Source organism: Gopherus flavomarginatus, chromosome 10, assembly GCF_025201925.1.
Source record: "Gopherus flavomarginatus isolate rGopFla2 chromosome 10, rGopFla2.mat.asm, whole genome shotgun sequence".
Lineage (NCBI taxonomy): Eukaryota > Metazoa > Chordata > Testudines > Testudinidae > Gopherus > Gopherus flavomarginatus.
In genome coordinates, this window is record NC_066626.1 from 11920890 (window position 1) to 11990884 (window position 69995).

Here is a 69995-nt window from a genome sequence, read left to right on the forward strand (position 1 = left end):
ACAGCCTGGGGCCCTGCCCCCTATGCGAGGCACACTAGGTGTGTGGGGGGGAGGGGGGCAGGCTCAACCCAGCAGGATCCAAGTGTCAGGTGAGAGGTTTCTGTGTAGGACAATCTGGGTGCGGGAGGGTCAGTGGGAAGCTCATTGGGGGGTTCTGGGTGCAGGGGCCATGGGATTCTGTGGGGATCCGGGTGATGGTGGTTGGGCTCAGCGGGGGTGGGGCGGAGATGGGGTCTCAGTGTGAGAGATGAGACTTTGCCAGGGGGGTCTGGGTGCTGGGGAAGTGGGGCTTGATGTGGTGGAGGTCCAGGTGCAGGTTGTTGGAGTTCAAAGGGGTGGCTATCTGGGGGAGGGGGGGGCTCGTCGGAGGGATCCAGGTGTAGTGGGAGGGGTTCATCAGGGTGAGGGTTTGATGGGCCTGCTTAACGGGGGAGCCCCAGCTGCTGCTGAGGGGACAGAGCATGCTGGGCTCCTACTTCCCCCCGTGATTCCCCTATTCCCTTTTCTTTTTCATCCCCTTTTGTTCACTCTCACCTTCTCCGCCCCCTGCCCTATTCCACCCACTTCCTTCCCCACTGCCTCAACCCCCCACGACCCTTCCCTCATTTCTCCCACCCCTCTACCCAGCCCCACAGAAAACAGGATGGCTCCCAGCAACCAGAAGAGGAGCTTCTAGGACCCAGGGGTCTGCGTTCAGCTTCAGTCAGTGGATCCCCAGACAGGTGGACAGATCTGCCTTTGCAGAGATTGGGGGAGAGGGGGCACGACACATGACCCTTTGTGACCTCACACACACATACACACACACACACACACACATCACAGCTGCAGCACCTGTGTGGGAAGGCAACACCTTCTTTTGCCTCAGATACATGCCTAACCATGGAGAGAACCCAGGAGTCCTGGCTTCCAGCCCCCACCACTCTAACCCACTAGACTCCAATCCCCTCCCAGAGTCTAGGAAAGAACCCAGGAGTCCTGGCTCCCAGCCCCGCCCCCCTGCTCTAAGCACTAGACCCCACTCCCCTCCCAGAGCCAGGGAGAGAACTCAGGAGTCCTGACTGTTACTGCTGCCTCCACGCCCACAGGCACAAGCCGCCGCTGTCTCAGCACAGGGGATTAGCTGTCTCCTGCACCCAGGGCTGCCTTGTCCCTAGTGCGATTAGAGGTGACCTGTGACTGGGACGAAAGTCCACCCTTCTTGTCGCGTTGCACTTTGAGTTGTTTTCCAGGCAGCTGACAGCCCCCTCGGAGGGAAGAGGACTGAACGCAGCAAGGTGGGAGGTTGCCTGGCCCCCAGCCCCGAACCTTATTCCAACTGCCCAGCGCTGCTGAGGGCAAGGCCAGGCACCCAGCCCCATTTCAGCAGGCACTTCAGGGGCTGGGAACACGTGGGGATTGGAGAAGCAGCCCTCAAAGGATCTGTACAGACCAGGAGGGGACAGGCGGCAGCTGGGCCTGAGCAGGTAGGAAGGACTGAGGAGAGTCCCTCATAATCAGCAATTTGTCTGGGTGGGTCAGCAGATAGGGCACTAGGCTGGGAAGCGGGACTCCTGGGGTCCATCCCTGCTTTGGAGAGGGGAATACTGTAGTCTAGTGGGGGCCTGGGATCCAGGTCTTCTGGGTTCTATCTCTGGAAGGGAAGTAGGTCACAGCAGGGGAGCTGGAAGCCACGACTCCTGGGGTCCATCCCTCGTTTAGGGAAGGGAATAGGGTCGAGCAGGGGAGTTGGGGTCAGGTCTCCTGTGTGATCACAGTTAGTATGTCTATGCCTCAGTCTTTCCTCCATAAAATGGGTGTAGTGGCCCAGGCCCTAACAGAGGGGTTGTGTGGATAATTTAATCTTGGCTAAGGGGGGTTGGATAGTCTGGCCGTGGGGCTGGGGTGGCTCAAAGACATACCTACAAGTACGATAGAAAGGACAATCCCACTTGGGATGGTGGCACAGAGACTGGAAGTTCTGTCTGGCAGGTTCGTTCCCCAGCAGCGAAGATTCTCCTCCAAGAATCCACTCCAGAGAGCAGCTTTAGCGCCAGAGCCAGAGGCTGGTTGGTCACTGCAGATCCCATATCCCCCTTCAGCCACCCACGTCCATCCTCATGGGCTCTGACTCCCAGCTGGGTTACACCAAGATGAAGGTCTCCGCAGAAAAAGGTAACTCCTGAACGGTACCCAGGGTACCAAAGAAACAGACCCTGCGGGCCCCAGGGCAACTTCATGGGCCCTACGCACCAGCTAGCTGCACCGTGGAGATAACCCATTCTCCCACCAACCGCAGGGAGACGGACAGTTAACACTGCCCTCTGCTGCCCTGTGCCCACGTTACTGCATGGCCAGAACTAGCCCTCCCCTTCCCCTTCCCCACCCCACTCCACCCCATGGCATCCTCTGCTGCCCATAGTGCCCATTACACAGTATAGCCACCCTCCCCTACCCCACCCTCTGCTGCCCTGTGCCCAGGTTACTGCATGGCCAGAACTAGCCCTCCCCTTCCCCTTCCCCACCCCACCCCACCCCACGGCATCCTTTGCTGCCCATAGTGCCCATTACACAGTATAGCCGCCCCTTCCCCGCCCCCACCCTCTGCTGCCCCTAGTGCCCATTACACAGTATAGCCGCCCTTCCCCACCCCCTGCTGCCCCCTAGTGCCCATTATACAGTATAGCCGCCCTTCCCCACCCCCACCCTCTGCTGCCCATAGTGCCCATTACACAGTATAGCCGCCCCTTCCCTGCCCCCACCCTCTGCTGCCCCTAGTGCCCATTACACAGTATAGCCGCCCCTTCCCCGCCCCCACCCTCTGCTGCCCCTAGTGCCCATTACACAGTATAGCCGCCCTTCCCCACCCCCTGCTGCCCCCTAGTGCCCATTATACAGTATAGCCACCCTTCCCCACCCTCTGCTGCCCATAGTGCCCATTACACAGTACAGCCGCCCCTTCCCTGCCCCACATTCTGCTGCCCCTAGTGCCCATTATACAGTATAGCCGCCTCTTCCCACCCCTGCTGCTCCCTAGTGCCCATTATACAGTACAGCTGCCCCTCCCCACCCCCACCCTCTGCTGCCCTTAGTGCCCACTATGCAGTACAGCTGCCCTTCCCCACCCCCATCCTCTGCTGCCCCCTAGTGCCCATTGTACAGTATAGCCACCCTTCCCTACACCACCTTGTGCTGCCCCCTAGTGTCCATTACACAGTATCGCCGCCTTTCCCCTCCCGCACCCTCTGCTGCCCTTAGTGCCCAGTATACAATATAGCCACCCTTCCCCCACTCATCTGCTGCCCCCTAGTGCCCATTATACAGTACAGCCGCCCCTTCTGACCTCTCACAATCTGGGTCTTGAGGATACCTACTCTCTCACAAGTCTCTGATAATAAATAGTGCTGTCAAGGAATATAAAAAGTTGTCATTAATTGTGCAATTAAGCATGCTCTTAAACAATAATATAATACCATTTATTTTAATATTTTTATGTTTTCTACATATTGGAATATGTTAATATCAATTACAACACAGAATACAAATGTACATTGCTCACTCTATATATATTTGGATTACATAGATTTATACTGTAAAAAACAAAAGAAATAATATTTTGCAATTCATCTAATAGAGGTACTATAAAGCAATCTCTTTATCATGAAAGTTGAACTTAGAAATGTAGAATGATGTACAAAAAAACTGCACTCAAACCAAAATAATGGAGACTAGAGCCTAAAGTCTGCTCAGTCCCTTTTGTTCAGCCAATCACTGAGATAAACAAGTTTGTTTACATATTCTGGAGATGATAATGCTGCCAGCTTCTTGTTTATAATGTCACCTGAAAGTGAGAACAGTCATTCACATGAGACTGTTGTAGCCGACGATGCAAGGTATTTACATGCCAGACGTGCTACAGATTCATACGTCCCTTCACACTTCAACCACCATTCCATGGGACATGCGTCCACACTGATGACAGGTTGTGCCTGATAACAATCCAAAGCAGGGCAGACCAACACATGTTCATTTTCATCAGCTGAGTCAGATGCCACAAGCAAAAAGTTGATTTTCTTTTTGGGTGGATTGGGTTCTGTAGTTTCCACATCAGAGTGTTGCTCTTTTAAAACTTCTGAAAGAATGTTTCACACCTTGGCCCTCTCAGATTTTGGAAGGCACTTCAGATTCTTAAACCCTGGATTGAGCGGTGTAGCTATCTTTAGAAACCTCACATTGGTACCTTCTTCATGTTTTGTCAAATCTGCAGTGGAAGTGTTCTTAAAATGAACATGTCCAGCACATCCGGGGTGAAAGTAACTTACAGGACTTACCGGTACTGCCAGAGTCCTGAGGCGGGATGTGGCCTCCTCCAGAAGAGGTGTGGTCTCTCAAGATTTAAAGGCCCTGGGGAACCAGCTGTGGCTGGGAGACCCAGGACCTTTAAATCAACCAGGGGCTCCCAGCTGAAGAGGTGGCTGGGATCCCCCCGGGACCCAGGGTTCCGGCTGCCGGGGGGAACCCCGAGCTTTGCGGAGCTGGGACAGAGATTTAAAGGGCCCAGAGCTCCTGCTGCTGAGGGGAGCCCTGAGCCCTTTAAATCCTGGCCTTAGCCCGGCTGCCGGAGCCGTGGCCAGGATTCAAAGAGCTCTGGGCTGCCTGCAGCTGCGGGGAGCTCTGAGCCTTTTCAATCCCAGCTGTGGCCAGGATTTAAAGGGTTCTGGGATGCCCGCAGCGCGAGGAGCTCTGAGCCCTTTAAATCCCAGCCCCAGCCCTGCCCCAGAGCCGCAGCCGGGATTTAAAGGGCTCTGGGCTGCCCACAGCCATGGGGAGCTCTGAGCCCTTTCAATCCCAGCCGCGGTGACCATTATACAGTACTGTACCGGCTTACTTTCACCTCTGAGCACATCCGAGTCATCATCTGATACTGCTGTAAAATGAAATCTATGGCAGCATGCAAGTAAAACACAGAGCAGAAGACATACAATTCTTCCCTAAGGAGTTCAGTCACAAATTTAATCAATGCATATTTTTAATGAGTGTCATCAGTATGGATGCATGTCCTGGAATGGTGGTCGAAACATGAAGGGGCACATTTAGCACATCTAGCATGTAAATACCTTGTGATGCCAGCTACAGCAGTCCCATGCCACCTCCTGGTCTCACTTGCAAGTGACATTGTAAATAAGAAGTGGGCAGCATTATCTCCCTAAAATGTAAATAAACTTGTTTGTCTTGGCAATTAGCTGAACAAGCAGTACAACTGCGTGGACTTGTAAACTCTAAAGTTGTACATTGTTTTGTTTTGGAGTGCAATTGTGTAACAAAAAACCCCAACATTCGCAAGTTGCATTTTCATGATAAAGGGATTGCACTACAGTACTTTTATGGGGTAAATTGGAATATACTATTTCTTTTGTTTATGATTGTAATCAATATATTACGTAGAATGGCTGTACCGGGTCAGACCAAAGGTCCATCTAGTCCAGTGTCTGTCTACTGACAGTGGCCAATGCCAGGTGTCCCAGAGGGAGTGACAGGCAATGATCAAGTGATCTCTCTCCTGCCATCCATCTCCATCCTCTGACCAACAGAGGCTAGGGACACCATTCCTTACCCATCCTGGCTAATAGCCATTTATGGATTTAACCTCCATGAATTTATCCAGTTCTCTTTTAAACGTTGTTATAGTCCCAGCCTTCACAACCTCCTCAGATAAGGAGTTCCACAAGATGACTGTGCGCTGCGTGAAGAACTTCCTTTTATTTGTTTTAAACCTGCTGCCTATTAATGTCATTTGGTGACCACTAGTTCTTGTATTATGGGAATAAGTAAATAACTTTTCTTTATCCACTTTCTCCACATCACTCAGGATTTTATATACCTCTATCATATCCCCCCTTAGTCTCCTCTTTTCCAAGCTGAAGAGTCCTAGCCTCTTTAATCTTTCCTCATATGGGAACCTCTCCAAACCCCTAATCATTTTAGTTGCCCTTTTCTGAACCTTTTCTGGTGCCAGAATATCTTTTTTGAGGTGAGGAGACCACATCTGTACACAGTATTCGAGATGTGGGAGCACCAAGGATTTATATAAGGGCAATAATATATTCTCAGTCTTATTCTCTATCCCCTTTTAATAATTCCTAATATTTTAAAATGTAGAAGAACATCTAAAATAGTTAATAAATTTCAATTGGTATTCTATTGTTTAACAATGTGATTAAAACTGTGATTAATCACAATTAATTTATAAAGAACATTTTTTGAGTTAATTGCGTGAGTTAACTGCGCGTAATCAACAGCCCTAGTTGTAAACGTTTTTCTGTTCTATGGGAATCTCTGCCCAGGGTCCCCCCACAAAGCCTGAGAAAGGGGGATGGAGCAGCTCTTGTTTGAGCAACAGCAATAGGCTTTGCTGCATCTACCTGTAAGCCTAGGATCTCACCTGCTGGGTTCTCTCTCTCCGCAGAGGATGTCACTCTGGACCCAGACACAGCTCACCCCAGTCTGACCCTTTCCAAGGACAGGAGAAGTGTGACAGCCACAAACACAAGGCTGGCTCTGGCCGATTACCCAGGGAGATTCGACATTTACTCCTGCGTGCTGGGCTCTGCTGGCTACATATCAGGGACGCATTACTGGGACGTGGAGGTGGCCGGCACAGGGGGCTGGGCTCTGGGTGTCACCAGGGAGTCCGCCAGCAGGAAGGGATGGTTCAATTTCAGTCCCGAGCAAGGCACCTTGGCCATCCAGCTCTCCATGGGCCAGTACCGGGAAGTCACTGCAGAATGGAGCCCGCTGGACCTGCCCCAGAGCCCCAGCAAGATCAGAGTGTATTTGGACTATGATGGAGGTGTCGTGTGCTTCTATGATGCAGACACCATGGCCCTCATCCACGCCTTCACCTCCTCCTTCCAGGGGAAGATCTACCCGTTCTTCTGGGTCTGGTCTGTAGGGGCTTCCCTTAGACTGTAACCGTAACACATCTGAATTTTAGCCTATGAGGAAGCATCTCCCATAAACCCCTCTGTTCTGCCTGCCACGCTGCCTTTGTGCATGGATGGGAAATGCTCCCTAATAAAACCAAGCAGCCGCTACCTCCTCCTTCCCCTTATTGCCGTCTCTGCCACGATGCCTCCAGAACTCAGGCTGGTGATCAGGGCAGGCAGGTGATTTGCTGTGACAATGACCCTTCTTCATCCTTCCTATCCTACTGTACCTCCAATTGAAAAGAAATACACCTGGTCCCCCTGGAGCTAGCTAAGCTGGTCCAATCCTTCCCTGTACCGTGGAGACATGAGAAGTCTGGCTGAACATGAACATTCCTTGTTTTGTTCCAGAGGGAATTGATATAGATCAGACGGCAATGGGGTATAGGGTATAAACTGGCAATAAATACACTGAGGCTGGAAATAAGGAGTGAGGTTCTAGAACAGCCTCCCAACTAGAATCCGAGGGGAAGGGGGGAGAGGGGAAACAAGCTATTCAAGGAGGGATTGTGAAAAGTTTGTGAACAAGATTATATATGGGGTTCTCTGTGATAGCACATATAGAACCCTGTCACCAGGAGGTCCTTTCCAGTCCTATGTCCACAGGTGAAAAGCAATGAGCCATGACGTTGGCGGCCTCCCTAATTTTGTTACTAGAGGCAAGGATGCGACCACCTGTCATGGGATAATTACATTTCCGGTGTGTGAGACGGTATGTGTATGGGTGAGAGCAGATGCTGGGTAGGCCGCCAGCTGTGTTTAAGAAACTACATAGGTCTATAATGGATGCAGATGGAGGCTAGTAGTCCCTGTCTTCTCCTGTTTTGAGCTTTTGCGAGAACATAGCATGTGGTTGCAATGGCAGATCTTTCCAGGGATCAGTCACCCCTGAGCAGGACTTTCTAGAGTGACCTCAGGTGCCCACCTGGATGAAGATTGGACCATGGTGACTGTGTGTAAGGGTGTATGGACCTGATTGGCCCCAAGGCTATGAACGCGATGTCATAAAGTGGAGTGAGTCACTGCCTAGATCTGTGTGGCAAGGCAGGAGGTCTGTGTGCTTTTCTGGTCCACCAGCTACATCAGCTACATACCCCTCTGATTTCCCTCGGCAGGCCTCCTAGGTGGTCTTTGGCTCTGCCAATCCGACTAGCCTGGTATTATCCAAGGTCCCGCTATGGGAGTCAAGCGTAACCAGGTCCTCCATTGGCTGCTTCCAGCTCCTGCAGTCACTGCCCTGCAAAGCATGAGGCGAAGATCCCAAGGCCACGAAGCAGAAGACATTCAAATCTTTTACTTTGTTAAGTAGCTGGTTTTACTTTTATTTATGGAAAGGTGTTTCCGTTCTCTTAGATTCCAGTTTGGGGGAGGAGGGATGGGGGCTGTGCGCACGTGCACCTTTTAGGGTTGCTAACTTTCATTTAGCACAAAACCAAACACTCATGGCCCGCCTCTTCTCCAAGGCCCCAATCCCCACTCACTCCATCCCCCTTCCCTCTGTCACTCACTCTCCCCACCCTCACTCACTCGCTCATTTTCACTGTTCTGGGCAGGGCGGGGGGTTGTTGTCGGAGGACGGGAGGGCTAAGTCTGGGAGTGAGGACTGTGGTGTGGGGCTGGGGATGAGGGATTTGGGGTACAGGAGGGGGCTCCGAGCTGGGGATGAGGGGTTGGGGTGTGGAGGATGAGGGCTCCAGCTGGGAGTGCAAGTTCTGGGGTGAGGCTAGGGATGAAAGGTTTGGGGTGCAGCAGGGTGCTCTGGGCTGGGACTGAGGGGTTCAGAGGGTGGGAGGGTGAACAGGGCTGGGGCAGGGGGATGGAGAGTTAGAGGGGGTGGGTGGTCAGGGGTGCAGGCTCCCAGCAATGCTTACCTCAAGCAGCCTTCAGAAGCAGCCGCATGTCACCTCTCCAGGGCCAAGGCGGATGGGCAGACAGGTGGCTCTGCATGGTGCTCAGTGAACAGGCATCACCCCTGTAGCTCCCATTGGCCACTGTTCTCAGCCAATGGGAGCTACAGAGCTGGCACTTGGGATGGGGGCAGCATGCTGAGCCCCCTGGCTGTCCCTGCACGTAGGAGCTGGAGCTGGAGGAGTTACATGTCACAGCTCCCCGGAGCCACACGGAGCCAAAGGCAGGCAGGGATCCTGCCTACGGTGACCAGATGTCCTGATAAAAGTGGGAGTGTCTCGATTTTTAGGCATTTGTCCTGCATCTCGATCAATGTTTGGTCGGGACCCAATTTGTCCCGATATTTCACATTCCTGTTTTTATGTTTTGTTTTATTCTGCCGGTGGGACTCCATTTTTTTCTCCTCTCTCTGCCGGTGGGACTCCAGGATGCCGCGCGTTTTGTTTTTTGCTGTGATGGCGGGACTCCGCTTCCCCCCACCCTCTGCTGGCAGGACTCCAGGACTCCGGTTTTGTTTTTTTCCCTTCCCTCTGCCAGCGGGACTCCCCCGCCCCATGTGTCCTGATATTTCCTTCATCCCCTCTGGTCATCCCAACCTGCCTTCGCCCCGCTGTGCCACCGACCAGACTACAGGCCGGAGCTCTCAGGGTCCCTTTCTGACCAGGTGTCCCCGCTGAAAACTGGACCCGACCCGTGACCCCAGCCCCTTTAAAAGTGCACACTGGGACAGGCGCCGCCGGCAATGAGTCCCTACACCTCTGCCCGCCGCCCCTCCGCCAGCTCTGCCCCTGCTCGGGCTGGATGAATCCCTGGGGCTTCATCGCACGGCCCCGCCCTTGATTCCGGGAGGGCGGCCTGGCGCCCCAGGAGTGCGAGCAGAGCTGACGGGGGGGGTATGCGCCTTTGCTATAAAAATTCCCCTTGTTTTGCACAGCGACATGGTGCGCGGGGGGGTACAGGGATCCCGGCTAAAGTTGCTCCCTCATCTCGACGGGCGCCCCAGCCTTGCCCACTAGCTGCACCCCTCGTTTCCTTATCCCCCCCCCCGGGGCCCGATCCTGCCCCCCCAGGCCCTCTGGCTGCATTTCCTCCGCTTGCACCACGAACCCCCCCCCCCGAGGCAGGAGCGAGCTGAGCGCGGGGACACCCGGGGCTCCGTGTCCGCACCTGCAGCGGCCGCCTTCGCCACGAGGGGGCGCGGCACTGGCTGAGCCAGAGCGCTCAGGGCTGCAAGCAGCAGCCAGAGACGTCGGCCGGTGGGCCGAGCAGCTCGGCGCTCCGCTTGTCAGGCCTGGGCCAGGCCGGAGGGCGGGGCGCGGCCTGGCGGGGCGCGGCGCGGAGTCGTTCCGGAGCGGTGAGTGCGGCCCTTCCCCCTCCCCTACCTGGAGAGCCTGGCTCAGAGACCCTGCCCCGCCCCTCGTCCGAGGAGACTCCTCACAGACCCCGCCCCCTGCCCCTCCCGCGGGGAGAGACTCCCTCACTCAGACCCCGCCCCGCCCCTCTCCCCACAGACCCCGCCCCTGCCCCTCCCGCGGGGCGAGACTCCCTCACTCAGACCCCGCCCCGCCCCTCTCCCCACAGACCCCGCCCCTGCCCCTCCCGCGGGGCGAGACTCCCTCACTCAGACCCCGCCCCGCCCCTCTCCCCACAGACCCCGCCCCTGCCCCTGCCGCGGGGCGAGACTCCCTCACTCAGACCGCGCCCCGCCCCTCTCCCCACAGACCCCGCCCCTGCCCCTCCCGTGGGGCGAGACTCCCTCACTCAGACCGCGCCCCGCCCCCTAATCCCACAGACCCCGCCCCTGCCCCTGCCGCGGGGCGAGACTCCCTCACTCAGACCCCGCCCCGCCCCTCTCCCCACAGACCCCGCCCCTGCCCCTGCCGCGGGGCGAGACTCCCTCACTCAGACCGCGCCCCGCCCCTCTCCCCACAGACCCCGCCCCTGCCCCTGCCGCGGGGCGAGACTCCCTCACTCAGACCGCGCCCCGCCCCCTCTCCCCTACACACCCCGCCCCCCGACAGCGCCCTACTCCTCCAAGCCACAGACCTCACCCTGCCCCCCAGTTCCCCAGATCCTACCCCTCCTGGACCCCTCTCCCTGCCCCCCCAGGCAAAGACTCCCTCACACAGACCCTGCCCAGCCCCCAACTCTGCCCCACCCCCTCTCTCACCCCCAGACCCCACCCCACTGCCTGCCCCTGCACGGGGCAGAGATTTCCCATAGAAAACAGACACAATCAGAAAATCAGAGGCAAAATAGACACACGTGGCCTCCCGAAATGTGGTAACCCCCTGGGAGGTTTTCGTGTGCACAGAGCTGCATTTGTGCCGCAGACGCCATCTGCCCGTTCTCCTGGGGATAGACAGGAGAGGATGCCTGGAAAATGATGGTCGGAGCAAGTTCCCAGGATGATCCCGATCAACAGTGCAATTGAAATGAGTGAGGATTTTCCCAACCTGGAGAGTCCAAAGTGTCTGGCTCCGTCTGCACTGACAGCGGCAGTGTTTTAACATGACAGTGTGGTCGCGGTGCTGTAGGAAAACCACTTCCACGAGAGGCGCAGCTCCCAGCGCTGGGATCCTGTCTACACTGGCAAGTTACTGCGCTGAGACTTGCTGCGCTCACGGGGGTGGTTTTTCAGCGCAGTAACTTGCCAGTGTAGACAAGCCCCAGGTGTGCAGGGCCTGGGCGAGAGAATCAGGGATTGAACTGAAGCCCCGTCTGAAACCTCATCAATGCCCTTCTCACCTTGACAGGCTGCAGAGTAACAACCAGGTTTCACTCCAGATTCACTCCAGATTGTCACCTGGTCCCAGGGGAAGGGAAATGGATTCCCTGAAGCCAGCTCAGGTAGGGGACTGTCAAGGGGTTGTAGAGGCGGAGCCTTTGTGCCTCTCACTCCTCGGCCCTACATCCCCAGCACCTTCCTCAGTCTGCTGCCTGTTGTCCACCCCCGCACATCACCAGCACCTCCTCCGTCTGCCATCTGTCCCCTCCTCACTGTGCTTGTCATCCACCCCCCCCACATCGCCAGCAGCCTCTTCAGTCTGCCATCTGTCCCCTCCTCACTGTGCCTGTCATCCACCCCCCAACATCCCGAGCACCCTCCTCAGTCTGCCATCTGTCCCCTCCTCACTGTGCCTGTCATCCACCCCCCCACATCGCCAGCAGCCTCCTCAGTCTGCCGCCTGTCCCCTTCCCACTCAGCCTGTCATCACCCCTGCACACACATCCCCAGCACCCTCCTCAGTCTGCTGCCTGTCCCCTCCCCACTGTACCTGTCATCCACCCCCCAACATCCCGAGCACCCTCCTCAGTCTGCCGCCTGTCCCCTTCCCACTCCGCCTGTCATCACCCCTGCACACACATCGCCAGCACTCTCCTCAGTCTGCCGCCTGTCCCCTCCCCACTGTGCCTGTCATCCATCCCTGCACACACATCCTCAGCACCCTCCTCAGTCTGCCACCTGTCCCCTCCCCACTGTGCTTGTCATCCACCCCCCAACATCCCGAGCACCCTCCTCAGTCTGCCGCCTGTCCCCTTCCCACTCCGCCTGTCATCACCCCTGCACACACATCCCCAGCACCCTCCTCAGTCTGCCGCCTGTCCCCTCCCCACTGTGCCTGTCATCCACCCCCCCACATCGCCAGCACCCTCCTCAGTCTGCCGCCTGTCCCCTTCCCACTGTGCCTGTCATCACCCCTCACATTGCCAGCACCCTCCTCAGTCTGCCACCTGTCCCGTCCCCACTGTGCTTGTCATCACCCCCTCACATCGCCAGCACTCCTCAGTCTGCCGCCTGTCCCCTCCCCAACGTGCCTGTCATCACCCCCTCACATCGCCAGCACCCTCCTCAGTCTGCCGACTGTCCCCTCCCCACTGTGCTTGTCATCCACTCCCCCACATCGCCAGCACCCTCCTCAGTCTGCCGACTGTCCCCTCCCCACTGTGCCTGTCATCACTCCTGCACACACATCCCCAGCACCCTCCTCAGTCTGCCGCCTGTACCCTCCCCACTGTGCCTGTCATCAGCCCTGCCACATCGCCAGCACCCTCCTCAGTCTGCCGCCTGTCGCCTCCCCACTGTGCTTGTCATCCACCCCCGCACACACATCCCCAGCACCCTCCTTAGTCTGCCGCCTGTCCCCTCCCCACTGTGCTTGTCATCCACTCCCCCACATCGCCAGCACCCTCCTCAGTCTGCCGACTGTCCCCTCCCCACTGTGCCTGTCATCACTCCTGCACACACATCCCCAGCACCCTCCTCAGTCTGCCGCCTGTACCCTTCCCACTGTGCCTGTCATCAGCCCTGCCACATCGCCAGCACCCTCCTCAGTCTGCCGCCTGTTGCCTCCCCACTGTGCTTGTCATCCACCCCCGCACACACATCCCCAGCACCCTCCTTAGTCTGCCGCCTGTCCCCTCCCCACTGTGCTTGTCATCCACCCCCGCACACACATCCCCAGCACCTTCCTCAGTCTGCCGCCTGTCCCTTCCCCACTGTGCTTGTCATCACCCCCTCACATCGCCAGCACCCTCCTCAGTCTGCCGCCTGTCCCCTCCCCACTGTGCTTGTCATCCACCCCCCCACATCGCCAGCACCCTCCTCAGTCTGCCGACTGTCCCCTCCCCACTGTGCTTGTCATCGACCCCCACCACATCCCCAGCACCCTCCTCAGTCTGCCGCCTGTCCCCTCCCCACTGTGCCTGTCATCCACCCCCCCACATCGCCAGCACCCTCCTCAGTCTTCCGCCTGTCCCCTCCCCACTGTGCCTGTCATCCACCCCCCCCACATCGCCAGCACCCTCCTCAGCCTGCCGCCTGTCCCCTCCCCAATGTGCTTGTCATCCACCCCCCCACATCGCCAGCACCCTCCTCAGTCTGCCGCTTGTCCCCTCCCCACTGTGCCTGTCATCACCCCTGCACACACATCCCCAGCACCCTCCTCAGTCTGCCGCCTGTACCCTCCCCACTGTGCCTGTCATCAGCCCTGCCACATCGCCAGCACCCTCCTCAGTCTGCCGCCTGTCGCCTCCCCACTGTGCCTGTCATCACTCCTGCACACACATCCCCAGCACCCTCCTCAGTCTGCCGCCTGTACCCTTCCCACTGTGCCTGTCATCAGCCCTGCCACATCGCCAGCACCCTCCTCAGTCTGCCGCCTGTTGCCTCCCCACTGTGCTTGTCATCCACCCCCGCACACACATCCCCAGCACCCTCCTTAGTCTGCCGCCTGTCCCCTCCCCACTGTGCTTGTCATCCACCCCCGCACACACATCCCCAGCACCTTCCTCAGTCTGCCGCCTGTCCCTTCCCCACTGTGCTTGTCATCACCCCCTCACATCGCCAGCACCCTCCTCAGTCTGCCGCCTGTCCCCTCCCCACTGTGCTTGTCATCCACCCCCCCACATCGCCAGCACCCTCCTCAGTCTGCCGACTGTCCCCTCCCCACTGTGCTTGTCATCGACCCCCACCACATCCCCAGCACCCTCCTCAGTCTGCCGCCTGTCCCCTCCCCACTGTGCCTGTCATCCACCCCCCCACATCGCCAGCACCCTCCTCAGTCTTCCGCCTGTCCCCTCCCCACTGTGCCTGTCATCCACCCCCCCCACATCGCCAGCACCCTCCTCAGCCTGCCGCCTGTCCCCTCCCCAATGTGCTTGTCATCCACCCCCCCACATCGCCAGCACCCTCCTCAGTCTGCCGCTTGTCCCCTCCCCACTGTGCCTGTCATCACCCCTGCACACACATCCCCAGCACCCTCCTCAGTCTGCCGCCTGTACCCTCCCCACTGTGCCTGTCATCAGCCCTGCCACATCGCCAGCACCCTCCTCAGTCTGCCGCCTGTCGCCTCCCCACTGTGCTTGTCATCCACCCCCGCACACACATCCCCAGCACCCTCCTTAGTCTGCCGCCTGTCCCCTCCCCACTGTGCTTGTCATCCACCCCCGCACACACATCCCCAGCACCTTCCTCAGTCTGCCGCCTGTCCCTTCCCCACTGTGCTTGTCATCACCCCCTCACATCGCCAGCACCCTCCTCAGTCTGCCACCTGTCCCCTCCCCACTGTGCTTGTCATCCACCCCCACCACATCCCCAGCACGCTCCTCAGTCTTCCGCCTGTCCCCTCCCCACTGTGCCTGTCATCCACCCCCCCACATCGCCAGCACCCTCCTCAGTCTTCCGCCTGTCCCCTCCCCACTGTGCCTGTCATCCACCCCCCGCACACGCATCCCCAGCACCCTCCTCAGTCTGCCGCCTGTCCCTTCCCCACTGTGCTTGTCATCACTCCCTCACATCTCCAGCACCCTCCTCAGTCTGCTGCCTGTCCTTTCCCCAGCGTGCCTCTGTGGCATTCTGTACCTCAAGGTAACACCCTGGAACCTCCATATTCATCCCTGTGATAAGAGTAGGATCACTCTTTTGTACAAAGTCTGCCTTGTGAGGTTTCATTTTAAAAGCCTTAATCTGTTGAACATTAATATCCTGTTGGATTGGATGTGCTATTCTTACATATGAAGTTATGAAGTATTGCTGTATGCGTCACTGACATATGTTGTGAAGTTGGGACCACCCACAGCCAGCTTTTCGGTTACAACAAAGGAGTAGCCATCAATACCCCAAGGACGTTAATGACTCATCAACGCCTGGGTCAGTAGCCCAGATGAGGCACATACACTATAGGAGCAGACTAATCCACATTACAGCAAATAGCTTTCCAGCAAGCTGGAAGAAAGTATAAAAGACATTATCACTTGACCCCTTCCCCCCATCTCAACATCTGGAAGCACATCTGAAAGACAAAGGCCCCAGGCTGGAAGATGGTCCCAGGCTGTGTATTGGGGAGCTGTAACTTACTTTGACCAGCTGTCAGGGTGAGAAAATCTGTTTGATTCAACTCTTGCTTAGACTAAGGCTATGTCTACACTGGCAACTGAATGACAAAACTTTTGTCTTTCAGCAGTGTTAACCCCCCACCCCTCACCCCGGAAGACAAGTTTTGCCGTGACAAGTGTCTGTGTGAATGGCACGTTGTTGGCAGGAGCACTCTCCTGCCAACAATGCAAACACAGCTCGTTAAGAGTGGAAGTTTTTTGTCGACAGGAGAGCCGACAAACAGCGGCTGCACTGCACGACTTTTAGTGGCACGGCTGTAGCGACTCAGCCATGTTGGTAAAAGCTGTGTAGTGTAGACGTAGTCGTAAAGTTTAGGATTTAGAGTGTATGTTTACTTTTGATTTCCTTAAGGTAACTCTCTCTGACATTTACGCCTGCCACTTATAATCACTTACAATCTCTCTCTCAGTAGTTAACAAACTTACTTTAATGTTGTATCCTTAACAGTGAGTTTGTCTAAAGTGCTTGGGAAATCTCAGATTCCAAAGGCTGCTGCATTTCTACTTTCCTGTGGAGAAGGGGCAAACTAGGTGATGAGTTTGCAGGCTGCTGGTTCAGTTCGGGGGCGCAGGACTGTGGAGTTGGGGGGAATTGGCTGGAGTCTGTTGATGGTTCGTGAGTGGCTGGGAGATCATTCATGCAACACAGCTGGGTGTGTCCCTGCCTGTGGGTGGCTGTGTAAATGCAGTGCCTGGCAGAGGCTTGTAGCCAGACATCAGCATCACAGCGTGAGAGGCAGCCCAGGTTGGTGGAACAGAGGACTTAGCGGTCCCACAGCCCTGCTTGTACCCCGGGACCCTGTCACAGCCTCTCAACCTATGCCTCCTGTGTCCCAACATCCTCCTCAGTCTGGTACTAGAGAAATTCTCCAGCCTCCATTTTGTCTGCCTCACCCCTATTCAGAGCAGACGAGCGGCTCCACTCTATGCTGCCGATTTTAAGCATGCTCAGTACTGAGGAAGGGTGAAATGTTCAGCTAATTGGCAGAAAGTCCAGGATATCTAAGATGGGGTCCCGGCAAAGAGACAGATATGAGTGTGCGTGTGTACGAACAGAAAGAATCACACCTCTGACTGATAAAGAGTTGAAGCGCGCATGTGCAAATTGATAGCTACTGAGCATGTCTGGTATGGGGTGAGGAAGAGAGCTGTTAGCTGGTCAGCTGACTGGCTACAGCCAACTTATATCAGTTTTACAGCTTGTCCTAAAATCAGAGCCTCAGTCACAGCTCTGAAGTAGTGGTCAATACTGAGCATCTGCAAATGAAGTAATTGCTTCCAAGACTAGAAAGGTATACTAGAAGAGAGCCAGCATGCAGGAGGGTTTGGATTAGAAAGAAAGAGAGAGTCTATCAGGAAAGTGGGACAAATTAGAAGCCAGCCAGGGAAGCCAGAGAAGAGCTACTGGAAACATATTAGAAAAGGTGCTGCAGAGAGAGAGAAAAAACCGGAGCGGAGCAGAACTGACTGACCAGGAACTGAAAAGCAATAGCGATTAAAGAAAAATACCGCAGTATTTATAACAATGATTTAAAGGGATACCAACGGATTTATAAAGTAAGCCTGCTATTCTTTTAATTATAGCAGAGAATAGGCACATTGTAGGATAGTATATAGGATTAGTGTGTGTGTGAGTTTATAAGAATGCATACGATTGTGTTACCCATTGCAAGCTAACTATGTAAATTTGAAAGCAAGAAATGCTGTCAGCAGTTTGTTCCAAACTGGTCATCTGTAGCAAAGTGCTTCCCTTAGAATCGTGTAAACTGTACGCTGTGGCAGTTTCAATGCTTTGTAATTTGCAGTAGGGGATTTGTTTGATTCCTGTCTCTAGATTAGTTGTAAGAGGGATTGTTACTTTAATAAGAGGACGTTTGTTGTTTAGGAAAGAATACTGCCCGTCAGTTCCTTTATGTGCAGGTTATATTGTGTCCTTTAGTGTTTTCCTTAACAACCCTGGGAATTTATACCGTGGGGAGGACAGATTAAGGGAGCAATAGGCAGGTCATTTACCTAGGGGCACCCAAAATGTATTTTGGGGTAACAAGTCTGCTGCCTGTTCCCTCCCCAGTGTGCCCCCTCTGAACCTCCACACCCACAGCACCTTCCTCAGCTTGTTATCCACCTCCCTGCCACAAATAATCCCGCACATCCTCTTCATTCTGCCTCCCATCTCCCATCTCCTGCTGCTTATCCTCCTGGGGCCTCTTCCAGCTACCTCCTGCCAGTCCCCCACAACAGAAAAATCCCTATGTGCCCTTAAGGGTCAGTCTGCCTCCCCCCCTCCCACTCACCTCCCCCCATGCATCCTCCTGTCCAGTCCTGGGTCTGCTCCCATCCTTCCCGGACACATCCCCCCATGACCTCCTTCATTTGCCTCCTGCCCCCGCTCACATCTTTCTCTCCGATCTTCGACCTACCTCCTGCCTTCACCGCCCTGCAAACTCTTTGGTCTGCCTCCTAGCGGCTGTTGCAGATCCACAAGATCCATGCTACCCCCCAGCTTTTCAAAAGCCCCTTGGAGGATCCCCTTCAGTTGGCCAGACCCTCAAGGGGTCCCACTCTTCTGTAAGGCCTCACCACTGCCAAGAACGAGGGTCTGGACTCCAGCCTTGCTGCCTCGTGCCATGTGCTCTGCCCAGCGAGTCCCGCTGAGCCAGGCTCCTGGGTAGAGACCTGCCCGCTCTGCCAGGATCAGTATATCTCAGCCAGGATTTGCAGTGACATCCAGCAGCCCTTTCCAAACAGAGCAGGGTTTATTAGTGGGCTGGGACCCAGCATGGGGAAGCCCTGAGATTAGCAGAGAGAAGCTTTGGTTAAGGTTAGGCCATAGCCCGTCCTGGCCAAGCCAGTGCAATCAGCCAGCCAAGCTGTGATGGATTCCATTACTGGCTCTAGCTCTTTGGGTGTGTCTACATAGCAACTAGACACCCGCCGCTGGCCTGTGCCAGCTGACTCGGGCTGTGGGGCTGTTCCATTACTGTGTAGCCATCTGGGCTGGAGCCCAGGCTGTAGGACCCTGTGAGGTGGGAGGTTCCCAGAGCTGGAAGTCTACACAGCAATGAAACAGCCCCTCAGCCAGAGCCCCATGAGCCCAAGTCAGCTGGGACAGGGCAGCAGCGAGTTTCCCTTTGCTGTATAGAGAGGCTCTGCCAGTACAAAGTGAGAGCTCCGTGTCTCTCCAGAAGACAACGCCTATCCCTGCCACCTGGCACCTTTCCCCTTTGTTCTCCAGCTGGGGCCTCTGCTCAGCATCCCAGCTCAGCCATAGGGGAGGGGAGGGGAATCTCCTTCCTCCCAGTCGCTGATTGCCAGGGGTGAGTGTCCCAGCCACTGGGGCTCCCACTGTCTTTTCAGATTCTTCATCTATCTGGGGGTCGGTTTCCAGCCAGCTCTTTAATGGCCCAGTCATTCCACCCCAGATAGCAAGGTGACCCCTCCCCCAACACTCCCAGCCCCCCGCATGTCTTCTGTGCTGCTGTGGGAGCAGTGTTAATCCTCCTGCACCCACTGGGTAGCTATGCAAAGTAGAGAGGGAAACTGAGACATACACATAGGAATCATACAAAATATTAAAGAAAATTTCCACTTGGTCACACCTACCCCAGTGCGCATCAGTCTGCACCCCCTCAGCCTGCCCCAACCCCAGTGACCCTGCACTGTTCTTGGTTAAATTCCTCCCCCCACACGCACACTTCCCTTTTCATTCTTTTTCACACATCTTCTTTCCCCCTCGGACTGACTCCTTGTTGTCCCCCTCATCCCTCCTCAGTTTGCCACCCCCAACATGTGCCCTCCTCTGCATCCCATCCCTCCACACACATGTCCCCTGTGACCTTCCCAGTCTGCCCAGCTCACCCCTGCTCCACACATGCCGTCCACCTGCTTCTTCCTCTCCCTGCCTCTAGCTCCGTACACAGTCTGCCAACCCCAGAGCCCCAGCCACATCCCCCCAGAACAGCCTGGCTTCAGCCTCCCTGAAAACAGTGGGAGCTGGCGACCCCCTTTGCTAGGGGCAGCCTCTCTTCCACGCACCAAATGGTGGGGAAATGACAACCATCTTGAGTCAGGACTTCTTGGCATCAGGCTCACCTCTCCCACAAAAGCCATGGCAGAGGCCAGCCATGTCGAATATGTGCGATTTCACTGCCACGAATGCTGAGACCACACGTGTCAATTCCCAGATAAACATTGTGAGACCCGCAATAAAATTACTGGAGTTGTGGTTTCATCACAGTAACCGCATGTTTTTAAACTAATCTTTCAGAAATTACCCCCCTCCCCATCTTCCCTAAGGACTGTTCCTGCTGTCTGTGGACGTTCCCAGCTCTTTCTGTGACTGAGTTGGGGGCGGGAGGCTGTGGCTGGGACAGCAGGTTGTAAGTGGGGGGCTCTTGTTGATACAGATGCCGGTGACCTTCGAGGAAGTGGCTGTGTATTTCACCCAGGGGGAATGGGCCTTGCTGGACCCGGGTCAGAGAGTCCTGTACAGGGATGTCATGCAGGAGAATTACAGGAATGTGACTTCACTGGGTAAGGACCCCTGTCCCTTTGGTGTTAGAAACTGGGCATCTTTGATGTGCCCAAGTCAGCTTCTGCTCAGGGTTCTTCCCTGATCCCTTAGATTTCAGGGGAATCAGCCACATAGTCCCAGGCTCAGCAGGGTTAGGAAGGTGTAATGCGTTTGCAGTGATGCTGTACCAGAGTCATAAAATCCCCCATTCAGTGGGGATCCCAGAACCATAGATTATTAGAGTTGGAAGGGACCTCAAGAGATCATCTAGTCCAACCCCCTGCTCAAAGCAGAACCAATCCCCAAATCCCTAAATGGCTCCCTCAAGGATTGAACTCACAACCCTGGATTTAGCAGGACAATCCGCTTCTGCCCTCCCAAAGGCTCTCCAGGAACACTTCCCATCCCTTTGGTTTATACAAGGACACTGTAGTGGGGAGACTACTCACCCCTGTGGTGCCTCCTTCTGGTCATCCTCGGGAAATAGCTCTTCCAGCCTGGAGCGCCCTCTGCAGGCCGGTGTCTCACCTGCCTCTGGCCCCCGTGTCCCTCCCAGACCCTGGTGCCCTTTACATCAGGGTTCTGCCCCCAGCAGTAACCCACAATCTGGGTCTCCTCACCCAGGGGAACACCCAACCCTCTATCCCCACCTTGCCTCAGTGACCACTGTCAGTCACCATCCAGCCCCCGTTCACTGGGGCAGATTGCAGTCTGCAAACCACTCCTCATGGGCAAGGGAGGTTAGGACCTGCTGCCTTTGCCTATCTCTGGCTGCCCCTCTGCAGCCCTGGTACCTATTTGGCCTTTTTAGCAAGGCCATAGCCTGGGCTTTTGCCAGACTGGAGCTTCCCAGCTCCCTCTGCCCTTCCCCAGCACTGCACCACCGCAGGTACCTGCCTCAGCTCCCAGGCAGCCAGGTCCTTCTCTCTGAGAAGCTAGAGAGAGACTGTCTTTTTGAGCTCCTGGCTCACAGCCCTTTTATAGGGCCTGCTGTGGCCCGACGGGGGCGTGGCCCCAGCTATGGGTCCTTCCCCAGTTAGCCCAGCCTTTACCCAGCCGCAGCCCTCTCCAGAGCTGCTTGTGACCCCTCTTTACTGGAGTGGGGCAGCCGCCCTGCTACAGACATCCACCCAGCCAGTGCATCTGGAAACAGCTATCTGAGAACAATGGTAAAACTCAGCTCTCACTTAATTTCTTTTCCTGGAGCAGGTTTTCCAATTCCCAAGCCCAGCGTGATCTCCCAGTTGGACAGAGGGGAAGAGCCGTGGGTCTCCGATCTCCAGGGGTCCCATGCTAGAGAGATCCAGAGAAACATCCCCAGAGGTGAGAAATTGGTTAAACGGATGTGGAAACCGTCTGTCATTGACTTACAGTGCTGGGATTCCCATGCAGACCCCTTGTGCTCCTACAGTTCTAACTCATTGCTCCCAGGTCAGGATTGTCCTAGCATGTGTCATGTCCTGCTGGAAGAGATAATTCATGGCTTTCCATGCACCCTCACGGACACCTGACAGTAGCTCCCTGCCCCCTGAGTTTTCAGATGGGATGTGGAGGCAGAATTGGCTGTTCTCCTTCCAGGTGTGTAAGAGCTGAGTAACCTATAGCCAGAGAGTTTTCCCTAGTGGTACCTGTCAGTTTGCCATGCATGTCTTCATGTATCCAAGCAAAGGAATGAAAGGTGGCACCACCCAGCACCCAGACAGCTACTTCTCACACGCAGTGGCTGGTGGTCAGAGCTCTCCATCGACTGTTGTTCATGGGTTCCCTTCTTTCTTCTGAGGAAACTTTTTTCTGTAAATAATTTTATTTCTCACTGGAGTTTTGGTTCTTTCTTATTTTATAAAGTTGTTTTTTTCTTGTTTTTCTCTGGGGATCTGTTACCTGGTACTGAGAGGCTTGGTTATGTCAAAGTCTCCTAGAGTTCTGCACTGTCTCACTTGCAGGGTGTCTCATCTACTGAACAGCCCTCACACTCGGTGAGGGGCACATTAGAGACAAATGCTCTATTTGTAGATCTTTCAAGAAAAGAACACAAAAATATAGGGAGCATGCTGTACATCTCTTCTCAGACCTCAGTCATCTGAAGTCCAGTATTTTGTACTAGGCCATAAGTTTTCCTATGGATCTTTGTTCCCCTTCTCCCACCATATCCTGTAAGAGCAGTAAGTCAGTCTCACGGCAAGACTTGACTTATCAGTCAAAGAGATTTTCTTCTTCAGAACCAGACTCTGGGAGCTGAAAAGCCTCAGCAGAGTCCTCATGGGAACTGTCAGGTACCAAGGTTAGAGCGGAAGTAGAGACTAGCTGCTCCCCAGTGCTGACAGTGACTCAGAGCAGGAAATCCAGCCATTGACTCCAGGACCAGAGTATATTTCCTTGAGAATGGCTCTGACAATGTATTAAAGGCATCAACTTCAGTACTGCCAGAAACATTATTGAGAACCACGACACATGATGCTCATGCAACGTCATGAGAGTTATCATGCAATGTCTGTCTGTGGGTGCAGGATTCCCCTTTGGTGCAACAAGATCCAACTCTGACTGCTCATAGAGTACAGCCTTTATTACAGTCAGTGATGCCCTCATCACTGGCTAGAACATCTGTAGGATCAGTACCATCAGCCATGACATTCTCAGCATCTTCAAAGCCTCAAGTACCGGTTTCTTCTACACAGATTGTTCCTATAGGACTCAAACCATCAGTACCAACATTTAAACCTACTGCAAAGAGGCACAGATCCAGAGGCTGTACTCTGGTGAGTCCTAGTATCGCACCATCGATTGCCACCGACTGCCCATATTCATTATCAGATTCAGAAGAAGAACCCCATACTTCTTGTTCTAGAGAGGAGATCTAGATTCTCTCCATTACATTCTTTGGTGACAAAATAGAGCATTCAGTGGAGATACCACAACGGGAGATCTAGACATAGATCTCCATGATGTTGCTGATGAACTCTGCGTTATATGGGTCCATGCAGTAGCTGTACTGCAGCCCATGCGGCATCCCTCCAGCCTCGAGACTGGCTTCTCCAGACTGTGTTTCAGGGAGTTGTGTGAGTGGGAGCTGAGTAAGGGGTAAGATTCACGTTATAACTGAGACTAATTGTGCTGTGAAGACACACTCTGCCAGTAAGAAATAACTAGTCTTTTTTCTCAAGTTACGGTGCCAGCCACCCTGAGATTAGACATGAGTGTTGTCTCCTCCACAGGTTCTCCCTTTGAGCCTATGGCTTTTGTCCTCTTCAATACTTATCCTAGGGTGGCCACTCATGCACTCCCGGAAAACGAGACATTCTGGTACTTCCCAGAACCTCATGAGCCTGTTCTTGCTGACATGACCCCACCCCACCAGTGTGATTTCTCATGCTTGGTGTGTATGAGCTCACTGCACGTAGGGGGCAGAATTTTTAAGAACAGGCCACCACACATTCACCAGCATGCAAGGACACACTGGCAGGGATGGAGTGGTGTGCTCTTCAGTATGTCTGATACTGAACAAAACCAGTTTTGTCTGAGTACCGGATGGGGAAATGCTTTAGACAAGCAGGACTCTCTGGTTTAGTACCAGACCAATGGCCTGCCTAATTTATCAGCCAAGGTCACCTTTCCAGTGGCAGTTACTTCTACTAGAAGGGTTTGGAAGCCACAAGCATGAATTTCATATCACTGCCCCCACCCCTTGGTGTACTCTCTTTATAAGTCTAAAGTTGCTTTAAGGTTTCATCCACAGTTCTTCATCAAAGGCGGTTACTGATTTCCATCTCAATCAAACCATCTTTTCCCTTCCTTTTTCCCCCAAACCACGTTCACGTAAAGTTCAAGAGAAACATCATTTGCTGGATGTCTGCTGGCCCTTGCCTTTTATCAGGACAGGGCAAAACAGTTTCAGTCTTTGCCGCAATTCTTTGTTTCCTGTGTGGAGAGAATGAGAGGACAGGAGGTTCCCATAGGGTGAATTTCTGGGAGGATCACCGCTCATTTCACTACAAGTTACGATCTTGCAAAATTAAAACCTCCTTCCAAGCTGACGAAACTCTGTGTGAGAGTCTCAGCAGCTTTCCTACAGGACATTCCAATTCCAGATAACTGCAAGGCAGCAACTTGGTCTTCAAATCACACTGTTCCCAAGCATGGTGCCACTTCAGCCACTTCTAGAGACTACACTAGCTTTGGAAATTCTGAAAAGCAATTGCAGAGCAGCTAGACTCCAAACCCTCCTCCATAGAACACTGTTTGGGAGTCACCTGAAGTGGAATAGACACAGAAAAAGAAATACATACCTGTACTGGTTGTTTTCCAGGACGTGTTGCAGATGCCTATTCCAGCACACGCCCTGCTCCCTTCTCCTTCAGAGTCCATTATGATAGGATGCTGGTGTAAATGAACTGAGATGGTGCAGGGGAAGCTCTGCCCTTCATGTCCTCACCTGGATGCACGACGACATGCATGGCACATGTGCCACCTCGGTGGGTACCACTGCAGAAACTCTCCAATTACAGTGCATTCAGCATTCACACCCCTAAATTGGAATAGACATGAAGTGGAATAGACGTGCAACATCTTGAAAGCATCAAATACAGTACACGTAGGTAGCTGATTTTTCCCTTCTCTCTTTCTTCATGGAAAGGGCTGAGGTGCAGGGGGAAGAATTCAACTCCTGATTTGTCAGTGTTCCCAGCAATTCTTTTGTTTTGTTTCTGCACTTTCCTGTTCTCCTTTTCTGACTTTCCCGTTACCCCGGCACAGGGACTGACTCCTGTCCGGATTCTCTCTCTGTCTCAGCAGGTGATGAAACAGTGAGTGAGAGCAATGAAGAGAATTCTTGTCCCGCAGGCCCTGAGCGAATGGAACCAAAGGGGACGTTGCTAGGAACGTGTGAAGAGGATGATTCACAGAGTCCTGCGCATGCCAGAGAAACTCAATGTAGGCCAGAGAAGCAGCAGGGAAACCCCCCAGGGAAAACACTGGGTGAATCCAGTCACCGAGGGGGAGGTTCGGAGGATCCCAGTGTGGCCATGATCCAGGCTAGAATCTGCACTAAGGAGAAGCGATTTGAATGTGCCGAGTGCAGGAAATGCTTCAGTTCTGGATCACACCTTGTTAGACATCAGAGATCTCACACGGGAGAGACCCCCTATCACTGCCCTGAGTGTGGGAAACAATTCAATGACCAATCAAACCTTATTAGACATCAGCGAACCCACACAGGAGAGAGACCCCATAAGTGCCCTGACTGCGGGAAATGCTTCAGTCAGAGGTCAGGCCTTATTGTACATCAGAGAATCCACACGGGAGAGAAATGCCATAAATGCCCTGACTGTGGACAAACCTTCACTCAGAGTGCACATGTAACTAGACATCAGAGGATTCACGTGGGCGAGAGACCCTATGGTTGCCCAGAGTGTGGAGAAAGCTTTGCTTGTACCTCAGACCTTATTATACACCTGAGAGTCCACACGGGGGAGAAACCCTATAGCTGCCCCGACTGTGGACAAAGCTTCACTCAGAGTCATCACCTTACTGACCATCGGAGAATTCACACAGGTGAGAGACCCTATGTCTGCCCCGACTGTGGGAAGAGCTTCAGACAAAAATCTGGTTTCAATGTCCATCGGAGAAGGCACACAGGAGAATGCCCCTATCAATGTTCCATCTGTGAGGATAGGTACAAGACCAAGACTTCCTTAATGTTCCACATGAAACTCCACATCGACTAGTGCTGGCCACTTCCCCTCCTCTTCTCTCTGCGTCTGTAGAGATCAGAGGAACAGTGGAGATAATAAAGAGTTGGCCAACTCCCTAGGGAGCCAAGTGGCTCCACTATTGATGTGTGTGCTGTGTGTCTCAAGAGGATGGAGGCACCGGGAGCGTGACATTATTATTACTGCATTGCATTGTTCTCTGACCCTCTCCTGTCCCTTCCCAGCGCTCTCTGTCAGGGGCAGGCCGAAAGGTTCAGCTGGGTTTCCTGGTCTCTGTTTTCAGCCAGGGGCTCGGTTCACATTGTTGCACATTGGGATTATTCCAGAAATTGCCGCCTTGGGAAGCATTTTACTCCTCTTTCGATGTGGGATGGTGGGGAGAGAAGGGGTCTGAAATTTCTGGGTAGTCGGGTGTCTGTGGAGTCTTTATTGCTCATTGAATGATTTTGTCTGTATTCAGTTATTTGTTCCCTCCCCCCAAATAAGATGCAAATAAAACTTCTGGCAAATCCCATTTTCCTGAGCAGCCTGGGAATGTCAAAGGTTCTTGAACTCTGGGAGGGGGAGAGGCGAAGTGTCCCAGACTGGGCGAGTTGTCTCTGTCTGCAGGAATCACTCATTCCCCCCTGTTCAGCCCTTTCACTGATGTCTCAGCTCATCCAGCTTTAGAAACAGGAATGCATGTACATCCGTGTCTTGGCTCTTGCAGAAGTGACTGAGGGAGACTGACAAGAGGCTGGGAGTCAGAGCCAAGGACCTAGGAGTTTGCCATGTGATAAAACAGCAACAAAGACCACTGTGAGTCTCGGGCAAAGATGGCCCACAGTGCGGAGCAGGGATTGGAGAGTCACTCTGCTCAGCTCTGGGGACACCTACCTGGGAGCCTGGACCCAGCTGGCTGCCCAGGGCCCTGAGCTTCTGGGATCCTGCTAGTCCTGTTTCATGGCTCCCATTCTGGGAGATTTCTTAATGAAAAAGGATTGTACCCAAGAACTCCTGGGAGGGGAAAGTTGCATGTCTTGGCTTGAACCTGAGGCACTCTTGCATGGGACTGTAGAGAGCCGAGAATCTCCCAGGTGTTTGCCAGATCAAATTCATTAGTGCGGTATCTTCGTAATTTACCATGCTGCTCATGAAATACGAGAACTTTGCAACAGCAGTACAAAAGGTAACATGGATAGAGACCCAACCCTGCTCCCAAGTGCAAATTACATATAGAAACAGCCCTCGGGACAGTAAAAATACACCTATAGAAATGAATAAGTGGATCCATTTAGTGTGTGAAAGTAGAATGAATTAGATTGTAAAAGTAGAATGGAGTAAAGAAATGCTGTATGTTCCTTTAAGCGGGGATGAGGAATGTTGAGATAAAGTTGCCAGGAAGAAAAACATTAAGGTATGGAACAATGGATCCACTTAAGCTAATGGTGGAACATTAGCAGGAGATCGGTAAGAGTTAATTAGGAAATAAGATGTGCCTGTCTAGCCCCAGGTAAACTTATCAGTTCTGTTCCCTTTGTTATCTTGTGAAGTTCGCGCCTGTTTTATCTGTATAAATAAAGTCGCTTAAGCCCTGCATGGGACTCACACATTATCTGGGTGCATTGGCAGAGCGCTTTGCTAATAGAATAGAGTGGTCTGACAAATTGTGAGTCCTGAGTCTGAGGGTATGGCTACATTTGGAATTTCAAAGCGCTGCCCCGGCAGTGCTGTGGGAGCACTGCCCGGCAGCACTTTGAAGTGTGAGTATAGTCAGAGCGATAGCGCTGGGAGAGAGCTCTCTCAGCGCTGCATGTAAACCACATCCCTTACGGGTGTAGCGTGCAGCGCTGGGAGCCACGCTCCCAGTGCTGCTGCCCTGATTACACTGACGCTTTACAGCGCTGTATCTTGCAGCACTCATGGGGGTGTTTTTTCACACCCCAGTTGCAGCGCTGTAAAATGTGAGTGTAGCCAAGGCCTGACTTTGACAATTTGGAGGTCCCACTGAGATGGCAACCGTCTTCACTGGGGCCGTGTGATTCCTGACTGTTTTTGCAGGATGACCGTGGCAGCTGGCACCTGGGCATTTGGCCCGAGCGGTCCTCCGCCGGAACGGAAGTTTGCACGACCACAGTGACATCTATGCCATCAAACCTGTTGGTTCCCACTTTGTTCTGGTAGGGATCCCAGGATCTGACATCAGGAATCTGGTCAGGTAATTATTTCTATGTTTTGTCCAGACTGAGGACTGTCCTATCTCTGTGTCTGTCTGTCCTCCTGTGGAGTATTTGAGTCTGAGTGCCATCTCAGTCCGGGGATCATCCGACCAAGGGATTCCTGTCCCCCCGGTCTGAGTGAGTGAAATCTACACAATCATAGCCGCACTGCACTTTGGGTAAAACCCTTGGTGTGAAAGTAAGGGCGATTGAGGCAGTAACCTGTGGGCTCCTTTAGTGTGTTGCACTGGGCATTGCTCTGATTAACCCAAATTTCCTTCTTGTGTGATTGGTGTGTGTGAAGTCCTCCTGTATGGGTAACCAGACATCTAAGTCGGGACAGTTCCCTAAAGGAATGCTGGCTCATTTTATGCATTTTAGGAAGGGTCTGGACTCCTGTAAATTTCTGGAAAAATGGTCTAGTTAACTCAAAGGGATCCCAGGACTCATAGACTTTAAGGTCAGAAGGGACCATTATGATCATCTAGTCTGACCTCCTGCACAATGCAGTGTTAGGATCTTGGGACAAAGACCAAGTGGATGTCTTAAAAGACAAACTCGGCCAACCTAAAACTAAATTGGCTAGAGGAGAGGTTGATTGTTTCATGCAGTGGTGGGAAGATGCAAATAGCAGGTGGACAGAATCAAAACTCGCCTCTCTCAAAGATTCAAATGATAAGTTAAAAGCTTTATTGGAAGCTTCCTCTCCCACCACCAAACCAAGCGCTCCCCTTTACCCCGTTCTCCGAGAAGACTTGGATTGATCCCAACTCCCTTCATACTCCCATCTCACTGTGGAAGAGGATGAAGAAAGCCCTTTGTTAAATTCTGGGGACGACGATGAGAAAGACACATTAATTGGCTTGGCAGCCTTGCGTCGGATCAATAGACAGTCACCAACCTCCCCAGTTCAGGAACAACTCTCAGAGGTCACCAGTTCAGACCAGTCCGGATCATCCGATACCGCCCAGACCCATTCCTCTGGTACCCTTCAGACCCCGTTCCCCCGAAAATCTCCAGTCTGCCTGACTCCTCTGATTTCCCTCATACATACGAAGATAGCCTAAATAACGATTGGGTCCACCACTTGCGCTCTGGCTCTAAAACTCTCCAGGCTCCCCTCCAAATCCTGCATACTGGGTGCCAACAAGAAGGTCCCACTTGGAGCTATAAACCTTGGACTCACACAGAGCTCCATTCAATTGTAAAAGGCTTTCCAAAGCCCCTGGAAAATCCTACCAAATTCGCAGAGGAATTTTTGTTAGTGTGCGACACCTATGAACCCTCTGAGGCAGACCTCCTGCAGATGTGCAAGCTACTTGTAACCCCTAGCGAGCATGGAAAATGGCTCACAGCAGCAAATTGGCCGATCAGTGAGCTCCACTCTAATTTGTCAGACAGCGGTCCTGATGCTGAATACCGGAAAAAGTGTAAAGACTAAGATAAACACCTACGTGAGGCCATCCTTCGAGTATGGACTCCTAAAACCAACTGGACGGCCATACACTGCTGTAAACAGTGACAGGGAGAAAACCCCGAGCGACTTGCACCTGGCTAACTGATGTTTTTCTGCAATATTCTGGTATACAGCAACCGAGTGAAAATGGACAGGGCACCCTGGCTCATGCATTTGTTAATGGCCTCCTACCTGCTATTGGCAGTATGCTAAAGCGAATAAGTGTTGGGTGGGAGACTGAAACCATGGACAAATTGCAAGCAGTGGCAGAGCACTGCCACTGCACTCTGAAAGGAAAGAAGGAACAGTCCTCCCAAAAATTAGTTGCACTGCCAATACATTATTCAGGGCAGGGTGAACAGTACCGGGGACGGGGAAGGTTCCAGGGATGGGGACGTGGTCACAGGAGGGGCTGTGGAATTGTATTTTTGGGTTTGAGGGATGTTTGTAATTACTGTAAGCAGCCTGGACATTGGAAGAACGAGTGTCCACGCCAGCCTAATAGCTCTGTAGGCAACCAGTTAGACCTCCGGTTGGCACAGCCAGTGAGTCCCCAGGCTTCCTTTGTCCCACAGCAATGATGGGACGCTGGAGAACCTCAGGAAATTTTAGCTCTTTTACTACCTCTCACTGCCATGGGTGAGTGTGTTTTGACTATCAATGATCTTTCTCTCCCTTTCCTTGTTGATATGGGAGCTTCGCTCTCTGCAGGTCGTACTACCGACCTGCCTGCGGTTCCACGCTCTGGAAAAACCGTGTCCACTGTGGGCATTATGGGAGTCCCAGCCCCTTATCCTTTTTCAAAACCTCTACCAATCCAGGTTGGTCCCCTTTCCGTGGATCATGCCTTCCATCTCTCTGATTCCACTCTGGTAGACCTTTTGGATCGGGATCTGTTATGTAAGCTTGGCTGCACCATATACTGTTTCCTGGATGGTGTCTACTTACAAATCCCCCAGTCCTCTCTGAGAGATTCTGTGGCCTCCCTGCTGTCTGACACTCCCCTTTCCACTCCGATCCCCTGTTACCCATTGATCCCATCCCTTGAACATGTAATTTCGCAGGTCCCATCCTCTCTGTGGCCAACCCACACATCTGAAGTGGGATGCTTAAATATTGACCCCATCTGCATTACTGTTGAATCCTCCAACCACCTGCCTCACTTGTCTCAATACCCTTTAAACCCCCAGGCAGAGGCTGGCATTGCTCCAGTCATAACTGCCCTGCAGGAGCAAGGCATTATTGTTCCCTGCTCCAGTCCCTGTAACACCCCTATCCTCCCAGTTCGAAAAGCTGATGGCAAATCATGGCGATTTGTTCAGGACCTTCGAGCCATTAACTGCATTGTTATACCCGCTTTTCCTGTTGTCACTAATCCAGCAACAATTCTGGCTTCTATAAGGTCTGTCCCACCAGGTGCAACTTATTTTACTGTTGTTGGTTTGTGCTCTGCTTTCTTTTCTGTCCTGGTTTACTCTGACTTCCAGTATCTTTTTGCCTTTTCTTACAGGGGGCAGCAATATATATGGACCACGCTTCCCCAGGGGTATACGAAAAGCCCATCTTACTTTTCCCAAGCATTAGCCCAAGACCTCGCTGACCTTGTTTTCCCGTCCGGGTCCACACTAGTCCAATATGTAGATGATCTACTCTGTTCCTTTCATTGTCTGCCTCAAAAACTGATTCTTTAGTGCTCCTTACTGCCCTAGCAAACAAGGGTCACAAGGCTTCTCGCTCTAAGCTACAGCTCTGTCAAGCCTCTGTCACATACCTTGGCTTTCTCCTCTCCCAGGGTTCCCGTACACTTTCTCCCACCCGCGTCCAGGCTATCCTCAACTTTCCCCGACCCTGCTCCCCATGCCAGGTCCTAAAGTTTTTGGGCATGGCTGGATTTTGCAGGCAATGGATTCCCCAATATGCCTCCCTTGCAAAACCTCTCCAGGAACTCACTCGGTTCTCTGTGCCTGACCTCATGCCATGGCCCCTTGAGGCTGACTCTGTCTTTGTTTCCCTCAAACAGGGTTTGGCTTCTGCCCCCACTTTAGGGCTGCCAAACTATTCTAACCCTTTTACCCTTGTCTGCCATAAACAATCTGGGTGTGCACTTGAAGTTCTCACTCAGGTGCACAGAGGCAAGAACCGCCCAGTGGCTTATTTCTCTGCCACTTTGGACCCTGTGGCCCAAGGCCTGCCCCCCTGCCTGCGTGCTGTGGCTGCCGCAGTGCGCCTAGTCGAAATGTCTGAATCCCTTGTCCTTCACTCTCCCCTTACTCTCGTGGTCCCTCACTCTGTGGAAACTCTGCTGTTACAAGGTAAAACAAGCCACCTCTCCTCCGCTTGCCTTACCAGGTATGAACTTCTACTGCTGTCGGCTTCATATATCACCATAAAACGTTGTTCTCAGTTAAACCCTGCCACTCTTCTTCCTTTGTCTGATGATGGTGATCCCCACGACTGCCTTGCAACTGTCTCTGCTGTCACCGTCCCCCACTCTGACCTTTCTGATGTTCCTCTCCCCAGGGCCGGCTTTAGGCCAATTCGACTGATTCCGGGGAATCGGGCCCCATGCTTAAGAGGGCCCTGCGCCTTAGGCACCTTTTTATTTTTTTTTTTAACTTACCCCGGTCCCCAGCTGCGGTCTGCTCCGAGGTCTTCCATGGTCCCGCTCCTTTTAGCGAAGTGCTGGCGGGAGCGTGGCTCGGCCCCGCTCTCCCAGCTAGAGCTCCAGCCGGGGCGGCAGGGCTTTGCCACTCTCCGGCCGGGGCTCCAGCCGGGGAGAGTGGGGCGGCGGGGCTTGCCGCGCTCCGGCTGGGGCTCCAGCCGGGGAGAGCGGGGCAGCGGGGCTTGCCGCGCTCTGGCCGGGGCTGCAGCCGGGGAGAGCGAGGCGGCGGGGCTTGCTGCGCTCCGGCCGGAATGCAGCAATCCTAGTGGCTCTGGCTGGAGCCCGGCAAGCCCCGTGACCCCGGCTGGAGCTCCGGCCAGAGCGTGGCAAGCCCTGCGACCCCGGCTGGAGCTCTTGGCCCTTTAAATAGCCCCCAGAGCCCTGGGGCAGTGAGGGGCTCCGGGGGCTATATAAAGGGCCCAGGGCTCCAGCTGCCTTTGCCAACCCGGTCCTTCAAATAGCCGCCGGAGCCCTGCCTCCCCCATGCATTCCCCAGCACTCCCGCGGCTATTTAAAAGGTCTGGGGCAGGGTAGAAGGGGGTTTGGGGGCTACTTAAAGGGCTGGGGTTCCAGCTGCCTCTGCTGCACCCCCTGACCTGCCCACACCAGTCCAGCCCCCCCTGCCTGCAGCCAGCTCTGCACCCCGTGCTCACAGCCAGCCCCTGCCAAACCCCCTGTCCTGTCTCCAGCCAACCCCTGCCACACACCCCTGCAGCCCTTCCCAAAGCCAGCCAGCCCCCCACACACTGCTGCCCGCACCAGCCCTGCGCACCCTGTCCAGCCCGCACCCTCTGCCCTGTCTCCAGTCAACCCCTGCTGCACCCCACTGCCTGAAGCCAGCCAGTTCCACACCCCGCTGTCTCCAGACTTGCAAACCCCTGCTGCACCCCCGTGCAGCCCTGGCTGAAACCAGCCTGCCCCACACCCCCTGTCTCCAACCAGCCCCACACCCCTTGCCCTGCCTGCAGCGAGACCCTACCTCCAGTCAGCCCCTGCCCTGCCTCCAGCCAGCCCCATGTCCACTGCTGCCCTGCAGTTTCCAGGGCAGTAACCCTGCACACCTGCTTCAATGAGGCGGGCAGGGAGCAGCTGGGACCAACACGTGCACAACCCCAGGGAGTGGTGGGGACCCACACATGCGAAATGGCGGTCATTAATAGCCAATCAACAGCATATATGATGCAATGTATATAATATATAATTTTATTATTCATATACTTATGGAAAGTAAATAATACATGAAAGAAATGAAGGGCTTTTTTTTCCACTTTTTTTTTTAAGTCATCCCTGCCAGGGCCCCACCGAAAATGTTCGAATTGGGCCTCACACTTCCTAAAGCCGGCCCTGCCTCTCCCTAACTCTGACCTTGTTTTGTTCACTGATGGTTCCTGTTTTCGAGACAACCAAAGTCGTCTCCTTGCAGGATACGCTGTAGTGTCACTCTCTGAAACCCTAGAAGCTGCGCCTTTACCTTCTGTAACCTCGGCACAAGTCGCCGAATTAGTCGCCCTCACCCGTGCCTTCAACATTGCAAGGGATTAATGCAAACCATAAGTCACTTCCATTCACAGGTTCGAGCTGCCTGGCCGACGGAGCCCACCTCCGACGCTTGCCACAATCTCGAGCCAGGTGATTGGATCTACATACGGCACCTTTATCGAAAACACTCCTTGGAGCCCCGGTGGAAGGGTCCTCATCAGGCACTGCTTACTACCCAGATAGCTGTTAAACTGTCTGGCATCGCAGCGTGGATACATGCTTCGCAGTGTAAGAATACACCCTTCCTGGCGAACCAATTAACACCTCAGAACTGCACAGAGTCAATTTTGTCTCCAGAAGAAGATGTAGAGGAACAGTGTGCAATACCTTACAATCTACGCCCTCGTAGGGGTTGCCAGAAGCAGATGACGACCTTAAGGAAGGCCCAAGAAGAAGCAGTAGTGAGCCTAGCGCCTGCTGCCTGGTGGACATAAAACTGTGACTGTGGTTCCCTCAGTTGAGGTTGTCAGAACCAGGGCCATGCCTCAAACATGTGCCTCGGGTGGCGCCTGTTCCTCGGCTGCTAGTGTCTTAAGGTCTGGGGAGTCCACAATGACAATTCTTTTATCCAGCAGCAAATGTGGATAGCTCAGACCCTTAATATTTCTAATTGCTGGATCTGCAGCCACATCCCAGCCCACTCTCAAGCTGGTGTTCCTGTCCTGGCTATCCCACTCAGTTCCCCAGACCTCACTGGAGGACCTCGTCCATTTAACAAAACAGGAAACAGCAATGACACTTGGGAAGCAGTCGGAATAAATGTATCTAAATGGATAAGTGTGGTGGAGGGAAAAGGCCATTGGTGTTGGTTGTGTAATGGGACAGGGCTTTATCTGGGGAAAAGCTGTTGCCTTCAGCATATTGTGACCAATGGTGTATGGGATTATTCGAACAAAACTAAAAAGTGGCAGGCCGGTTATGGGGATATGAATTTTTTTTCAACCTGAGATCAAACAGAAAAATCAATCTCATGTTCCCCCTATAGCAACCTTAGTGAAAACAATACAATCTTTCAGTGCCATGCAAATAGCACCACTCCTCATAAGGAGAATTACCCTGTGACCTTTGGGGGATATTACTCGTCCTTTGCAGACACCTATATGATAAATGAGTTCAACTGACTCTTCCTGGCCTTAATAGGCCATCACTGGGTTTGTGGGACCAAAGCTTATACCGCGTTACAAGCTAACTGGTCAGGTATCTGTTATCCCACACGACTCTTCCCACAATTCTGAGTGCTGGGGTCCTTCCCACAAGAATGCCTCCGTATTTTCAGGCGAAGAAGAAGGGACTTACCAGATGCCCAATGGTATGTAAATGACATAAGCCCCTTAACCTGGGAAGAGGCCGTTGGCGGTTCCCTTATCCCACTTGGGGGAGTAATACGCCATGTAAAAAGGCTCCTGAGGTTACAAGCAGTTGTTGAAATAATGGCAAATGAAACTGGAGAAAGTTTAAGAGCCCTGGCCTAAGAAACAGGGGTGATCCAACAGATGGCCCTCCAAAACCGTCAGGCATTGTACGCAGTGCTGGCGGCCAAAGGAGGGACCTATGCTCTCATTGAAAAACAATGTTTATACCTGACTATGCCAATGAGATAATAGATCGCGCTAGCCACTTAGAACACATCACATATCTTCCCCATGAAGAGCCGAGTTCTTTATGGAAGTGGCTAAGTAACCTGTTCAGTTTCTCTGGCATAGGAAACTGGTTGTTTCAGGGAGCCCTGACTATCTTGTTTGGAATCCTGATGATTTTTGTATGTTTTCAGTTAATCTCCTGTTGTATCCAAAATTGTGTAAGACAAGCCACGCAAACAGCTGCCCCAAACCAGAGTGCTAATATGATGGTTTTAAATATCACTGATGAACAAAGAGATAAAGAACGACTGATTTGTGGAACCCAGTAATTGTTGGTTATTGCATAGCTTGACCAAGAGGAGGGATTGTGAAAGTAGAATGAATTAGATTGTAGAAGTAAAATGGATTAAAAAAATACTGTATGTTCCTTTAAGCAGTGATGAGGATTGTTAAAATATAGTTGTCAGGAAGATAAACATTAAGGTATGGAACAATGGGTCCACTTAAGCTAATGGTGGGATATTAGCAGGACATCGGTAAGAGTTAATAAGGGAATAAGATGTGCCTGTCTAGCCCCAGGTAAACTTATCAGTTCTGTTCCCTTTGTTATCTTGTTAAGTTTGTGCCCTTTTTATCTGTATAAATAAAGTAGCTTAAACCTTGCATTGGACTCACACACTTTCTGGGTGTATTGGCAGAGCACTTTGCTAATAGAACAGAATGGTCTGACAAATTGTGAGTCCTGAGTGTGACTTTGACAGCACCTAAAGATGCAGGTAGATGCCTCGTGGGATTCCAAAAGTGTATGGGTGCGTAATTACCATTAATTTCTTCTGTATTAACAGGCACCTATAACTGAGGGACCTTAGCACTGTAGCAACCCCAGCAGTCTGTAGCAGAAATGCAGTTGTCCCTACCTCAGTTTCCCTTACCTGATTCAGGGATGGAACCTAGATAAGAACATAAGAACATAAGAACGGACGTACCGGGTCAGACCAGAGGTCCATCTAGCCCAGTATCTGTCTACTGACAGTGGCCAATGCCAGATGCCCCAGAGGAGTGAAGCTAACAGGCAATGATCAAGTGATCTCTCTCCTGCCATCCATCTCCATCCTCTGATGAACAGAGGCTAGGGACACCATTCTTCACCTTTCCTGGATAATAGCCATTTATTGACTTAGCCACCATGAATTTATCCAGTTCCTTTTTAAACATTGTTATAGTCCCAGCCTTCACAACGTCCTCAGGTAAGGAGTTCCACAGGTTGACTGTGCGCTGTGTGAAGAAGAACTTCCTTTTATTTGTTTTAAACCTGCTACTTATTAATTTCATTTGGTGACCTCTAGTTCTTGTATTATGGGAATAAGTAAATAACTTTTCCTTATCCACTTTCTCTACATCGCTCATGATTTTATATACCTCTATCATATACCCCCATAGTCTCCTCTTTTCCAAGCTGAAGAGGCCTAGTCTCTTTAATCTTTCCTCGTATGGGACCCTCTCCAAACCCCTAATCATTTTAGTTGCCCTTTTCTGAACCTTTTCTAGTGCTAGAATATCTTTTTTGAGGTGAGGAGACCACATCTGTACACAGTATTCAAGATGTGGGCGTACCATGGATTTATATAAGGGCAATAATATATTCTGTCTTATTCTCTATCCCCTTTTTAATGATTCCTAATATCCTGTTCCCTTTTTGACCATCTCTGTGCACTGCGTGGACATCTTCAGAGAACTATCCACAATGACGCCAAGATCTTTTTCCTGACTCATTGTGGCTAAATTAGCCCCCATCATACTGTATGTATAGTTGGGGTTATTTTCTCCAATGTGCATTACTTTACATTTATCCACATTATATTTCATTTGCCATTTTGTTGCCCAATCACTTAGTTTTGTGAGATCTTTTTGAAGTTCTTCACAATCTGTTAGTGTCTGTAGCTCCAGTCCTCCAGCTGACTTAGTCTCTTCGCTTTCGGGTCTGAGAGGAGTCTGGCCCCACCCATAGTGCTGCTGGCCCCTTTAGGGGGGCCTTTGTCCCAGGGATTTAGGCCTTTGTTTCAGGGTCTTTCCTGCCCCCTTTTCCATTGCTCCCCCCTGTACAGGTTTCTTGTCTTCTTACTTCAGCAGAGTAGAAATAAAGTAAGTTACAGCAGGAACACAAACGCAAAGTCCACTATTCCTGTTCCTGTTCCCTCTCGGTCAGGGTTCTCAGCAGTCTCTACCCACGTCCATCCCGGGGTGGTAGGGGGACCCAGGCCCATCCTCTCCACTGGGTCCCAGCCCAGGGAGCCTGAGTGATGCAGTCAGGGACTGTGTTTAAACCACCTCCTGCCTCAGGGCCTTGCAGGTACCTCCTGCCTGGTACCTTCTCTGGTTCTGGCAGAGACCTGCTTTCTGTGCACAGCTCCCTCCAGGCCTCCTCTTCCCTGAGACTCCCTGTAGCTCCCCTAGGGCAGATCCTGGCCAGAGCTAGGTGAGGGCAGCAGCTTCATGATGTTCACACAGCTCAGAGCCTTTCTGCAGGTGCATGAACAATAAGGGGACACATTCCCTGGGGTAGTGAGATATAAGGCTTCCAGGGCCCTTTGTGCAGTCACTTTTGTCGGGGACTGTAACCCAGACGGCAAAGTTCGTCTGACCGCAAGAGAGACAGGCAACACCAGCAAGGACCGATCAAAAGCTCTTTATTGACAAGTGCAAGCATCAACAGAGAGCAGCTCATCGCCAGAGAGAACCAGCCTGCTCTTTACATCTTAGTATAAGCCTATATAGACAGTTCCGTCGCGTCATAAATTATTCACTGGAGCAACCCACCCCCTTTTTCTAACAACTAGAAACTAGACACTTTTAGTATACATGTTTTACAGCATTAGGTGATTAACAATATCTTAGCAAGCACCAGAAGTTAGGAATGTAGGAGAGTTAAAACAGACAGAGAACTCAACCAAGGAGTGAAAACAGGGAGGCTGGGATTTCTTATCAGTTCTTCAAAGGAACTGTTCCTAACACAGCACAGTTGGTACTATACCAGGAATGCAGCCCGTCCCTTATCACACTTTTCCCCAGCGCTTCGTGAGACATGCTGCTTCTCAGTTCTTTTCCACTCAGGGATTACCCACAAACCTCTGTTAGCCTGACTTTGATCAGGTTGGCATACCTGGTTTTGTCTGCTATATCTTTATTCAGGCCTAACACTTTCCTGCCCGGCCCAGCACTTTCCCCCAGGTCTCTTTCATCACCTAGAGCCTTCAGCTCAGGAGTTGCTGTCAGCAGAGCCCCCGGAGCTCCCCTGTGGGGCTGGTTTCAGTCACAGGAAACCATCCTGGGCTGGGCACAGAAAGAGGCTTTAATGAAGGTCTCTCCTTGGCACAGACCCCCTGAAGAGCGGCAGCTGCTCAGCCCAGGATCCCATATCACAGTGGAGGCAGCAGCACCATGTAACAGGCTTTATCACTAACTCAGGGCTTGTCTACACTAGCAAGTTTTGTCACTCAAAACTGCCTTTTGGCAACAAAACAGCAAGAGCTCACATACTGAAATGGGACTTTTGTCGGAAAAAACACCCAGTTTTGGCGACAAAAAACTTCCACCCCTGTGAGAGACTTTTGTCTTTTCCCCTCCCTTTATTGTCGACAAACAGCCAGTGTAGACAGCATGCCTGTCTTTTATTGGCCTCCAGATAGTGTCCCACAATTCCCATGCTGCCGCTCTGGTCAGTAGTTTGAACTCCGCTGCCCTTTAGGCAATCCACCCCTCCCTATTGCAAGCCCCGGGAATTTGAAATCCCATTTCCTGCTTGCTGGCTCAGCGTGAAGAGGTGTCCTGGTGTCTCCCCGGTGAGCATGGCTGGCTATCGCACCACACGCCCTCCCGCCTGGACCACTGCGGAGCTGTTGGATCTGATCAGTATGTGGGGAGAGGAGGCTGTTCAGTCACAGCTGCGAGTGACCCGTAGGAATCAGGACACATATGGGCACATTTCTCGAGGCTTGTGTGAAAAGGGCTGTGAACAGGACATGCAGCAGTGCAGAGTGAAGATAATGGAGCTGAGGCAGGTGTACCATAAGGCGCGGGAGGCAAACCATTGCTCCAGTGGTGCAGCTAAGTTCTGCCATTTCTCTAAGGACCTGAATGCTATCCTTGGTGCTGACCCCACCTCCATCGCCGATTGCCCCATGGATACTTCGGTGGCAGCAAAAAGAGAGGCTAACCCAGAGTCTGAAATTCTGGATGAAGAACTGGAGATAGAAAATTTGCAGCTCCCAGAGGGGTCGCCTGGTGGCGCAGGCAGCCAGGAACTTTTATTCCACAATAGAAGTGCTCTCCAGGGAGCAGGAAGCAGATGACACCCTGGGTAAGTTGCTGTGGCTTGTATAGGGAGTAGAAGAGTGGGAGGCAGGTTGTGTTTTTATGAGAGCTGGACATTGCCCTGTGTAGCTAATCTGCATGGCCAAGCAGGGTGTTGCCGGACATCAAGATCTCCATGGAGATCTCCAGAGAGGGGCTCTGGAAAGTTTCCAAGAGGTGCTCGTTAATCCTTTGCCGCAGATTCCAAAGGATTGTAGGAAATTGTCCTCTGCCATTTAGCAATCGCTGGAGCTGGGACCAAAGTGGCACATAGCTGAGCTGCATATAGACTGGGGTAAAAGCCACAGGCATGCAGTAGTTACACTCTGGTTTCCCTGCTTACCTGCAGCAGTGAGAGGTCAGCTAGAGGTGTGCCTGCCTGTGGAAAAGTGTGTGATAATTTTAGAATGAGTTTCCCGCAAAGCTGTGACTATTTTGTCCATACGCACAACCACCCTCCGCCCGATCCCGACACTCACCATGACTGTGTGCTTGCAGAGCTGTGTGCCTGCCTAGAACTCTGTTTCCACCTTTCCACAACACCTAGTGAGAGATGGTGTCACCAGCCACTGTGGGATACATATGCACAGTGCATTGCTCACCCTGTCGACAATGGTGCCCCGACAATGGTGGACACAATCTGTTGACAAAGGGAGCAAATGTAAACTCATGTTGGGGTCATTACTTTTTGTCAATTTTTTTTATGTCGATATTAGTTTCATTGACAAAACTTGCCAGTGGAGGCAGCAGCATCATGTAACAGACTTATCACTAACTCAGACCCAGGAGCAACAGGGTTTCTAATTCTCCCCTCTTCTCCCAGCACCAGCCACAACAGCTCTCAGCTGCTTCATGCCCTTCCCCTCCATCCCGACCTCAGCTGCCGCCCTTACTGGGACAGGGACTTTCTGAGGCTGGAAGGAACCAGCCCCTGACTCTGCACATATTGTCTGGGGGAGGAGGTGGTGTTAACCCTTCGCTACCCCTGGCTTTGTCTCCCCTTCCCACCCCCAGGCTGTGACTACGGCTGGCTCCAGCATTTTTGCTGCCCCAAGTGGCAAAAAAAGAAAAAAAAAACACCCCGCGATAAGTGGCAGCTCTACCGTGCCGCTTCCTTCTTCGCTTCTTCGGAGGCAGCTCTACTGCACCGCTTCCTTCTTCCCTTCTTTGGTGGCAGGTCCTTCCCTCTGAGAAGGACTGAGGGACCCGCTGCTGAAGAGCTGGCGGTACCGCCCACAGCCGGCGCAACCCATCAGGCGACCTAGGAGGTTGCCTAGGGTACTAACATTTGGGGGGCGGTGACCACGGCGTCCAGATGTTCAGCTGCCGCGGTCATCAGTCGTATTTTTGGGGCGGGACCTTCTGCCGCCTGTCGCGGGCGCCATTTTGGGGACAGGACCTTCCACTGCCTAGGGCACCAAATAGGCTGCCAGCGCGCCTGGTGCCGCCCTTTTCCGTTGGCCGCCCCAAGCACCTGCTTCCTGTGCTGGTGCCTGAAGCCGGCCCCGGCTGTGACATGGAGGTGACTCACCGCAGCTGAGCACAGGGCCTGCTGAAAGCAGCAGGAAGGAAACAGGCTCCTCTGAGCGCAGGAAAGTGAAACTAACCTGCAGTGGCTGAATCCGGGGTGCCAAGGGGCCATGGCTGCCGGGGACCTGGCCGGGAGCTTCCAGGACGAAGTGACTTGCTCCGTCTGCCTAGAGCATTTCACAGACCCGGTGTCTATTGAGTGTGGGCACAACTTCTGCCGGGCCTGCATCAGCCAGTGCTGGTGGGAGCCAGAGCCAAACTTCTCCTGCCCCTAGTGCAGAGAAACCACCCTGCAGAGAGACCTGTGGCCCAACAGGCAGCTGGGGAACCTGGTGGAGTTAGTGAAACGCCTGAGGCTGCAGGCAGGGCCAGAGCCCGAGGGGAAGAGAGTGTGTGAGATGCACCAGGAGATACTGAAACTCTTCTGCGAGGAGGATCAAGCCCCTATCTGCGTGATGTGTGACAGGTCCCGGGTGCACCATGCTCACACGGTGGTACCCATCAAGAAGGCTGCCCAGGAGTACAGAGTAGGGAACAGTTATCTGCATGGCTGGGGCAGCTTCTCTGCAGCTACAGAGCCCCCCGCATGTGTCTGACCAGCCCTGGGTTAGAGCCAGGGAACTGCCTGATAGTGGGATTGTTGTGCAGTGGGAATTTTTCATAATATTTTGACGAATAGTGTGTACGCTTCAGTGTCCCCTATGTGGTGCACGTCTAACACCGACAGACCCCCATTGTTGTCAGCGGGCATCAAAGCTGGGGACCTATGGAGCTTAATGCATGAGCCTCTACTGCACGAGCTAAAGGCCCTGTTTCTCTTCTCCACGGCTGTAGGAGGTTCATACACCTTTAGCTGGCCTAGGTGCCACCAAGGGGTACAGAGCACCACACCAAGCAGGTGTGGGTTACACATGGGTAAGGCTATGAGTTTTTCACAGAGGTTGCAGAAATCACAGAATCCATGACTTCCAGAGATCTCCGTGACTTCAGCTCACAGCGGCTGGCAGCTGTAGACAGCTGGGGACCTCCTGGCTGCCACTGGCAGTGCAGGCCCTCGGAGCTCCCAGCGAGCTGCGAGTGGTGTGGGGACCCTGCAGCTGAGCTCCCCATTTTGTCAGGGATGTTTTTAGTAAAAGTCATGGACAGGTTACAGGCTTCCATGAGTTTTTCTTTATTGCCCGTGACCTGCCATGACTTTTACTAAAAATATCTGTGACAAAATCTTAGCCTTACCCATGGTTAACTAGGTGAGGGGCGGGGGGAAGGGTGTTTACTTGTAGAGACCCAGAGATTCAGGCATGAGGGACAGCTGGCCGCCTGGGGCCCCATGCCCATGGAGTGTCCCAGAAGACAGTGGCCGTGCCAGTTGGCTGGACATTTGGCACTAAACAATAAATGACCACGGATGGCCCATCCTCTGTGGGAAGCCAGCCAAGTGTGCCCAGCTGGAGTTCTAAGTGTGGGCTGCTGGAGGCTGGAGAGCAGTTTCTGAGCTTGGATTACAGAGGGGTCAGAGGGTTCTGGGACCGACTCAGATGGACCTTTGCAGTCTCTGTGTTAACTAAGCACTGTCTGCGCTGTGTTCCAGACATGTAAAAAACCAGAGAGAGTCAATTATTTTTTATTAGGGTCCAAATTTCTTGGTCAAGGCATAGTCAAGGTCCAGACTTCACAGAAAATGAAAAAAAAATGTAAAAATCATGATAATAAATAAATAAAAATATTTCAGGATCTGCTCAAAAGCATCAGGTGGTCCAGATTTAGCCTGCGGTCATCTGTTGACCACCTCTGTAATAAACCCCTCAGCTTTTACAATGCTGGTTGAGAGTCACTCCAGAGTAAGGAAGTGGGGGTACATGGCTCCCTTGGGGTGTACAAGGCTCCCTTGGGTGTCCAGCTCAGGTGGACTTGCTGATGTGAAGTGGGGTGCTGTCACTCCAGAGTAAGGAAGTGGGGGTACATGGCTCCCTTAGGTGTCCAGCTCAGGTAGACTTGCTGACGTGATGCAGGGCTGCTGAAGGCTCTGAGATTCAGAGTCAGGAGGCAGTGAAGCCAAGTGGCTTTCCTCGTTGGAAAAAGTGTGACCCTAAGGGAGTTGCCACACCAAACAGCTCCTCCCAGAGCTGTTCCAGAGCACTGGACCCATGGCAGGGAAACAGCCTGGAGATGATGGTGCTGGGACGGAGTGGGCAGGCCCAACAGCTCTGCCCAGGGAGTTACTATGGAGTTGGAGTCACTTTCTCAGCGGGCTGGAGAAGGGGGACCTGCTCCCATTGACTTACTCTGCTCAGTGATGATGTTGTTGCTGGGCACAAACCAGTGACCCCAAACCAGCCCCCAGAGCCATTGTCTGTTTGTAGGAGCAAATCCTGAGCCGCCTGCAGTGTCTGCGGGAGGAAAGAGCAGAGCTCCTGGGACTGAAATCCGACTGGGACAAGGAGAGTGAGAGGCTCCTGGTAGGTGCCCTGCTCTGCCCGGCCGGTTTGCATAGGAGTGTCAGTGAAGGGGGGCTGGGGGGTGTCTGAGCTGGTTGGGGTCTGGGCTGTGCAGAAGGTTAAAGGTTTTCAGAGTCGATGCAGACAGACAGTTCAGGGTCATTTTAACCAGTGCGGGAAAGCGTCTGCTCTCAGGTTCCTGATGTAAATCAGGAGTCAGTGGGGTCAGGGTCAGACTCCTCTGGGACCCTGGGGTTAGTTCCCCCTAGAGGCAATGGGTTCACCCCAGGGTGGCTGGGAGCAGCCTCTGGCTCTGGCTCTCTGGCACCATGGGAGCGGGGAGGCCAGTAAAGCTGCTGAACAGGCACAAATGTGGCAGGAGTCAGGGCGGGGCAGGCGGAGATTTGTGCTGATCTCAGGGTTTGAGTGTCAGACATTCCAGTGATGCCATTTGCCAAGGCCTGCTCTGCACTTCAATCTGGTGCTGGTACAGTAATGGAGGGTGGGGGGGGTGATTGATTGTAGGGGTTTGGTGATTTTTGGTGACATTTTCATACTAGCAAAAGGCCTAGTGCACACACAGCTATGAAATGAAACCCTCTGTGCAGCCTAGACGAGGCCCTGTACCATGTCCCATGACCCCTCACTCTCCCGTGTCCCGGCCCTGCCCCTGTGTCTCTCTGCGCACCCCAGAGGCAGACGGAAGTGGAGCGGTGGCTGGTGGTGTTTGAGTGCGAGCGGCTGCGCCAGTTCCCGGCTGAACAGGAGCGCCTCCTGCTGGCCCAGCTGGGAGAGCTGGACGAGGAGATAGGAAAATGCCACCCGCCTGGCTGAGGAGATTTCCTGGCTCAGTGCCCTGATCGCAGAGCTGGAGGGGAAGTGTCAGCAGCCGCTGCTGGAATTGCTGCAGGTCAGACTGTGTCAGACGTGCCCTGAGCCCAGAGCCGGGAGGGTACGGCCCTGGAGTCACTCAGGCTCATAGGGTAACTCAGTGCAGGGACAGGGACAGGGGCCCCAAGGCTGCAGAGACACAGACATTTGGGCCATCAGGGAGGCAATGGGAGGCTGGTAAAAGGCTGTTCCAGCCCTGGGCTCAGCACAGAGGACCTGGCCATCCCTGCAGAGTATCTGGTGTGAAAGAGGCTCTGCTCCCCCTAGCACAGCCCTTTAGTGCCTCCACCCCACTGGGGGGGCAGCCTGTGGGGCTGGGACTGGAGAGCAGAGTGACCCAGCTGGGCCATGGGCACTGACTCTCTGCTCTGTCTCTCCTTCCCCTCTAGGGTGTCAGAAGTGCCGTGAGCAGGTGTGTCCAGGCTCTGACTGCTCCTCATGCCCCATCGGGCTGGGAAGAGACTCAGAGCCCAGGCTGCAGACCCAGCGCCCCGACCGTGGGAGGGTCTCACCCTCTGAATTCAGCCCCCCTCCATCTCCATTGCCTCGGGACTGCAGCCGCTGTGTCTGTGTGACCCACCCTGGGGAGGGGATCGCCCCACAACTCTGGACTGGAGACCCCTCCCTGGGACCAGGCTGGCTTGGGGAATCATTCATGGGTCTGGGGGCCTGTCACCCCAATGGCCCGACCTGGCCCCAGCTCTGTCATGGCCCAAAGGCTGTCCTGTGGGGGGGCCCAGGGGCCTGTGGGGAAAGAGGCAAGTGTCCCAGCCCAGGCCCAAGTGGGGCAAGGTCCCCGTTCCAGAGCCCCCACCCCATGGGGAGTGACCAGGCCCCTTGGAGGCTGAGGAGAGGCTGGGCCTGGAGAATAGGCCCCTCTCTCAGCCCTGAGATCAGCCGCTCCAGGCCCCAGAGGGGACATGGACCTGGCTGGGGTGAGGAGAGCTGGGGCTGGCCCTGCCCAGGCTGGGTTTTCTCTCTGACTGGAGAGAGGCCCCCAGTCTGGCCCCAGCAGATTGTGCAGGCACTGAATTCCCTAGGCAGCAGAGGTCTTGGCCTCATTAGCCCTGCCTGTGGCCCAGCTCCCGCCCGCTCCCCGTCTGGCTCTGGGGGGCAGGAACTTAGAGCCGAGGAGTGGGGAGGAATAAACACACTCTGCTTGCCTTCTCGCCTCTGCAGAGACACATCTCCACATCCGGCGCCCGAGTCCCCTGAGCTGGAAAAGAGAATCCGGGATTTCCCGCGAGAGAACAATCTCCAGGAGGCAGTGACGGGATTCCTGGGTATGGGGCGTTGCTGGGGGTTTCTCTCGTTGTGTTGGGGCAGGGCAGGGGGAGGGATTTGGCCCAGCAGATTCAGTTATTATCAGTTCCTGTGTGCCCATATTACTCATGGATCAGAGCTTAATTCAGAGCACTGTGACTGCCCAGCCCAGAGGGGCCCAGATCCCGGGAGAGCCCTCAGGATCCCATATTCCTGGTTGCTCAGTGCAGAGCCCAAAAGGGGAAGATTTCAGGAGAGCAGATAATTCAGAATCATGAATCTGTGTGCCCAGCGCTGCCTCCCGCTCTCTCCCTGGCTATCTGAGTGCAGGGGCTGATGCTCTTGGTTAACGTGAGATGTTATCACAGACTCAGGGCTGGATTCTCAGCCTCCCTGACTGACACCAGCTGAGCATCACAGCCCTCATTTTTGAGCACCTTGGGCCAGACTTTCAAAGGTATTCAGGTGTCTGCTGGGAACCTCCAAAGCACCTAAGTCCTATGGACTTGCCTAATCTGCTTCAGCACTTTTGAAAATCCCACTCAGTGTCTACCCGCATCTTTAGGTGCCTAAATATCTAGGAGAAGCTCCCCCTTGTGCCTTGGTCGCCAGCCTGTCCTGGGATATTGTATCAGCTTGAAAGAGCTGTGACTCTTCAGTAGTGGTGAGACAGGAGTTCTGACTAATTATTCTCTCTCTCTGTCTCCTTCCAGAGGGGCTGGCTACAGAGAGAGGTGAGAATCCTGGGTCACTGTTCACTGTGCCAGGGCAGGACAGGACAGCTGCTGGGAGCCTATTCCCCTGTCTGGAGCAGCCCCTGGCCTGAGCGGGTGTGACAGGACCTGCACAGGAGAAACCCAGCTGGGGAATGTGGGACAGAAAAGACGAGGGGGAGTAGGAGCCTGTTGAGCCCTGGTCTCTTGAGAGCCGGGTGCTGTGGGGAGGGGCTGTGTACATACCTGGCTAGAGCTGCTGCTGAACAGTCCGGTCTGTTTGTGTCAGGATGTCGGCTCTGCCCCACAGTCTCTGCAATGAACCCCGTTCCAGGTGACTCTGCTGTGTGAATTCTCACCTCTTTCTCTGCTGGTTGTTCCAGGACTCAGAAGAGCCCGAGGATTCGCAGGTAACTGAGGCCAATCCTGTATCAATGACTCCAGCCCCTTCCTTTGGAAGAGATTCACTTCCTGCAGCTGCTCCTGGCACTGTGCCCCAGTGGTGCCTGAGGCCTGGGCTCCCTCCTGGACAGGGCCCCAGGTCCTGGGAGACGCGTTGGCCAGGCCCAGGGTCTCCAGCAGGGCCGTTGGTGCTGGTACCGCGCTCGCTGCCAGAGTGCCCAGCCCAGCCTGTTGTCCCAGCACTGACCCCTCCCCTGCAGGTGGGGACCCTGCTGCTTTTCCTGACTGAGGCCCCCTCTTTTCCGCTGCCTCTGCTGCTGCGCTCCAGGCTCAGCCCATGCCAGGGCCAATGCGGCGCTGCTGGGGCTGCTCCTTCCCTTGGCACCTGGATTCTCTATGTCTGGGACAAATGGCCGGGCAAGGGGGCAGGGACCTGCTCAGAGACACACGCCCTGTGCTGCTCCCAGAGGGCAGAGACTAGCCAGGGCTAGGCAGCAAAGCACCATCGCTCTGGGATTAACCATTTCCTTCCACCCAGCCCAAGACCGGTCAGTGCCACTCGATTGCCTGCGCTCTGATCCCTGGGACCCGCGTCCGGCGGCTCGGGGGAGTCGCTGGGTGAATGTATGGGGCAGTAACCAGGGCTTCTGCACCCCAGGGTCCCCGTGTGCCATAGGCACTGACTTACCCTCTGCCCCATGGATGCTCGACACCCACCCACACGGCTCCGCCCCTGCACCACCCTCACCCTGCCCCAATTCTACCCCCTTCCCCAAAGTCCTCGCCCCGCCCCTTCTCCACATCGTCCCTGAGCATGCTGCATCCCTGCTCCTCCCCCTCCCTCCTGGAAAGTCCTAAGCGCCACCAAACAGCTGTTAGGCGGTGGGGGAAGTGCTGGGAAGGGGGAGAGGAGTGGGGATGCGGAGGGCTTGGGAGGGGGGAGGACGCAGGGTGGGAGTAGGGGGAGCTTGGCTGCTGGTGGGTGTGGAGCACCCGCTAATTTTCCCCCAAGGGTGCTCCAGCCCTGCAGCACCCACTCAGTCAGCGCCTATGCCATGTGCAATGGGGAAGCCCCATGCTGTCACATAGCCCTTAGGGGCTGGGCAGTGAGCGTTATTGATCTAGCGCCCACGAGTGCGCCAGGCGCTGCAGAGACAGAACAAGGGGCTGCTGGACCCGAAGGGCTCCTGGTCTGAGTGCAGACAAGGCCCTGCAAGGGGACCAGCAAATGCTGAGGTGGTGCCAGGATCCCAGTGCACCCTTGGGCCTGTCTAGCTGGGTCTGACAGTATTGTAGTGACCCTGCTGGCTCTATGCTGGGCCCTGAGTCACCCCAGTTCAGCATCCAGCCATCGGGGGCTCGGTACTCCCAGGGTGGGACAGGGGCAGCCAGAGGGCAGGGGGAGCAGGCTCAGACAGCCACAGGCTGCAGGGAAGAGGGAACAGCCTGGGAGCTGGGATGGGGAGGCCAGGAGTCAGATGGGAGGCACCACCCTATGGTCAGTTGCTCCAGGTTCACACTCAGGGACCCCAGCTCCATTGGGCCCACGCAGACAGACTGGAGAGAGCGAGGCTTTGTCTGCCTGGGGAACGGGCAGCAGTTCTGTTAAATGGGGGCCAGTTGTGCAGGCTCATCACAGGATGGCACCCCCAAGCTCCCCCTCAGCTGGGTCTGGGTGGCCCTGCCACTGCCCTGCCTCAGTTTACACTCTTCAGCACTCCTTAAACTGCTCCACACAGTCCAAAAGCTCTGAGACAAAAGTCCCCTGCTGGGGTCCAGTCTGAGTTCAATTAAACCCCAAAATAAAATCTTTTCCTTCACTCTGCTCCAGCCTCCGGCTCTAACTCAAGGCCCTCACTCTCCTTGAGTCAGGAGCCCCCAGCTCTCCTTCCCAGAGCTGAGTTTGGGTCAGACTGTACCTCTGTTCCCTGCAGCCCTCACGTGCAGGGCTCTTTCTAGGAGCACCCCTTCCAGGCTCCTTGCACTAGGAGCTCTCCTGGGATCCCCTCTCCTCAGCAGCTTCCTGTTTCTGGGATCCCTTCAGCTGAGCCCTGGTAACCCTTTATCATGCTCATTAGCTGTTTAGCTGCCAACCAGCCACTTAGGGTTTTAATTACTTCCAGGTGGGGCTGGCTTGGCTGGTTCTCCCTTACAGGTGCCTGTCACAGGTAGGCTGGGCCCCGACTCCCCCTAAAGGGCCGGCCCCCATGACCTCCCTTTCCCCGGTCCCCCAAAGCCGACCTCTACCTAAAGGCAGGCTCGGCCATGGCTAACACTCAGTTATGTTCTGCAACCAGGGGGCGCTTCCTAGCCGGGTGCCATAAGGAAACCTACAAGGCCCTTGGCCATATTTTTATTCTTGTCACTGAATTGTGAAAAAATGAAGAGACCAGGAGTTGTGTTCCCCACAATCCTGTGAAGCTCATGTGATGGGCATAATCCTCCAGTCTTCAGCCTGGCGTAGTTCAGAACAGCTTGTACTCTGTGAGTCAGAGTCTCCTCTGGCCGTAGCAGAGGTAGACAACAGCACCCGGCTCCCATCATTGCCCGCAGGCTACTGTGACAGATACACACTGGCTACAGAGCTCTCCCCTCAGCCAGCTACACACCAAGTGTGTCCATCACAAGGCCCTGTAGTGCTCTGCCAGGTCTGGCTGGGGTGTGTTACACACAGCGCCACTTCGTGGCTGCACAGTACAATACGGGTTAGCGTTCCCTGAGAATTGGTAACTGGCTTCAGCTGCCTCCCAGGACACCCCTCCCACCCCGCTTGGGAGTGACATTTGTCTTTCACTCCAATAGCTCCTTATTAGCATCTCTAACTGTTGCTGAGCACAACTTTTATTCCTGCAGCCTTGAGTAAATGAGCCCTGGGAGCCCATTTCAGACCCTTTTCTGTCCACATGACAATGTGAAATGTTATCAGCTGGGAAAGTGCCCGTTTGCTCCTCCCCTTTTCCTGTACAATGGACTTTGTTTTAGCCGGGGTCTGGTTGAGAGGTCCCCAGTCTCTTCCTTTTCTATTTTAACTTCCTCTTGGACGTGTGTTTTTATGGTGGCTTTTCCCTCCCGCAGGTGGAATCCCCACCTCAGACAGTCCATCTTCCACCTGATGGGCCTGTACCCCTGCACCCACCGCAGCGCTGTCCTTTTCTCCAGCCGGCGGGCGTAGCTCGCTGCCCAGCGGCTCTGTTTTCTGGAGATGCCGCGCCTGCTCTCCTTGGCACAATTTCATCTCTTTCCACAAGGCCTCTGGGCTCTCCTGCTTTGTATGCCTCTCAGAGCTGGGCTTCATTCCACACTCGATCTTAAGCTGGTTCTGGCGCTCAGTCAGCTCCTTCTGCAACAACAAACACTGCTGTTCCCTGGTCACCTTCCAGTGCTGAGACGGGCTCTTCCAGTGCCCCTGCTCCTGCTGGATGGCTTGGGCTGAGATCCAGTCCCTTGTCAGCACATCTCCTCTAGCACCTGCCGAGGCTCAGCCTTTGGGGCTGGGGGGTGTTTAGCTGTGCAAGGCCACCTGCCCTGCTTCCCTCAGCTGCAGCAACCTTTTCTTCTCGCTCTCTCCAGGCCATTAGTGGGTGGGTTTGCTGGGTCACTGTAGAGGACACAGCCACTAATGCAGATTCCTTTGTAGTCAGCACCTCTGTATCTGTGCCTATTGACATCCAGCCCTTCAGTGTGTGATCAGCTTGTTCCCCTAAAAGCCTCTCAGGACACGCCCCATATCACTCTCCTCCACTGTGTAAATGCAGCCTCCTGGTGATGTATTGCTGGGCTCTCTCTTATCGCACTCACCAGGGCTCTCAGCCTGCACCTCGGCCCCCTCCTGAGCCATCAGCTTTAGTTTGTCTAGTTCTGTAACTAGTTCCAGGAGCTGTTCCTTCTCCTCGGTTAGATACGTCTACATTGGAGCTAAGAGGTGCAATTCCCAGCTCGTGTAGATGTAGCTGAGCCAGCTTCTAACAGTAGCTGTGTGGCTAGGGTAGCACGGGTGGCAGCTTCAGCTACTGCCTGAGTGCAACCCCCCCAGCCCCCTTGGTACATGCTCAGACAGCTGCCCAGAGCTGCTCTTCCTAGCCGGGCTACACAGCTACCTTCAGTGTGTTGGCCTGAGCGGAGCTGGTGCAGGTACCTCTACATGGGCTGGGAATTGCACCTCCCAGCTGCAGACAGACCCTCAGTTTCAACTTCTCCAGCTTTCTTCTTTCTACCTGGTGTGGCAGGCTCCTGTGTCCCAGCAAACATGGCTCTAGTTTTGCATCCAGGCTCCTTACGTCCTGCAGCCCTTTCTGGGGCTCCTCCTTCACTGGGCCTAGGACTTGTTCACGCCCTTCCGGTTTTGGCTCCTGGATAACTTTCCTCTTTTGGCTCATTTTCTACCTTGGCTGCCTGCAGCTTCACTGCCTTGGGACTGTTGTTCCCCATCTGCCTGTTGCTTTGCACCTCCCTTGGCTGAACTATTCCGGTCTCCAGGTGCTGCTTCTCCTCTGGGGCCAGCGCTCCTTGACCCGGGGTATTGACCATTCCAACTGCCGCTTCCTCCCTGTGGTCTGGTGCCTGGCGCTTGGTACATTCAGCAGCTGTGAGTTTCTCCTGAAACCCTCTGCCCCCTGGGACCATCCCTTCTCCATGCTCTGCCCCCCTGTGCTCACCTCTTCCCTTGCCCCTTGGTGCCCACCCCTCTCTTCTCGCCCTTCCTTGCATCTGCCCTCTGTTCCACCCCCGCCCATCCCTCCTGGTGACTACCCCTTCCCCTCACTCCCCTGTGGCTCCCTGGGGTCTATCCCATCCCTTGCCCCCCTCTTTCTCCCATTGTCACCTGCACCTTCTCCCCACCCCTCCTTTTACCCTGGATCCAGCCCCTCCGTCTACTGCCCCTCTGCCTCCCTAGTGCCTGCCCCTCTGTTCACCCCTTGTGTCCCCTGGTTTCAGCCCCTTCCCTCTCCCCCTTCTGTGCCCCAGTGCTGCTCACTCCTTGTCCTGCCCCTCTTTGGCCATGGTGCCCACCCCTCCTCTGTCTCTCTCTCTTCCTTGGCACCAGCCCTGCCCCTCGCTCATGCTCTACGGCCCTGGTGCCTGCCCCTCCTCTTCCTCTTTACCCCCCCCGTGCCCGCCCCTCTCATCACCCTCTGCCCCCTTGGCACTTGATCCTCTCCTCACCCCCCCCAGCCTCTAGCACCTGCCCCTCCTCTTGCCCTGCTCAGCCCATTGGTGACTGCCCCTGCTCTAGCCAGCACCTCTGTCCCTGGGATCCTGCCTCAATCTGTCCCTAGTGCTTCCCACTGACTCCCCCCACCCCCATGGTCCTGGCACCTGCCCCACTCCTCATCCCCCCCACCCCAGCACCTGTTCCTCCCCTTGATTTCTCCTGCCCCGTTGGAGCTCCCTCATTCACTCACACCCCTCTGACCCCTGGTGCCCATCCCTTCCCTGTGCCCCTGGGGTCTGTCCCCTTCTTATGCTCTGGCACCCACCCCTCCCCTCGCCTCCTGCAGTCCCCTGGAACCTGCCCCTCCCTTCACCCCTCTTGTCTTTCTGGTGCCCGTTCCTCTTGCCCCCCATTGCCCTTGTGCCTGCCTCTCCCTCTGCCCCTCCACCCCCTTCTGCCCCATCATCTGCCCCTCCCCTTCCCTCTCCCAGCATCAGCCTGTCCCCACCCCTGCCCCACTGACACCTTCCCACCCCTCCCCTGCTCCTCCTGCCCTTCTCCCTCATTGTCTCCTCACAGGCAGAGGGGCCCTGACTCCCCTCAGGCAACAACCCCCCCCCAGTAATTAACGGGGATACAGGTTAATTTCCCTTTGATCCCAGTGACCAGCCCGTGCTCCCCCCCACTGACCACCTCCCTCATGTTCTCCCTGCTCTAGCATCCTTCTCTAATTCTCTCTTCAGAGTCAGACGGGCCCTGACTCCCCTTAAAGAGCAACAACCGTTGGACTCAGCGATTAACAGGGATGTGGGTTAATTTCTCTTTGATCCCAGTGACCCGCCCCTGCGCTGGCACTGACTCTGTGACTCTCTCCCCAGTGGATGTGACTCTGGATCCAGACACAGCTCATCCCAACCTCATCTTGTCTGAGGATCGGAAATGTGTGAGACGCAGAGACACACACCAGGGTCTGCCCAACAACCCTGAGAGATTTGATTATAGTGCCTGTGTCCTGGGTGCTCAGAGATTCATGGGCGGGCGGCGTTACTGGGAGGTGGAAGTGGGAGACAAGACGAGATGGGCTCTGGGGGTTTGTAGGGAATCTCTGAGCAGGAGGGGGCAGGTCACACTCACACCTGAGGACGGATACTGGACTGTGCGGCTGAGGAGTGGGGAATACAGGGCTCTCACCTTCCCCTCAGTCCCCCTCCCCGTGAGCGCCAGGCCCAGCCCGGTGGGGATTTTCCTGGACTATGAGGGGGGCGAGGTCTTGTTTTACAATGTGACTGACAGGTCCCATTTCTTCGCTTTCACTGACACCTTCTCCGGGACGCTCCATCCTTATTTCCATCCTGGTCTCAGTGCTGGGGGTAAAAACGTGGCTCCCCTGATAATCTGCCCAGTCCCAGATCAGGCCGGAGGGAATTAGGGTGGCCAGGTGTCCATACACCCGGTTGAAAAGGGACCCTCCCCAGCCCAGTGAAAATAAGCGTGTGAGTGAGGATGGGGGAGAGCAAGCGAAGGAGGGAGGGGGATGGAGTGAGTGGGGCGGGACCTCAGAGAAGGGGGTTCAGTTTTGTTCAGTCAGAAAGTTGGCAACCCTGGAGGGAATCTGTGTCCCTGACAGTGACCCTACGGCAGAGACTGGCCCCTCCCAGCACTGACCAGCCCCAGGGCCTGTTCCCAGGCGGATGGTCTAAGGGGCATCACCTGCCTGACCCCCGTCCCCATCCCCTCTCAGTTCTCAGCCCCAGGCCTGTGAGCTGGGGGAGGGGAGAGGGGAAGAGAAGTGAGGAGCCGCTTGCTGGGCTGTGGAGGCAGGGGTGTGGATGGGTGAGTGCAATGTCAGGTGGATGCTGATGGTCAGGAGGAGGCTGCAGGGCAGCAGAAGGAAGGGAAGAGCCCAGATCACAGGAGGAAGATGGGGGCGGGGATGTAACGAGGGAGAGGGGAGAGAGGCCCCAAGGAGGAAGAGCCCCTGGCAGAAATGACCCAGTGAGGAAAGGAGCCCAGTGAGTGAGCGGAATGTCCTGGCATTTCCTGCCCTGGAGGAGTCTCTGCCCACAGAGGGGAGTGAAATGGCCACAGGGAGCAGGAGTGAGAGTGCTGGGACCCTGCCGCTCTGCGTGTGCGTGGGGGGTAGGGGGAGCTGGGGAACAGGATTTGGTGGCTGGGCCAGGGAAAGGGGAGTGAGAGCCCAGCCCCAGGGCTGTGTGAGCAAGGGGCCCACGCTGAATGTATGGAGCCCACTTGCTGAAAGGAGCCCAGGCAGCTTCTTCCCCTATTCCAGTTTGTGTGCTTCTCCCTTGTGCCGTGTGACAAAGGGCTCCCAGTGCAGGGCGATACTAGTAAGAAATACTGACCAGCGCTAGTGGTTATTGCTGCCTCTCAGACTACCCCGTCCCCTGTCCCGGGGTAGCAGATGGTGGCGGACAGGGATCAGTCACTCCTGTCAGAATTTCTACCCCTGTGAAATCTCAATGGAAACTATGGAGAGAAACAAAAATGAGAAATTGTTCTAATTTAGAAAATGTAATTATGCAAGATTTAAATACAAGAATATTTTAATTTCCATTTCAACAGTATGTCAGAAACAAGCATCTAACCATATTTTTACCAATGGAATTCTTTACATTTATTTTTGATCACTCAAATCTACATTAAAGTTTATCTTCTCTATATAGCATCATTGTAGTTCAACTGCATCATTTCAAGAAATTGAAAATATTTATCTTAACACTGTAATTATTAAACTGTCAAACTGTGTTGTTCAGTTACAATGTGCATGTGTCAAACATCACAACTACACACACCTGCAGCTCCTCTCTCTCTCTCTCTCTCTCCCTTCTTTTTGTCTTGACTGATTTCCTCTGGGAGGCAGGGTACATGCACCCACCTCCTGCAGGGCTCACACTGCACCTTTGAAAACTAATAGATGAAAAAAATGATGACACAACTAGAGTTAATTAACCAAACATTTCAGTGAACTCACAGAGGTTATGTAATAATAGTCCTAGAACTTCTGCTAGAATTAATTCATCTGATTTGTTACCTTCTAGCTACATATAATTGGTAATCAGGATACGATCCCCCTTCCTTGTTCTCCTTCTCACATCAATTAACAAACCTGGTCTCCAACCTCAAATGCTATTTTCCTATATAGAAATCTCTTCTACGAGATCCTTTTGTGTTTGTTTGTCTTAGCCAATGTGCGGTCAGTGTCCACTGTTGATTTTAATGGGCTCTTTGTGTTCTTGGTTATCAGGACACAACAAATGTAATCTGGTAAAGAAACAGAGAAGGTGGTGGAGGAAATACGGCTATTGTTGATGTTCTTAGAATCCGCCGACAGGTCAGTCACAGACAGATGCTCTGGGTTGGCAGCTCATCCATGAAAGCCATTACCCAGGGCTCAGGCTCTTGTTCCAGTCTGTGGTCTGGGACATCATCTGGCAGGTCTGGTCTCTCTCCTCTCCATTGTCCCTCAGGCTGAGCAGAGCCAGATGAGGCGTCTTCTCTTACTATGCTGGTGCTGTGTGAGCGGCTGGTCTTAGGATCAAATGAAAAGCCAGGAAAGAGTGCAGGAAAGAGATAGGATGACAAGTAGTGGAGGTAGAAGGACCACACAAGGGAAGGGGAGACAGAGCAGGATCTCACGTGTCTCCAGCTGGTGTGTCTGCTGGTCTGGCAGTGGTGGCTGTGTGTCCCCACTGGTGTGCAGAGATCTGGGCTTCATGATGATGTGATGAGTTTCGAGCTCCCTGTCTGAAGGACAAAATGTCTGGGGTGGAGTGTGACAGTTGTCCCCCTCTGGGAATCCCACAGTCCCTCCACATTTTCCTGCATCACAAAGTATCTTTTGAAGGGCCCTGAAAGAGCATGATGGGCAAAATTGTCCCCCCTCCCTTGTTATTCTGTTCACCCATTAAACCTATGTTCTGATTTTTGGCCCTTTAACTTCTGGTCTCCACACTTTTTGTTTACCAAAGATGGTCTTAACACTATCCTTCATATGCATCAGAAAAGCCCTGTTTAATGTGAGATGGAGATATACCTATCTCACAGAGCTGGAAGGGACCCTGAAAGGTCATTGAGTCCAGCCCCCTGCCTTCAGTAGCAGGGCCAAGCACTGATTTTGCCCCAGATCCCTAAGTGGCCCCTTCATGAATTGAACTCACAGCCCTGGGTTTAGCAGGCCAATACTCAAACCACTAAGCTATCCCTCTCCACCTGCTTATTTAGGCTCATTTAATTTTTCTGTTTCTCACAGTCTCATGTAACAGGCCAAGTTGGACTTTCATTACCTTTTTCCTTCGGTGTTTATTATTGCAGGTGATTAAACCATTTCAGAAACTTCCACCCACTTTCCCATAGTTAGGCCTATCTCAGCTGTGAGCCTAATAGGCCCCAACTGTTACAACAGCGTCACCTCACCCTTCTGGGTCCTAGTCATGGATCTACAGGATCTGTGCTGTGCCCCCCACAGGAGCCCCTTCTGTGTGGCAGACCCCTAGGGGGTCTCACTCTTCCTTGAGGGTAGATCACACGGCCTCACTGCCTTTGAGATGCCACCTCTGGCCCCAGCACTCCCATTTCACACCAGGAGCTCTGTCCAGGGAGTCCAGCTGAGACACGCTCCTCGTCAGAGGCTTGTGCAGTCTACAGGCACTAGTGCCCCTCAGCAAGTATCTGCAGTGACACCTGGCAGCCCTCTCCTAATGGAACAGGGTTTATTAGTCAAGCAGAGACAGCAGCAGGATTCCCTAGGTTGGCAGAGACGTTGTCCAACAGGCCAAGCCAGTGCAATCAGCAGCCAAGCTGCTGGGGCTGCCATTTCAGGCTCTGTCTCTGTCAGACCAAGGTGAGAGCACAGTGTCTCTCCAGAGGGCAGCACTTAACCCCTCAGCTGGCACCTTTCCCTTTGTCCTCAGGCTGGGGCTTTGCTCTGCTCTGCAGAGAAGTGGGGAAAAGCCTGGTTCCTCATGGTCACTAATTGCCAGGTGTGAATGTTCTGGTCCCTGTGGTTCCACTGTCTTTTCGGGTTCTCCATGGATATGGTGGGCGTTGGGCCCTGACCCATTCAGTCCCCTCCAGACTGCTAGTGACACACCACGTCTCCTATGCTGCTCCCTTTCCCCCCACTGGGCAGCAATGCAAAGCACAGACTGGGAAACAGAGACATGCATAAGCTTTATAAAAACATTACAGACAATGCCTGGGTCGCCACAGACAGTCCAATCTAAGGGAACAGGGCCAGAGCCCTCCCTCCCTTCATCCCTCTCCCAGCAGCCAGGGAAGCAGAGACTGCAACCCAGCCCTGCTCTGCACCAGGGAGACTGGCCTGCCCACACAAAGTGTTCAGCAGGAAGTAAGTGTCAAGAGGTGCATTTGTGGGGGCAGCTCAGTGTCTCTATGGCTCCCAGAGTTTCCTTCTATAGCTAATGGGGCCAATACAGAGGGGCTGATTTTCTGAGGAATGGCCCAAGCAGGTGGGGAATCGGGGACAATTCCCAGACTGTGCTGGGGAGTAGTTGTGACACTGGGGAATTGGGAGAGTTTCCCTGGTTCCTATAGGGTCACAGCTGGCGCCATGCCCCCATCAGGCCCAGCTGGTCCCTATAAAAGGCCAATGAGCCAGTGGCCCAGAAGCAATCTCCCTTTGCCTGGGGAGTGAGATGGGTCTGGCTGCAGGGAGCTGGACACAGGATACCTGAGGAGCAGGGCTGGGGAAAGGCAGAGGAGCTGGGGAGGCTCCAGCCTGGACAGCCCCAGGCTGTGGCCTAGCAGAAGGCAACAGGTACTAGGGGTTGCAGGGCAGCCCAGGTGTAGGCCCAGGCAGCAGCTCCAAACCCTTCTTGCCAGTGATGAGTAGACTGATACTTCAGTCTGCCCCAGGGCGTGGGGCTAGACAATGACTGGCAGTAGCCTGCTACTGAGGTGAGGTGGGGATAGAAGGTGGGGGTCCCTTGGGGAGGGGAGACCCTGAGAGAAAGGGGTTCATGCCAGGGGGCAGCACCCCAGGTAAAAGAGCTTTGGGCCCAGGGAGGGACATGAGGCCCAGAGGACAGGCAGATCACCGGTCTGCAGAGAGTGCTCCAGAGCTGGAACTGGTCTAATTCCTGGAACAGACCAGCAGGAGCTGCCACAGGGGTGAGTCCCACTCCTCTAAATGTCACAGCACAGATTTAGCTGGTGGGGAGTGACCTTTGCAACGGCTTCCCTGAGTGTCAGAAAGAGAACACACTTGTGTGTAACTTTCTCTGACTGTCTGGGAGTCTGGGAGCAGGAAGATAATGTGTTAGTTTTGCAGATGTTTTTGGGGAGGTTTTCCCAGGCATAAGGGGCAGCACAGGAGAAAGCAGAAAGGAGCTTGTCAGAATATTTAACAAGAGGTCGATGGAGGCTGGGATCATGGGCTGACTGAAGGCAGGAGTTGACTCTTTGATCCTGAATGGGAGAGGAAAGGCAGGGTGGGGACAGAGCATACAGGGCTTTGAAAATGAAGGCAGGTAGCTTATGTGGCTACAGTACAGGTGGGGGAGCCAGTGAAGGGAACCCAAGAGAGGGGTGACCTGGTCAGGACAATTGGTTTGGGAAACAAGATCCCCTCCACCTGCCCTGGGGGGACTGGCCAGGGGTTGTAGGGCTTCAGTGGGGAGAAAGGGTGGAGCTTTATGCCCCCCACACTCTTAGGCAGAATATGTCATCCCTGCTATAGAGTGACACTTTTTGCCACACACACCTCTAGCAGGGGTTACACAGATTCCTTTGCCCCGATATAGCACACAGGCCGCCCCCCCAAACTCTCTGCCCCACAATAATGCAATCCTTTCCTCTCTTTGGGTCAGCCCAGTCTGTCCGTGCACTCTGCTCTGATGCTCTCATGCGGTGTGAGCTCAGGATGGTGGGTCCGATTATCTGGTCTCTGATGTCCTGCCAGCTCCAGCTTGTGCATTTATAAGAGCCCCTTTGCAAGCAGCAGCTCTCCTCCAACAGCTCCCAGTTCCGTCTGCCCTCCATCTTCCTGTCTTGTGAACCTGCTTTTTTTCTCGCTCTCAGAGCCCTCCCCTGCCCCCATATGCTCATTGCCTCAAAGCCTCCTGGGGCCGGAGTTAATTCATTCCTGCCAGCCACTCAGAGCTGTGCAGAATAACAGGGAGGGGGAAGGGGAGGAACTTTCTGTCCAGCTACACAGTACACGCATTGAAATTAGAAAACAAACATAAAAGGTTCTTGCCAGCAGTTTACAACATAATGACTTTAATGTCTAGAATTCCGAATGGTAACTCATAAGCACAAACAGAGAACCAAAGCCGGCTGCTCTTTAAGGCAGAGGGACACAACTCACCCCACCTTCCTCTGGGTCGACCATCTGCTGACTGAGGGTTACGGTAACAGAGCCCACTAGCCCTCAGAGAGGCACCCCCATCCCTGTTCTTAACATAAGAGCCTGCGATTCCAACACAGTCCTCAGCACATCACAACTGCCTCAATTTTGGAAGAGTTACCAAGTAGAAAAAGGAAAACAGGAGAAAGTACCAGTAAAAACCCATTCCTGGATATTATTCATTTAATTGCACTGTTTAATGTTACCCCAAAGTTCTCTGGAGACTTAAAATCCTCACTGAGCACAGTGCCCTGAGACCCCAGTTTCCAGGACCCCCTTCTCTTCCCATGCATCTGACCAGCTGTGGCAGGTGGGCCCACTGAACTGGAGACAGGGCCTTCTCAATAGCAGGGGCCCACCTGTGTAACCCCCTCCTTCCCCCCCCTCCATGCCCAATGGTCTCACAGAAGGTGCATGGACCTAGCCACTGTCAGAGCAAACTGCCTGGCCTAGCTCTGCACAGCAGCTCCCCGCAGCGACCCTGATGGAAAGGGCAGGCCGTGTGCACTGGTGGACAGGACCCAGCACTGACATCAGGTGTCCTGGGCTCCCTTCCAGGACAGAGACAGGCTGATTCCACAGGTGGGTTGGTTCCTTGACTTTGGGTAAGTTGCTGCTCCTCCATATGCTCTAATGTGGAGATTGGGGATACAGCCCCGAGCACAGGGTGGCCCTGGGCTGCGCTGGGGTCTCTGGGTGCTCTGTAATACAGTGATAATGGAGGGGAGACAGAGGGAGAGGAGATTAGTGCTCACACGTCTCAGCACGTGATGGGACAAGGGGAGAATCCTGATCCTCCGACTGAGCTGAGCTTAGTAACGTGGCAGTCGAGATCCTGCGGTGATGGTCACAGGGTTCCATAGCTAGACAGATACGGGAGGTTTGTGCGCCGGGACAGCCAGGCCTGTGTGTGAGAGGGATACACCACCGATATGCACTGTTGTTCCCTGTATTGCGTCCTCGCCGAGAGCAACCGGCTGGAGCTGAGGAGAGGTCAAGCTGTGGGAACTGGCTGCCATTAGGATGGGACAAGGCTCCTCATCCCAGTGTCCATTCTGAACTCACCCGCGACAGCAAGAAGTTGGCAGAAGAGAAATGGCCGGTTGCTGTTAGGGCAGCACTTTTATGGGAACAGGGAAATGAAATTAAACTTGTTATTCCTGATTCACACGGGGGTGAGCAGCAGAAAGTCAGGCCAAGTGCACGAGGGAGCTGCCAAATGGCCTGTGTCATTTCCCAAGCCTGCAGCAGCTGCTCTGTGCAGGGCAGGGTGGGGAGGACACACCCTGACCGGGCCAGGCTGGGGGCGGACTTTCTCCGCAGGCCCAAGGGAGATTGGCACCTTTGGGCGGAGATGACACAGGGCTCACTCCAGGGAACGCAGAGAGGCACTGAGCTCGGGGGAAGCCCAGGGGTCTGCCAGCTCCCAGGGACAGCCAGAGCCTGGGGAGACACCAAGCCCAGAGAAGGAGGGTAAGGACTGACTTCCCCGCCCGCCCCCCCATCTCTTCAATCAGGCCCTGAGTTGAGACAGAGCCCCAGCCCCAAGGAGACAGATTCAGGGTCCTGTGTGTCTCTGACTCTACCCAGGATACAGAGCGATTTGTCTCCATGCAGCTGGGCCAGGGCTGCTGAGGGATCCCACTGCTGCCTGCACACCCCGGAGTGGGGGGATCTCTGCTCTGGGGCAGGGAGGGGGGACAGCTGGGCTCACCAGTCCCCAGGGCCAGGGTAGGACAGCGGCTGGGCCGGGCCTGTCAGTAACTGGGGGCTGCACATGACTCAGGCTGAGGGCTTGTTTGGGGCCATCAGGGTTTGTATCCTCAAGGTGAGGGGTTTGTACAGATGGGGCTTCCCCGCTAGAGAACAGAACCTCTCAAACCGTCTCATGCCTGGGGCATCTGCGCAGAGGGACTGGAAACCTCCTCTCCCCCATCACGTCACCTGTGGATCCAGGCAGATCTGGGAGCTGGGAACCTCTCTTCCCATTATTGTTCCTGCTGCCATTTTCAGTCCCCTCCACTTCCCCTGTCCCCCTCTGGGCGTTCGCTCTCCCAGACACTCAGGGGAGCAGAGTCGGGGGGGGCAGCAGCTCTGGGACTCGCAGATATCCCCCTCCACACCCCCCGGTAACAGTGACTGTGTAATGCGGGTCTGTTTGTGCAGAGTCACTTCCTTGCCTGGCCCCCGCCCTTCCCCTGGGCTCCCCTCCCCTGCAGGCTGTGGTGTGGGGCCGGTGCGGGCTGAGCCCAGGGGCCAGGCCCCCCTTGGGTGGAATTCTGAGTTGAAGTAAATGGTCCAGGGAGGCTCAAGGCTGGTGCTGAAGGCGTCTGTTGTGGGCTGAGAGAAGGAGGCCACAGGATCCCCTCAGTATTGTCCTAAGGGCAGCAACAGCAGCAGCCCCGAGAAGGGGACCCTGCCTCCACCCAAGCAGGGACTGAGGTGTCCATGGGATCCTTGGGGCTGGGCCAATGGGCTGGATTCTGATCAATCCCGACTCCTCCCACGACAGGAAACGGAGCAGGAGGGGACCAAATAGCCCAGATGGTGCCATGTCGCTACACTCAGCACAGCCACTCCCAGCCACAGACACACCCTGTAACATCCCCCTTAGCACAGCACTGCCTGCTCCTGCCTCCTCTCGGTCCCAGCACTCCGCTTTCTGCCCAGGACCCCACTCTCTCCCCTCCAAGCAGAGCACCTCATTGCCTCTCCCCCATCATCTCCCACTGCCACCCCCTATGCCCAGCACCCGACTAATGGGCAGGGTTGGGACAAGTGGTACCAGGGCCAGGTATGAATTTTTCTGGAAAATTCCATGGCAATGGGAGAGCAAGCAGCCCCCACGGGCCTACAGGGACCTAAATCCCTTTGGCTACCTTCAGGCACCTAAACCTCTTTGGAAATCCGGCTCATTGTGAGTAAAGCTGAGAGTAGTCAGACTGATCTGTCTGAGTCATCACATGTGGGGCAGGAGTCCACAACCCCCGATTCTGTCCTGGCACCTCAGCTGTGCTCAGAGGCCCCAGCTCCCATTGACACCAAAGTGGATGGCAGGTTCTCAGCCTCTGAAAAATCAGGCCACGAACCATCCCTGGGAGCAGGTCCGGGAAGCCTGTGACAGAGAACCTGCCTTTGCACCTCTCTTGACGGCAGCTGTCAATGGCTACCTAGGGAGGGCAGGCACCGGCTTCTCTTTTGGAATCTGTGCTACAACTTCAGCCTAAGAAACTCTCCCTTGGTGGTGCTGAGATCCAACCGACCCCTTTGTGAGGGACCAGGGCATAGGCAGCCTGGCCTAGACATCACCGATGGGTAGGGTCTGCACATGAGTGACAGCAGTTGGTGGGCAGGAATGAGAGGAAAGCAAGACATGGACAGAGTCAGGCCAGGGTGGGAGACCCGAGGTCACAGAAAGGGGGCATGTCTCAGGCTGCGATCAGAGACTGGCCATCAGGAGACAAGGCAAAGTCTAGAGTCACAGCAAGCCAAAGCCAGGGGGTTCCCAGACAAGTTCCTGGGCAATGCCGGGGTTAAATAGGATGCTCAGCAAATCAGAGGGCAGCAGGGTGCCATCACTCTGGCTCTCTGGGGTGGTAATTTCTGCCGCAGCATCGTGCCAGTGATCCCCAGCTGTGCCTCTGTGGATCCAGGCTCTAGGTCACAGGCCCTGACTCACCACCGACACCTAATCTCTTTCGGCTTTATTACACCAATATAGATAAGGCTGAGATGGGCTTATTGTTTCATAGCTGGTCTCTGAAGTGCTCTAAAATCCACATGCTGCTTTGGGCTCTCTTGAAAGCTGCGATGCCCTGTCGAAGTCTGCGGTAGTGTTCTTGGTCCACATTTACGGTTATATAAGCAAGGGGTTCCCAAGGTTCAGTCCCTCATGTTATCTGCATACTCTAGGGGCACCCACCTTTACCCTCTTCCCAGGGCTCAAGGTGTGTAACACTGGTAATTTAGGCACCCACCCTCACCCTTCCATGGGCTCAGGGTGTAACCTCGCACTGCGGGTGTGTGGGGTCTTTTACCAGGGAAAGAGCCTTACACAGCAATATCCCACTTAACCTCTCCTTATTAACAGTCACCAAAACAGAATAAACACAGTGAGCATATATTGCTCACCACTCCCAACACACAAACTTTTTGTGCCGGCCAGTAAGGATCTGGTCACCTGGGGACTCCAGTTTCTCCACAATATATTCAGCAGGATGTGAGATCCGGCAGCTCTGATCTGGGGCTGCGTCCTGGAGTTGGTTCCCAAGAACTTCCTTTCGGACCCCACTTTAGATAGTGAAACTTGAATCCTGCTGAGCTGGACCTAACCAATCATTTATTGAGGTATTACAAACTAATTCTTTGACCGACCCCACCATACTGAGAAAAAATTCTCTACCAACCAGACCCCACCCCTTTAGTTCATTTACAAACTTGCAAAATTAGTAGCTATGTAATAGACATAAACAACCAAAGAACCGAACAGAACCATGCAGCAAAACAATAGAGAAGTGGAGGTTTCACACCCACAACTGTTGCTAAGCGATTCCTTGCTGGATGGAATGCTGTCAAACAAGGTTTTCTTTAAATGTCTTAAGATCGGTTTCCTTATCAGCCCGATATTACCTAGTTTTAATGTAAGTTAGATAGAATGTGAGGACGTGACTTCCTGCTTTCTCCTACTATGGCTGCAGAAAAAGACCTCAGACCTTACACCTGCTCCAAAAAAGGGACAGGGACATTTCCTGCTCACTTCTTAGATTTTTGCACAAACCTGCGGCTCTACCTTTGGCTCTGAACTGCCCCACGTGGATCTCAGCTGGTCAGGATTGAGCTGAGCCAGCATCCACAGCCCCTGTGGGGAAGCAATACTGGAGTTGTTAGTGTCAGGGACTCTAACCCAGACGGCAAAGTTCGTTGTCTGACCGCAAGAGAGACAGGCAACACCAGCAAGGACCGATCAAAAGCTCTTTATTGACAAGTGCACACATCAATAGAGAGCAGCTCGTCTCCAAAGAGAACCAGCCTGCTCTTTACATCTTAGTATAAGCCTATATAGACAGTTCCGTCGCGTCATAAATTATTCACTGGAGCAACCCACCCCCTTCTTCTAACAACTAGAAACTAGACACTTTTAGTATACATGTTTTACAGCATTAGGTGATTAGCAATATCTTAGCAAGCACCAGAAGTTAGGAATGTAGGGGAGTTAAAACAGACAGAGAACTCAACCAAGGAGTGAAAACAGGGAGGCTGGGATTTCTTATCAGTTCTTCAAAGGAACTGTTCCTAACACAGCACAGTTGGTATTATACCAGGAATGCAGCCCGTCCCTTATCACACTTTTCCCCAGCGCTTCATGAGACATGCTGCTTCTCAGTTCTTTTCCGCTCAGGGATTACCCACAAACCTCTGTTAGCCTGACTTTGGTCAGGTTGGCATACCTGGTTTTGTCTGCTATATCTTTATTCAGGCCTAACATTAGGAGGGGTTAAAGTTAATGCTAATCGCCAGCTGAGGCCTGCCTGGCACACTGGCTGCTGCTCAGTGGCTGACAAGTGTGTGTAGAAGCATGGCTGACATCAGTCCTGAGGTACCTCAAGGCACCGTGCGGTACACACCAGAGACTGTGAGTTGGAGCCGGGTCTGAGGCTGTGTGACTGCAGTGCTCCAGGAAATGGGCGTTTGTTGGAAGTTTTGCCTCAAGGGCAGAGCTCTCCTCTCAAAGAGCCAAAAGTTCCAAGTGCTCTAAAATCCCCCTGCAGACTCAGATACTCTAAATATTGTTGTGTCGGGTTAGGGCTGGGGTACAGTGAGTGGCGCTGTGACATTGCACTCTATATGATTATATGCAAATACGCTAATGAGTGTGAATATAATGTAACTGGAATATGCTTCATGCAAAAGGTCTTCTGTAAGGTATCAATCTACTTAGCGTGGTCATCCTATTGTATAAACGTGCCACTCTTGTATCTGAACCTAGAAATATGGAATATAAGTGAGGGCCTATTGCAATTATGCAAAGTGAGGGCCATTAATGGTGTTTTGGAATCTTGATGACTCCCATTAACCAGGACAATTGTCTGCAGATGCAGGTGTTTTACCTGTAAGTCTTCGTGTATGTGTGTGTGCTGGCAAGTAGGCAATGAAGTCTTGCAGTGACATGGGATCATGTCACCTGACCTGGAATCCATCTTTAACCTTGTGTCTTTCCATTGAGAAGGAGGGGGTGGGAACCCAGAGAGGGACAAAGGATTCCCGCCTTATGCAAAAGACATATAAGGGGGTGGAACAGAACAAAGGAGGCTGCAGTCATGACAAATCCCCTAGCTACCACCTGAGCTGGAACAAGGGCTGTACCAGGGGAAACGATTGGGCTCAAACTAGAAGGAGGCTAGTCTGTCAAAGAAGCTGATTGGAACATCTCTGAGGGGGAGAGTTATCTACATTTAGTTCCCTACGGTATCAAGTTTAGATTTGCGTGTTTTATTTTATTTTGCTTGGTAATTTATTTTGTTCTGTCTGTTATTACTTGGAACCACTGAAATCCTACTGTTTGTATTTAATAAAATCATTTTTACTTATTAATTAACCCAGAGAATGTATTAATACCTGGGGGGAGAGGGGAACAGCTGTGCACATCTCTCTATCAGTGTTATAGAGGGCGAACAATTTATGAGTTTACCCTGTATAAGCTTTATACAGGGTAAAATGGCTTTATTTAGGGTTTGGATCCCATTGGGAACTGGGTATCTGGGTGTTGAAGACAGGAGCACTTCTTAAGCTGTTTTCATTTAAGCCTGCAGCTTTTGGGGGACGTGGTTCAGACTTCTACCTGGGTTTGCAGCAGGCAAATGTCTGGCTCAAACAAGGCAGGGTTCTGGAGTCCTAAGCTGGCAGGGAAAACAGGCTCAGAGGTAGTCTCAGCACATCAGGTGCCAGCTCCCAAAGGGGTTTCTATGACCCAGCCTGTCACAGGTGCAAGTTGGAGTCATTTGGTCAGGGCCGGTGCAACCATTTAGGTGACCTAGGCAGTCGCCTAGGGCACTAGGATTTGGGGGGCACCATTTTCTTCGGCAGCAACCGCGGCGGCCGGATCTTCGGCCACCCCGGTTGCCGCCAGCATTTAGGCAGAGGAAGCTGGGACAGAGGAGCGTGGAGAGGGCCGCCCGCAGCAAGTAAGGGGGGAACTCTCCGCCCCAGCTCACCCCTGCCCCGCCTCCTCCCCAAGCACGCTGTGGCTGCTTCACTTCTCCGACCTCCCAGGCTTGCGGCGCGGAGAAGTGAAGCAGCGACGGTGTGCTTGGGGTGGAGGTGGGGCAGGGGTGAGCTGCTGCAAGGGGAGACACCTCAGGGCAGAGGGGGGGAGCTGCCGTGGGGGAGGGAGGTGAAAGGTGGAAGTTTCGCCTAGGGCACGAAACATCCTGCATTTGGCCCTGCATTTGGTCAAGGGGTTCCTCTGATATAGCTGCCCAACCCCAAAATAAAGAGTAAATGTTAACAAAGTGCTGTCAAATCCATGTCCATATGAGACTCTAAAAACCTGCAGAAGGTCAATAATCGTGTCTTACCTGTTCTCGTCTCTCCTTCTCACCGCAGTTCACTTTCCCACCTTCTCTGTGACACCCCCACCCCCCATCCTGTCCTGCTCTTCTCACCTTATTCTGGGCATGTAAAGAGCTGATTCAGGCAGCAAGGGGACTGCCCATCAACAAGACACAGAAGAGACATGGCCTCAGCGGTGCCCATAGGGAAAGCACTAGAAGAAGCCACATGCTCCATCTGCCTGGAGTATCTGACGGAGCCAGTGACCATAGAGTGTGGGCACAACTTCTGCCGAGCCTGCATCACCCAGTACAGTGAGCGAAGGAAGTCTCAATCAGGCACAAAGTTCCCCTGTCCTGAGTGCCGAGCGCTGTTCCAGAAAGGGAATTTGAGGCCCAACAGGCAGCTGGCCAATATCATAGAAAGCATCAAACCACTGAGGTTACAGCCTGGGCAAGCGCAGAATGAGAATACGTGTGAGACGCACAAGGAAAAACTCCAACTCTTCTATAAGGAGGATGGAAAAGCCACCTGTGCGGTCCCCATAGAAGAAGTTGCCCAGGGTTATAAGGTAGGAATCACTGCTGCTCATGGTGAAGGAACCCGTTAAGCGCCCCATTGTGTTTCTCCAGAGCCGGCTGCTGGGGGGTGAGTGGGAACTCACACGATTAAGGGAGGTGGATCCAGGAATCCCGGTGGTGCCAGGCTGGGCAGTGAGGAGTCCGTCTGGGTCCATCTCTCTGCCAGGCAGGGCTTCCAATCAGGGGCTGCTGTATGTATTTTGCCACCCCAAGCATGGCAGTCAAGGAGCCTTCGGCGGCGTTTCTGCGGGAGGTCCCTGGTCCTGCGGATTCCACGGCGGTTCTTCAGGTGATCTGCAGGTCCCACGCCTTCGGCGTACCGAATTGCCGCTGAAGCTGTAGGACCAGAAGACCACCCGCAGAAACGTTGCCGAAGGCTGCCTGACTGGGCGCCCTCATGGTGACTGGCAGGCTGCCCCCCCTTGCTTGCCGCCCCAGGCACGCTCTTGCTGTGCTGGTGCCTGGAGCTGCCCCTGCTTCCAATGGGAGGTGACCATGGCCACCTTATGGCATCTGAGTGGAGGAAACCAGGGCCTGTGCTCTTCCGTTTTCAGTGTGTGGGTGAGGGCTTGGCTCAGACTGCAGGTTTGGGGCTTGCTTGCAACATCAGGAAGGAAAGGCCTTGGATTCTCCTTTTTGCAGGCACCTCCTGTGGAGACCCGGGCGTATCCCACTGGGGCTTTACACAGCATGGGTGTCTGTGTGTGTGGTGGGGCTCTGTGAGGGAGGGTTGTTTGAAGAGGGGCCCAAAGGGGAGGGGAAGTGGAGTGTGTGAGAGCAGGAGAGGGAGGTATGTGCAGTTTGGGACATTGGGAGCTGGCCTGAGATGAATGACATCCCCCAAACAAATGACACCGAAAAGATGAGGAAAGGAGAAGAGATGGGGCTGGATCCTGGGCCCCATGGTCTATGCTTGGTGTTGCACCATAGAGACATAGACCTGCACCCACGAGAAGATTCCTCTTCCCAGAGGAGCGCTAGGGGCTGCAGGGCTGGGGCTGGGTTCAGCATCCTGAACCGTCAGCTGAATTCCTGCATTCCAGAGGGCTCTGAGTGCGGCAGCCGAGTGGGGAAGAGTCTCCCCAGGATCAGCATCATAGGGTCTGGCCACACTTGCAGCTGTACAGTGCTGGGAGTTACAGCTGTCTTCGTACAGCTGTGTAGGGCCAGCGCTGCAGTGTGGCCACACTGACAGCTACCAGCACTGCAGTGTGACCACATTTGCAGCATATGCAGCGCTGTTGGGAGTGGCTGAACAGGCATTCTGGGATACCACCGAATACCTCTGGAGACCAATTACAGCGCTTTTGGTGGCCACACTGACGGAGCAGCGCTGCATCACCAGCGCTGCAATCATTATACCCCAGGCAGAGCAGGAGTACAGCCAGCGCTGCAGCCAGGGAGATGCAGCACTGTATGTGCCTTGCAAGTGTGGACGGTCAGTAAGTTGCAGCGCTGTAAATCCACCACCAGCACTGCAACTCTCCAGTGTAGCCAAGCCCTCAGCCAGACGATGCCCAAGGCCCTACAGTGCTGACCCTGCAGCCTCTGCCCAGGGCATTCTCCTGAATTTGAACCTGAAATGTGCATTTCATACAGGTCTGGACTGAGGCCACCCAGGGCCCAGGCTCCACACCCTGACAAAGGGCCCTGCTGTCACCCTGCCCCACTGGCTGTGAACAGGGTCACCCACCCAAGAGCTGTCTGCTGGGGGTGGGGCCTGCAAACCTCTTTGGGCAGACAGGGGGAACAGCTGGGGGCTCCCTCCCTTTGGGGACACTGGGGGCAGGAGCAAAGGGGTCCCCTCTCCCCTGAGAAAGAGAGAGAGAGAGACAGGATCCGGGAAACCCCCCTCCTCGCAGTACTGTCTCTCTGGCTACGTCTACACTACAGCATAAAATCGAAATTACTAAAACTGGTTTTATAAAACCGATATTATAAAATCGATTTTATGCGTCCACACTAGGGCACATTAATTCGGTGGTGTGCGTCCACGGTCCTAGGCTACCATCGATTTCCGGAGCGGTGCACTCTGGGTAGCTACAGTAAAAGAATGAGACCAATAACTTCGATTTCCGTCCACACTAACCCTAAATCGATATAGTAATATCGATTTTAAGGTTACTTCTCTCGTTGGGGAGGAGTACAGAAATTGATTTTAAGAGCCCTTAAAATTGATTTAAAGTGCCTTGTAGTGTGGACGGGTACAGCGTTAAATTGATTTAACGCTGTTTAAATCGATTTAACTGTGTAGTGTGGACCAGGCCTCTTTTGGGGGGAAGAGCTCTACCCTTCTTGACACACACAGACTCCTCTGTGG

At 53.8% G+C, this 69995-nt stretch overlaps 2 protein-coding genes and 1 pseudogene across 5 annotated transcripts in view; all 3 read left to right on the top strand.

The window, feature by feature from the left end:
* The first annotated feature begins 10997 nt into the window (after window positions 1-10997).
* Window positions 10998-53108, top strand: LOC127030146 (zinc finger protein 239-like). 4 transcript variants are annotated; one of them, XM_050916190.1, is made up of 9 exons: window positions 10998-11312; window positions 11630-11723; window positions 20177-20303; window positions 21493-21606; window positions 25069-25830; window positions 28029-28185; window positions 45809-45931; window positions 46895-47015; window positions 53038-53108. In XM_050916190.1, exons 2-6 carry the CDS (start codon window positions 11700-11702, stop codon window positions 28031-28033), a joined length of 1032 nt encoding a protein of 343 aa, XP_050772147.1. In that variant the 5' UTR covers window positions 10998-11312; window positions 11630-11699; the 3' UTR covers window positions 28034-28185; window positions 45809-45931; window positions 46895-47015; window positions 53038-53108. The 4 variants fall into 4 exon arrangements, with proteins under 4 accessions (XP_050772147.1, XP_050772144.1, XP_050772145.1 ...); XM_050916187.1 differs by lacking the exons at window positions 28029-28185; window positions 45809-45931; window positions 46895-47015; window positions 53038-53108 and having other exon boundaries at window positions 25069-26502; XM_050916188.1 differs by lacking the exons at window positions 28029-28185; window positions 45809-45931; window positions 46895-47015; window positions 53038-53108 and having other exon boundaries at window positions 25072-26502.
* On the top strand, window positions 41348-53682 carry LOC127030101 (E3 ubiquitin-protein ligase TRIM39-like; annotated as a pseudogene).
* A 7170-nt stretch (window positions 53683-60852) lies between these two features.
* LOC127030139 (E3 ubiquitin-protein ligase TRIM39-like) overlaps window positions 60853-69995 on the top strand; it is a 17334-nt gene continuing 8191 nt past the window's right edge. Inside the window, exons 1-2 of the mRNA XM_050916173.1 lie at window positions 60853-61019; window positions 67149-67665. Coding sequence (XP_050772130.1) covers window positions 67279-67665 — 387 coding nt within the window. The 5' untranslated portion in view covers window positions 60853-61019; window positions 67149-67278. The remainder of the gene's footprint in view (window positions 61020-67148; window positions 67666-69995) is intronic.

Bases quoted from the DNA above. Each gene is read 5' to 3' on its own strand.
- LOC127030146 (XM_050916187.1), top strand. From the start codon at position 11,700: ATGGATTCCCTGAAGCCAGCTCAG. The intron at 11,724-20,176 runs GTAGGGGACTGT...TTGTTGATACAG, and splicing joins ATTCCCTGAAGCCAGCTCAG to ATGCCGGTGACCTTCGAGGA. The intron at 20,304-21,492 runs GTAAGGACCCCT...TTCCTGGAGCAG, and splicing joins CAGGAATGTGACTTCACTGG to GTTTTCCAATTCCCAAGCCC.